Source organism: Phragmites australis, chromosome 5 (assembly GCF_958298935.1).
Source record: "Phragmites australis chromosome 5, lpPhrAust1.1, whole genome shotgun sequence".
NCBI classification, from domain to species: domain Eukaryota; kingdom Viridiplantae; phylum Streptophyta; class Magnoliopsida; order Poales; family Poaceae; genus Phragmites; species Phragmites australis.
Window position 1 is genome coordinate 6,416,605 of NC_084925.1, and position 71,503 is coordinate 6,488,107.

The 71,503-nt window shown below is 50.4% G+C and overlaps 3 protein-coding genes across 3 annotated transcripts; all 3 read right to left on the reverse strand.

The window, feature by feature from the left end:
- Positions 1 to 786: 786 nt before the first annotated feature.
- Positions 787 to 2,823, reverse strand: LOC133917779 (uncharacterized). Its single transcript, XM_062361635.1, has 3 exons — positions 2,538 to 2,823; positions 1,504 to 2,432; positions 787 to 864 (listed from the first exon to the last, which is right to left on the reverse strand). Exons 1-3 carry the CDS (start codon positions 2,821 to 2,823, stop codon positions 787 to 789), a joined length of 1,293 nt encoding a protein of 430 aa, XP_062217619.1.
- A 4,436-nt stretch (positions 2,824 to 7,259) lies between these two features.
- On the reverse strand, positions 7,260 to 9,068 carry LOC133917408 (UDP-glycosyltransferase 73C3-like). The gene has a single exon (XM_062361311.1). It carries the CDS (start codon positions 9,020 to 9,022, stop codon positions 7,526 to 7,528), a length of 1,497 nt encoding a protein of 498 aa, XP_062217295.1. The 5' UTR covers positions 9,023 to 9,068; the 3' UTR covers positions 7,260 to 7,525.
- A 55,994-nt stretch (positions 9,069 to 65,062) lies between these two features.
- Positions 65,063 to 66,440, reverse strand: LOC133918602 (caffeoylshikimate esterase). Its single transcript, XM_062362553.1, has one exon. It carries the CDS (start codon positions 66,395 to 66,397, stop codon positions 65,369 to 65,371), a length of 1,029 nt encoding a protein of 342 aa, XP_062218537.1. The 5' UTR covers positions 66,398 to 66,440; the 3' UTR covers positions 65,063 to 65,368.
- Between the last annotated feature and the right edge of the window lie 5,063 nt (positions 66,441 to 71,503).

Consider the following 71,503-nt stretch of genomic DNA (forward strand, 5'->3'; position numbering starts at 1 on the left):
CACACCAGAAGAGCCCTGCGTCGTCGTAGCAGTCGTACTCGCAGATGGTGAAGAAGCAGCCAGCATGACGTCGTGGCCACCTGGTGAGGACGATGCACACGGGGAAGATGTTGATGGAGATCCGGCGGGCTGTGGTGCTGTGGAGGCAGTTGGTGTCGCGGCGTTGTCGTGTAGTCCAGGCGACGCCGCGGACGGTGCCCGAGACAAATTAGCCGATGTGCCGGGCTGCAGCGCCGACGGTGGAGAAGCAGTCCGCTCGCGGCGCCTGGGCATGGGCACCACGACCGCGTCGAAGTCGGCACCGTGGGTTGGAGCAGGTGACGGTGCCGAGGGCCGCAGAGGCTGCTGAAAAGGGAACTGCGTCTCGTCGAACACGACGTGGCGTGAGACGATGACGCGCCGTGTCTCCATGTCGTAGCACCTGTAACCCTTGTGGTCCGCCGGGTAACCCAAGAACACACAAGCGACGGAGCGAGGGCAGAGCTTGTTCGCATTGGTGGCAGTTTGATTGGGATAACAGAGACTGCCAAACACACGGAGATGACCATAGGCTGGAGGTGATCCGAGAAGAAGCTCATGGGGTGTGATGGTGCCCGTGGCACGGCAGGGGCGCCGGTTGATGAGGTAAGTAGCTGTGGCCAGCGCCTCAGCCCAAAACTCAGACGGCACGTGCGCGTGAAGAAGCATGGCGCGAACGCTGTCGTTCAGAGTGCGCAAGGTGCGCTCGGCCTTCCCATTTTGTGCAGAAGTGTACGGGCAGGATAAGCGAAAGGCAATGCCGTTGTCCTAAAAGTACTTGCGCAAGGCATAGTTGTCGAACTCTCGACCATTATCAGTTTGGAGAGCGAGGATGGGCAAGCGAAACTGCGTATGAACATATGAGCAGAAGGACAGAAAGGTAGGAACAACGTCTGATTTATTTTGTAAAGGAAAGGACCAGACATAGTGTGAGTAATCATCAATAATAACCAAGAAAACTTTATATCCTGAGATGCTAGGTACAGGTGAGGACCAAACATCCGAGTGAAGTAACTGAAAGGGAAAATAGCTAACTGAGGAAGAAGAAGAAAAGGGCAGCCGCACATGCTTCCCAAGCTGATAGGCATGACAAGTATGGGCTGCAGACTTATCATAGGTAAAACGGAGGGAGCGCAGAGACGCGGCAAGCTGATCACGACCCGGATGTCCCAGTCGCTGGTGCCAGAGATCGACTGAAGTGGTGGTGGCGTGAAGAGCCTGATGCATCGGTGGCTGCAGTGGGTATAGGTCGCCATGGCTATTACATCGGAGCTTCACCTGATGAGTGTGAAGATCCTTTATGGAGAAACCATAAGGATCGAATTCAACCGACACATTGTTGTCACGGGTTAGTGAACGGACAGAGATTAAGTTTTTAATCAAGGAAGGAGTAATGAGAACATTGTGGAGAAAGAGAGGTGATGAAGAGGTTGGAATGGATGATGCTGCCAGGTGTGTAACAGGCAGATTGGCGCCATTACCCACTGTCACAGAGGGAGAGGAAGAAAGGGGGCGCAGGGAATGGAGGTTACCAGGGGCGGAGGCCATGTGAGACGATGCGCCGGTGTCCAGGAACCAGTCGGAGCTGCTGTTGCCGGCGGGAGGTACACCGGCGCTGGCTAGAGCGGCGAGCAGCGAGTTCGGCTCCCAGCCGGACGGGGCCGCGTTCAACCCCGCGTGTGTGCCGCTGGGGAACGATGGAGTCCCAGCGATGAATGCCTGCTGGTTGGGGGTGCCGGGCCTTGGGCCGAGGACGCCAGCCGCGGGAGCCCGGAACGGCATGGGCCAGGCTTGGACCATGCCTTGCCACGGGTTAAACCCGGCAGCCCACGGCGTGTTGGGGAAGACCGGCCGCTGCGTGGAGGAGGAAGATCCACCGGCGGTGGCGAGGGATTGGGAACCGCCGGGGTTGCCGTTGCCACGGCCGCGGCGTTTCTTGGACCTGTTTCCACCGTAGGAGGCGCCAAAACCGCCGGCAGGGTTGCTGGAGCCGCCCTGTCCGGATCCGCCCGTTCCAGAGCTGCCAACGCCGCCAGGTGGTTGCCGGGTGCCGCTCTGGGCGACCATGGCATGGTGGGCGGCCATCTTACCGTGCTGGGAGTCGTAGAGCTCCTCCAGCAGGAGGAAGGAGCGGGCGGAGAGGAAGGTGTGCGGGGGTTGCCTGGAGGTGATAGCGGAGATGGTGTGGCGGTATTTCCCGTTGAGCCCGCGAAGCATGTTGAGTACCTGGGACGGCTCGGAGACCGGCTGGCCGAGGTCGCGCAGGGTGTCGGCGAGCTCCTTCAACTTGGCGGTGTAGTCTGTGATGCTGAGATCGCCTTGGTACAGACTGCGGAACTCGGCCTCTAGGTACACGGCACGGTGGAGCTGGTGGTCGCGGAAGAGGTCGACGATGGCGCTCCAGATGACATAGGCTGTGGCACCCGGGACGCGGACGATGCGCAGGACATCGCGCGTCACAGTGTTTTAGAGCCAGTTGACCAGGCATTGGTCGACCATGAGCCATTCCGGATCAGCACGGAGAGCGGCGGTGGGGGCGGCGGCGATGTGGGATTGAAGGCCGAACTTGCCGATGACAGAGTCGAAGAAGCAGCGCCATTCGGGGTAGTTGGGGTTGACGATGTCAAGGACCGTTGGCACGTGAGTCTTGATGTTCACCATCTGAAGCGAGGAAACAGGTGGTGGTTGTTGTTGCGGCAACGATTCCCGACGGCCGCCGTGATCATCGAGATCGGCGACAGAGGCAGAGGAGGAAGAATCAGCGTGGACAGAGGGCTCGAAGGTGAAGAGGGGGTTGAAATCCATGAGGAGCAGCGGAAGAGGAAGCGAGCGCAGGCGACAGGGGATCAAGCTGCGCTTACTGATACCATGAAACAGGATTGGATCAAGCCACACTTCTATTGATCACATACATGAATATTTATATATGTACAATCTCTCTTAGCCTCTACTGAAATCTGTTGTGCAGGAGACTAAGCCAGCGGCGCAGCGTACAAGGCGGAGGCGCTGGCGTGCGCGAGTGCGCGAGGTGGCCGCGGTGAGCGCGCGTTGTGCGCGAGCGTGTGTGCTGCAAGCTCCGGAGGAAGTGGTCAAGCTGTTGAGCCGGGTGGACCGTTTGTGTCCGTTAACACCATCGGGTGGCAGCCCCAGTTTCCACGCGCCGCGCCAGCATGCTCGTGCGTGTCGTCTGTGCTATTGGGCTCCGAGGCGTGGCTTACACAATGGGATGAGGTGGAGCCACTGACAGCCGAATCCGTAATAAGTAGGAGGCGAGACCATGCTGCCGGGAATGTCGTTTGCCATCGCTAGCACGGGATGAGGTGGGCACACAAGGGGGCACAGGCTGGAGGGATAATTTGGTGAGGTGAGGAAGAAGAACAGTATAAGTATTCCTTTGTGCTCTTTGCTTCTCATGATCAAATGCTTCTCACTTATTTGCTTGTACGTATTCAATAATTTGCTTCTTGGATTGTACAGATTTGCTTAAACATTTCTGCTGATTTTTTTTGTTCAATAGGAAAACCACTAAGTAATGGAAACCATTCTATTATAGAAAATTGTTCGAAAATCGCTATGCCTTTACATAGGTTCGTATCGTGCTCTCTGAATTATTTTAATTTGCTTTTTGAATGACGATGATTTGCTTATTCATTTGGATGTGCAGAGTTAGATTGAGATGAACCATGGTTGGTTGAAGTAATGTTGCATCCATCTGTTCGGATCCAATTTTCACACTGATTGGCATTTTAGCTTTCCTTGAGATTTTTTCTATCCATGAGGAGCACCACTGATTTGCCTTTAAAATGTTATAAATTGCTTTAACAAATTGTTTTAATTAGCTTTCTAAATGAAGATGACTTTCTCATTATTTTCAATGTGCATAGGTAGATTGAGATGAACAACTAGCTTTTTTATGATGAGTTTTGCTTATTAAGTGTCTTTCTTCTATCCGAAAAATGACCACCGCATGTGGTTTACATGCTTTGACTGCGTTGGGGCTTGCTCACTGGAGAGAGTCGTCAAAGGGATCTTTGCCTGGAGGCTCTTGACAGGAGTGTGGCGGGCGCGTTGTGGAGAAGAGCAGAGAGTCCTAAAAAGAAAAGCTGTGAGTATTTTGTTTCCTAATATAGGTGTGCATGCTAAAACATAAAATCTTGCACGTGCAGAAGTTAGTCAGGTCCAAAGGATTAAGGAGTGAATACTTACCAGGATGGGCTACTTGTAAGGCGAAAATAGTTCAGATAATTTTCAATCTCCACTGAATCTGGTTAAGGAATCCGATGTTTGTACCTTATGCGTGTGCGTTACCTTTCTTGATTCCGTGGAATAAATCTAACGCCTCCAACTCCTCAAGAGATGCGGGTAGACGATCCAGGGCTCACATGACGTGTGGTGTTTGCTGGGAGGGCGCATATGCGACAAGAAACTGACGTGCCTCCGATAGATCGATCATTGCGCCCCGCGTGGCGATTCAGTCAGCGGCAACCTCCTCCCCAACCCCGATCTTCAGAATGTGTGTACTTTGTACTACCACGGAACCTCCTCGTCGCCGGCGCTTGGTGTTCAATGAAGCAAGCAAGGGTATACGTTATACAATTCTCGTAGCAAGTTACGAAACGAAAAAGGGAAATGATTGGAGCCTTATCGTTGGCCTCATTTTTATATCTTTTTCCGGAATTTGCAAAAATGTGTTGCCATTCTAAAAAATTTAGAGATCTATACCTTTGTCACCCAACAGGCAATAGATCTACGTGGCGTGACATAAGTATAGAAGTATAGATCTGTAAATTTTCATCCTGTCGCCCATCCAGAGTATAAATCTGTAAATTTTAAAATAATCGTACATTTTTGCTAATTTCGAAAAAATAAAAAAATTCCTGGTTCGCACGTATTCTTTATGGCACAAATGGCCCAAAGAGGGTAGGCCCAGATCAAGGCAGGGCATGCGCGCACCGCGCAGCCTACTTGCACTGCACTTCCCATGCGAGTGCGACTCCCTCGAGCAGGAACGGGTCGGGCCTATCCTAGTCCACGGCCGCCTCCTCGCCCGCGGCAACCGATCGGCCCCGGATGGATGGACGGGCGCTCGGCACATCGCGCACGGCACGGTGCCGAACGGCGGAACGGGCGCTCGGCATGCACATCGCCCCCCGGGCGCCGCGCCTGACATCCCGTCGCTCCTCCCGAGTGATCGGGTGATTGCCTTTCGCTTCTCCTGGACAAACCGTGTCAAACGATTCGAGTACCACATGGCAGGCAGGGCCATCTCGTCCGTTTCGCGGTTTCCTCTGTCTGCCGGTGGCCTATCCGAACTTGCCCCGGATACATACACGTTGAGCGAGGGGCCACATCGTGGGCGCCGCCTGGCCCCGAGCTGCCGGCCATGGATGGAAACGTGTTTTCTTGATTTGGAACGGACACTAGTTTCAGGGACTATCGAGTATGGCGTGTTCAAGAAAATGGCATTGGGCAAAGTCTCTTCTGTTTGTCTAAGTTCTAAGATTGGCTTTTCATGGCCTTGGGTCCCGGATTAGTAACCCTGAATGTCGTCAGATTTTTCTTTTTTTGTCGCCCTGAGAAAAATCGATTGGGCTGGTAACATTGCAGCTCCGTGACGCAGTAGTAATCGCTCCTGCGATTTAGATAAGGCAAGAATTTACAAGAGTTCGATTTTCACGTAGTGGCGCTGTACGGTCCATTGCAGAACACATGTAGCTGATGGTTGCAGTTGAAGGGTACATTTCATCTTCACGAAGAGGAATCAACGCTACTACATAATACTGCATATCTGACGGGATAACTTTTTTTAAAACGCCGTTTGTGATAAGGGTTCGGGGGAACCTGCCTGTGATAACTCTACTTATCACTGATGGTTTTTTGAAAAAAGTACCACATACTGTGTTCTATGTAAAAAGAACTTTTGTGATATTTTTCTCAAATTTATAGTTAGATCTTCCAAAATTCATATTTTGTTCATAAGAATTCAAGTGAAGACATTTTTATATGAAACTGTAGTGTTGTATCTATATATATGTCTTTCCTTCGGTATTATTTTTCCTTATTTGTAGCATTCGTTGATTGTTCTCACTTTAGCCGTTGCTCCTGCTAATTTTGCTGCAAAGGTTATTCTGTTACTATAAAAATCTCTGTTCTTTAATGGATAGCAATGCTCTTGCCATAGTTTTTTTAAAAAAATAGCTCTCGAATAGATATACAACTTTATAGTTAATAATTTTTTTATTTGAAATCATTTATATTGTATAAAAAAATCATTAAAAGTTTTAGACAAGAGTTAAAAGGGAAAAAAATCCAGTTGCTATCAACAATCATTATTACGTGGGATGGTGAGCTTGCTTTGCGCGTAGTGATGAGAGGTTGGTTTTGAGTTCCATGAACCGCGCACCCACAAAAAATCACGTAATTTGGGACGCGCGACCATGTAGTTAGCCTTTCTTGCAACAATCATGAAATCCATACGTTAAAAAGCAACCGAATATATACTAGATTTGCTAGATTTCCACCGTCCTGCTGATCAGACTTCGACATGCTTCGATGCTTATTCATGCAAAGGTGTGGCTGCTGCGCTCGATGCTATGCGCGCAATCACTCTTAAGTCTTAAGACAAAACATGTCCAATCGCCAGCATCTCTCAAACAAAACATATATGCCGGTTGCATGTTCTTTTTCCAATCGAAGAAACGACGAGAGCAAGATCAGAAAGTGAGACGCATAGATTTGCTTTGCATCCAATTGTATGCCTCTCCGGTGTCAAATTATTGGTCAAATTCCTTTTAATACCTCATGAAAGCGACAAGCTAGCTAAGGCACAGAAAGAAGCAGGCAAGCTACCATTGATTGGGCTTATCCTACAAGCATGTTCCAAATGTTTTTTCATGGATGGCCATTGAACACTTCTTTGAGAAGATTCTCTCTCTAGGAAATTTGGTGAGCAATGCCAAATGATCATGCGGCGGACAACGATGGAAAGGCCATGTGCACCACAAAAAGACTAGCATCCAGAGAAACCTAAGACACACAGGTCAGTGCAAATATTGTTTGTCAGAGACTAAAGTGAACAGGTTCAGTGTTCCTACCTATATATAAGGAATATTACGTCTAAGAAAAAAGCTATATATGAGGAATTTCTGAACACACTTCATATATCTTGTTCACTGTGTACATATGATACTACATACTAGTAACTACAGAAGAATGATAGACGGAAGCAGAATCAAGGGCAAGGTACGGTTGGACGCGCCCGTGAAACCGAAATCCGTTTCGAGTTAGAGTGCGAAACTTCTACACAGAATCATCAGATATTACTGCTACTGTTTGAAGCATGAAAATTAAGATTGAGTGAATAATGAAAAGAAGTGACACGCGCATGAATCATAACCGATTCTTACATGACAGAAAACTGCTAGTAATGAACAATAATGCAAAGCTTCTGCATCCACACTGCCATTTCTTCTGTTCTTTTGACGTGCTCCATGCACTGTGTTACAGATTAGCCTTCTTTGCCTCCACTTTGCCTGAAGCTTTCGATCAGCTGCGTCAGGTTTTCGTACGACGACCCTCCTTTCTCCATGGCCCTGTGAGCTTTCTCCCCGTACTTCTTGGCTTTCCTCCTCCGCTCGTCGGCCTCCTCCTCTACGCCCATCAGCGCCGACACCGCCCGCACGATGTCTCCCCGCGCCACCTGCACGGCCTCGTCGTCGAATATCATCACGGGCGCCGTCACGCCGACCGCTACGCCCACGCCGAGCACGCCCACGACCAGCCGCTCGTTCAGGAACTGGTCGGCGAAGTGCGGCCACGTCACCAGCGGCACGCCGTGCGCGATGGACTCCAGCAGCGAGTTCCATCCGCAGTGGGTGACGAAGCCCCCGACGGCGCGGTGCGACAGGATGGCGAGCTGCGGCGCCCACCCGCGCACCACGAGGCCGCGCCCCGCCGTGCGCACCTCCAGGGCCTCGAGCCATTCTTGCACCTCCGGCGCGTCCGCCTCGGTTTCCTTCACCACCCAGATGAACGGCTTGCCGGAGTCCTCCAAGCCGTGGCCGACCTCAAACAGCAGCTTCGGAAGCTTCCGCGCGAGGCTGCCGAAGCTGACGTAAACGACGGAGTCCGTGTCCATCGTGTCGAGCCACACGGTGACCGCGCTCTGCTGGATGTCCAACTTGTTGCCGCGCGACGCCATGGCATCGGCATCCCGGTTGGAGAGGCAAAACGGCCCGAGCGTCCACACCGGCTTGCCGAGCGCCGCCTCATAACATGCCACAAACTGGTCCTCGAGGTCCAAGAACGTGTTCACCACCGCTCCGTCGGCCGTGCGCATGGCCTCATCGGCCTCGGCCCAGAGCGCCTCCCACCCGGGCGAGTTCAAGAAGCCTGGCGCCGTGGCCTTTGTCACCTCCACGTGCACCGGCATGCCCGGCACAACGAACTTCTCGTGGTCGTCAGCCGCCGCGGTCTGCTGGTGCAGCCCGTGATCAACGGCGTTGAGGTCGCAGAGCGAGTAGAAGCACGACGGCCCGTGGAAAAACAGCCGAGGGATGCCGAGGCGTCTGGCCACGACGGCCGTCCACGGGTTGCACCAGTCGGAGATGATGCAGCTCTGGCGCGGCGCCTGCGCGCGCAAGTAGGCCTCGAGCGGGCCGGCGAGCTTCCGCAGGGCCTCGAACAAGGGGACAAAGTGGTTGTTGTCCGTGACCTGGTCCACGTTCTCGATGCCCGGGGGCAGGCCGTCGAAGTCCGTCGGGAACGGGAGCTCGACGAACTCGAGGGACAGCTTGGCGCGCGCAGCCTGCTCGGCGACGCCGCGCAGCCTCGCGCCGTTCACCGGCGTCGTGATCAGGCTCACGCACGCGCCGCGCTCCGCGAGGAGGCGAGCGAAGTCAACCATGGGAATGGTATGACCCTGCGCCACGAGGGGGACGATAACGAAGTGAGGCGGCGGTGGCGGCACTAGCATAGTAGCCGTGGATTCCTGCGTGGGCGCCATGGACGTGCCAAGGAGACAGGACTTCGGGGCGGGCACGAATGGTGCAAGCTAGAAACAGAGTGACGTATGTCGAGCAGTAGGATCGAGGGGCAGATTTATAGCCACCGAAGGGTTTTCCGGACAGAGCATAATTAGGCTTTATCCCCTTGGATTAAAATAGAAAATTAACTAATGTTCCAACCAATTAGAGGCGAATGCCATTAAATCTCTACCTATTCAAATTCTGGTTAAAATGGCACATTTCTTCCTTCTTTTTCATTGTTGAAACTTCCTAGCATGTACTGTCCCCGGGTGATGTGCGGCTGTATTTCCAAATACAACCGTATTAGTTGTACAATCTCAATCATTAGCTATATTTATACTAAGAATAATATAAAACCGTATTAGTTGTACAACCTTAATCATTAGCTATATTTATACTAAGAGTAATATAAAATACAGCACATGTATTCTTTGCCTGTGCGGAACAGAAGGATAGAGAGACAGATTTGTAGTCACCGAACGTTTTTCTGGATAGAACATAATTTGGTTCTATCCCTAGACTAAAATAGAAAATTAACTAATGTTCCAGCCAATTGGAGGTAAATGGCATTAAATCCCTACCTATTCAAATTTTGGTTAAAATGGCACATTTATTTATTATTTATTTTCATTGTTGAAACTTCCTAGCATGTCTAGTGGATTGTCCCTGTTTGTGTGGCTTTATTTCCAAATACAACCATATTAGTTGTACAACCTTAATGATATAGCTATATCTATACTAAAAGTAATATAAAGTGCACAACATGTATTTTTTGCCTATGTGGAGCACTAGGATGGAGGGGTAGATTTGTAGGCACCGAAGGCTTTTCTGAATAGAGCATAATTTGGTTGTATCCCCCGGATTAAAATAGAAAATTAACTAATCTTCCAAACAATTTGAGGTGAATGGTATTAAATCCCTACCTATTCAAATTTTGGTTAAAATAGCACATTTATTTCTTTTTTTCATTGTTGAAACTTTGTAGCATGTCTAGTGAATTGTCCCGTGTTTGTGTGGCTGTATTTCCAAATACAGCCGTATTAGTTATACAACCTTAAAGATTAGCTATATCTATACTAAGAGTAATATAAAATGCACCACATGCATTCTTTGCCTGTATCAAGCAGTAGGATCGAGGTGCAGATTTGTAGTTGCCGAAGGCTTTTCTAGAAAGAGCATAATTTGGTTGTATCCCCCAGACTAAAATAGAAAATTAACCTAGCATGTCTAGTGGATTGTCCCGTGTTTGTGTGGCTGTATTTCCAAATACAGTTGTATTACTTGTACAACCTTAATGATTACCTATATCTATACTAAGAGTAATATAAAATGCACTATATGTATTCTTTACCTGTGTCCAGCAGTAGGATCAAGGGACAGACTTGTAGGCACCGAAAGCTTTTTCCAGATAGAGCATAATTTGATTGTATCCCCTCAGATTAAAATAGAAAATCAACTAATGTTCCAGCCAATTCGATGTGAATGGCATTAAATCCCTACCTATTCAAAATTTGGTTAAAATGGCACATTTCTTTCTTTCTTTTCATTGTTAAAACTTTCTACCATGTCTAGTGGATTGTCTCCGTATTTGTGTGGCTGTATTTGGAAATACAATCGTATTAGTTGTACAACCTTAATGATTAGATATATCTATACTAAGAGTAATATAAAATGCACCACATGTATTCTTTGGCTGGTCTACCTCTAAATCCTTTGGTTGTCAACATCCAGTAATTGATGCATTTTGCACTATCATCATCTCATTAGGGCCCATAGTACACGTTTTTGAATTTTGCATTTTGCCAGTAACATAAATTGTTTTAAAGGATAAGTACTTCACAATCTATTTCAAGTCAAAGTTACATATTTGGGCTAGCAGAAATGTCGTGTTCGCGCCTGCACACATTTTTTTTTTAACTTTGGCGAGGTAGCTTCTCACATACTCATTAAGAAAGAGGGTGACCACCAACGCAGAGCCAAGGCTCAAACGCTAGTGGGCTCAGTGGCAACAAGTGCACCTTGTCAACTGACCTATAGTTAGGTCTTCCTGCACATATTATTCAAATAGATCAAAATATATTTTTCGTTCAGGGCCAGAATATACTTATTTCGTGAAAATTTATTGAAGTTCCACCGTAACAAAAATCTTAAACCTATGGTACTATATATGATGAATTCATGACCACAAGCAAAAAGGAGCGACCCAGGATTTGGTTTCACTTGGATCAGGATTGGGTTCAGCAGCCTCTTGGCTATAAGAATTGAGAAGAGGGAGATGGGGGTGGGGCAGGCCGTGCCAGATTTGAGAAAAAGATTTGACTTAATAAATTTGACCATTGAGGGCATCAGGAGCTTCCACGCAGCAAACACAACATTATTGGCAAATCAGCACAGCGATATGTTAACCTTCCATACTAGCTGGTGTTTTGTTTAGTCTTTTCTTCTGTCATGTTGTAATTTCCTTTCTTTTCGTGTTTATTTGTTGTATTCCGTTTGTGCTTTCTTTTTAATGAATTGGTAGCACTCCTGCCTCCTTTCAAGGAAAATATATATGTGCAAATTTGAGGGGTAAAATCAGAATACGATTACCAACAAAGCACATATAGCACTCTTTAGTCACTCTAGTTATTAAATTACGCATGGTAACATACAACGATTTTGAAGGTAATTGCTGCATTGTTGCATATGAATCTGATAGGTTTGAGTCGGGACCATTTTTCAGAAACCAAAGCGAGTGAAACGTTGTGAGCTCGGCCCTGGGCTACAAAGCTCACTTGCTCGGTAAATTCCTTGCTGTCTGCATGTGTTTCGGTTGGACTGATTGGCTTGCTTTAACCGAGTTTTGGTACAATACATCACTGCATTCGGTAATCCGGACGGCTCTGGACCGACGTCTCATCCAACCGACGAAGAGCTCACACAACGGCGAGCGGCCCGACTCTGTCGCTGCACGCGGGAGTACGACCGCCGTACGGCGAGCTCTTGTCATCTTCCCTCGTCATATTCGACTATTCGTGCGTTGTTCGTTACGGAGACGAAGATGGTCGCGGAATTGGGAAGCGAAAACCGAGAAGAATTCGACTTGCTTCCACAAACCTTGCGGGAGCCTTGCGAAGTACTAGCTAGTCACTTGCACGTCGAGAAGAGAACCCGCGGATTGTCCTCCCCCGTAACAGAGCAGAGTATGCTTACAGATTGTTCTGCCGAAGCAGACGAAACAGGCTGAGAAACCACCGCTAAACAGAGCAACGGACGTGACACATACTACGGCGGGGCTAGCGCCTGTCACGAACCTCGCGAAGATTTCGATCAGATCAAGCAACACAGGTCGATCGGGAGGAAGAACGGTTGGAAAAAATAGCACCTTCACATTTAATTCAATTTTTAAATATAATATAAATAGAAACATATCGTCTATTATCATCGTACTGCAAGAATCTATATAAACATATACCTTTCTAATATACTTAGGATAAAAACAATAGAAAAACATGTATACTTTTATATGATGGATCATAGCGAATGTAACCGTCGGTAGCATGAGATGCAGACGCTCCTATGATGATGATGCAGCAGACGACTATGAAATGAACATACATAAGCATAATGATATAAAAGACGACTTGATAACGATCAGTTGACGGCAACGATAAAGCAGATCACACGTAGCCACGTCAAGTGCTTCTCAACAACCTTATTCATCCTCTCCCAATGCGGGATCTCAAGAGCGGCAGGTTTTGAAGACATGTTCTCCCATTCATCAGTGCATGTCGGCACAGCGGGACAGAGCAAACTATGTATGATGGTGCAACAGAGAGAAAATAGGCAAAACACTAATTGAGTATATGTTTTGTGGCGATGGCTAGCATATATATAGAGAGAGAATAGCGTGGTTGAGACGTGCCATGATCGGACTCAGTTACGTGCCATGATTCTTAACTGACATGATTTTCATATATATCTGTTTGCCCACGTAGCAAAAAGAATAAAACTATAAAATAAGACCACACCTGTGTAAGCTACTAGACCCAATTTCGGTGGATCATTCACGTAGGTGTCGTATGCCCTTGCCCTTCTCCCTTCGCTCCCACCCCAGTAACGGCTATGGCCCGGCCCGGTGATGCGAGACGAGCACATGTGTGTTCTTCTATTCCTTTTATCTAACGAAGATAACTTTTTATAAATTGGTTTCACTCCCACATCTATTTAGTTAGACCTTTAAAATTTATTTGAAATTTTAAATATATTTGACTAAACTCATATATCTAACTAGAACAGCTAAGGGGAATGGGGTCTGGGACGGCTCTGTCTTTCATTTCGAGTTCAGAGTTTGATATCAATTCAGTTTTAAGTTTGTTACATGCCACACGATCCTCTTTTACCCTCCTACTCTTGTGAACCCAACAAACACACGCTAGCCTGCCCGCGACGCGAGAGCTTTCCCAATCCGTCACGCCTCTGTCGCGACAGCTACTATCCGAGCCATGCCGGACGAGTCACAGTCTGTCACATTTCCTATCCCTTGAAGACAGGGTTGTCTCCAAGTTGGGAAATCGGGGAAGCGGCGATGAAATGCAGCGACATCCTGCCATGTAGACAAGTTCTGGTCCAGTTCGTGCTATTTCACCATAATGTGAGGGATCGTATTCTTGCCGCGCTTGATCATCTTCTGATTGACAATAGCTTCTGGCTGTTGAGATGCCTACAAGACTGAATGTAGTGGAGGGAGATGAGGACTAACCATCCTTGCCGGATTGACCGCTCTCTTCAGCTGCGAAACATGAATCACCTGATGTATTTGACTGGAGCTCGGCAGCTGCAACCTGTATGCAACAGAACCCACTTTCTCCAGGATCTGAAATGGGCCATAATACCTAAACGGTAGCTTCTGGTTTGGCCTGTGCTACTAATGACTGAATATAGGTTGCAACTTGATAAACACTTGTTCACTGACCTGAAATGACCTATTAGTCTGTTGTTTGTCTCTCTGTTGTTTCATGCGGTGTTGAGCATGATCCAGATGAATACGAAGGAGTTGGTACATCACTTCTCTTTCCTTGATCCATGTCAACAAGTCAGGTAGAGTACATTTATCCAACTGAAAAACACCAAAGTCTCGAGGCTTTTGACCATATACCACCTCAAACGGTGTGACCCTAGGGGATGTATGGTAGGACGTGTGATACCAATACTCCACTAGAGAGAGCCAATAGAACCAATTCTTGGGCAGGAATGTACCTCACACCGCAAGTATGTCTCAAGGCATTGATTGATGTGCTCGAATTGCCCATTGGTCTGCAGGTGGCAGGATGAACTGAGTCTCAATTTGGTGTGGGAGAGCTTGAATAGTTCTTGTCATAACGTGCTTGTAGAGACACGATCCTGATATGAGACAATTGCATGTGGTAGACCATGGAGTTTGAAGATGTGCTGCATATAGAGCTTAGCTACCTACAAGGCCGTAAATGGGTGTGTGAGCGGCGAAAAATGATCGTACTTACTAAACTTGTCGATGATCACCAATATTGTGTCATCATTAGCCGATTTAGGCAAGCCCTAAATGAATTCCATGGTGACTGTATACCAAGCTTGATCAGGAATTTTAAGTGGCTACAAAAGTCTTGGTGTTGCGGTACACTCGGTTTTTGCCTGTTGACAGGTTGAGTAGGACTGAACATATGCTTTGATCATCTTCTTCATATTAGTCCATGTGAAAATCTGTTTGATGCGCTGATAGGTAGCAAAGAATCCGAAGTGCCCACCCAAGACGCTGTCGTGCAGAGCAGAAATGATGTGCCATTGTATGTCTGCATCGACCCTAATCCAAATACGCCCTTTGAATAAGAGAATGCCATCTTGGAGGGGAAAATCTGTGTGAGATGCCCCCGACAAGAATAGTTCTGTCAGCAATTGCTTGGTAAACTCGTCTTCCATGTAATAGTGAGTGCCTCCAACCATACCAGACGGCATATAGTGACAGTAGCTAATTCTACAGATGGGGAGTGAGGGCGTCGCGACAATGCATCAACCACCTTGTTGTATTGACCTTGCTGATATTGTATCTAGAAATTCAATCCCATAAGCTTGGTCAGTGCGCGTTGTTGAATTAGGGTATGGACCCGCTGCTCGGTCAGATGGATCAGGCTACGATGAACCGTTATGATCATGAACTTAGCATATTGGAGGTAAGCACATCAATGATCCATGGCTAGTATCATCACCAGACACTCCTTTTCATACACGACTAGTCCTTGATTTCGTGAACACAACGCTTTGTTGAGGAATGCGATGGGGGTGTCCTTCCTGCATGAGTACCGTGCCAATCCCCTGACGCAGCATCAGTCTCCACCATTAATCTCTTCGAGAAATCCGGTAGTGCCAACACTGGTCTTTCAGACAAATGGCGTTTGAGTTCATGGAATCCCTACTCTAATGTAGGTGTCCAAATAAACAAGGTGTGTTTCTTCAGCAAGTCTGTCAATGATTTACTGATAAGGCCAAAATCCTTGACGAATTTGCAATAGTACCCAACCAATCCCAGGAAACTATGAAGCTCTTTTGCATGTGTCGGTAATGGCCAATTCTGAATATCTCGTATTTTGTCACCAGGTGAAACTCCATCCTTTGATATGGTATGTCCTAAATAGGAAATTGTTTGCTGAGCAAATATACATTTGGATAGTTTTACCTTGAGGTCGTATTCTTGTAGGATGGTAAACACTCTCTCCAATAATGTCAGATGTTCTTCAAGTGTACTACTGTAAATAAGGATGTCATCGATAAATACGAGCACCCCTTTTCTCAACAGTGGTGCAAGGATCTCGTTCATAGCATTTTGGAATGTTGCTGGTGCATTGCACAAGCCGTAGGGCATCACTCAGAATTCGAAGTGAACATGATGTATCTAAAGTGCGGTCTTGGCCTCATCTTCCTCGCACAATCTGAATTGGTGGTATCCAGCCTGAAGATCAAACTTAGAGAACCAAGAAGTGTTAGCTAGTTCGTCCAGTAATTCTTCCACAATTGGTAAATTAAAGGGTATTTGTTCTTCATGGTTATTGCATTGAGATGACAAAAATCATTGCAAAATGTCCAGGTCCCTTCCTTCTTCTTGATCAAAAGAACCGGTGATGAAAAAGGCCTTGTACCTACTCTGATATGGCTACTCTGAAGCATCTCTAAAACTTGTGTTTCAATCTCGGCTTTCTACTCAGGAGTGTATCGATAAGGACGAATACTCACAGGTTTTGTGCCAGGTAGGAGAAGGATATGATGATCCCAAGACCGGTGTGGTGGTAGAGATTTTGTCTCCTAAAAAATTCCTACAAAGGTCAACACTAGCTTCTGCACTTCAAGAGGAATGGCGGTATTATCTATTGTCAAACAATCTTCAGACAGGAATACCAGATGTTCTACTGAGTTGTTTCTGAGTAGCTATTGCAATTGAATGGCTGATAACAATGGATATGAATCTAACTTGGGCGCAATACCTTGTAATGATATCAATTTCCCTTTGTGCTTGAATGTCATTCTCTTCTTATCCCACTGATGCACAATCCTGCTGTGGCTTTCTAGCCAGACCAAGCCCAAGATGATGTCATAGCAGCCTGGAGACAATACTCTCAAATCGTTCTGGAAAGACTGCCCTTGCACCCACCACTCACATTGGGACAACATCCTATCACAGTTCATGTATCCTCCATCAGCAATCTTTACTCTCATTTCTGCAATAACAGTGAATTCCTTGCTCAGCTTACTGGCTGTGGTTGCGTTGATGAAGCTTTGGGAACTCCATGAGTCCACCAATAGAATTACTTCCTAATCTTCAACCATACCAAGCAGCCTGATAGTGCGAGCTCCGTCAGTACTTGTGACTGCTACCTTTGATATCAACATAAGACTGTGCTCTGATTCGCCATTTCCATGCCTTCATGATCTTGCAATAGTTTGAGTAGCTCTTCAACTACATGGAGTTGCACTATTGCCGCACATTTGTGTTGCGGATTCCACTTTTCACCGCACTTGAAACACAACCCCCGAGCATTTTGATATGCTCTTAAGGCTGTCAGCTTATCCTTGGGTGGCCTCCGATTGGATGCTTGGACTCCTTCAATGATTCTTTTATCGACAGCAGTTCCTTCACCTACTTCTTGAACCGTTGGCATTATCTGAGGTAGGACACGAGCATTTCCTTGAACACCAGAGGCACTGTCTTCGGAACGCTCCCTTCTTGGCCGCGGGAAGGCACTAACACTCTCCTGCAGAGAAGTGAGAGCATACACAGTATACAGGTCCTTGGGACAATGAAGCGTGATCATTGCTTTGATTTCATTACGGAGACCATCAACAAACCTGGTTGTGAAGAACGTAGGGTCAACACACACACACACACACACACACACACACACACACACACACACACACACACACACACACACACACACACACACACACACACACACACACACTTAGGGTTTTCTTTATTTTTGCAACAACCTTTTATGTTCTTTATAAAAGTTTTTATTTCCTTTGGTTTTAGAAATTGGGCTGTTGCAAAACCTACCCCCTTAAGTGAATATTGTCCTCGAGATTCGAGCTGACCTCCAAACAGATGAGGAAACTCTGCCTTTAGCCCTTCTTCTTGTTCCCAAGTTGCTTCATCCTCGGTGTGGTGGCTCCACTATACTTTGCACCTACGTATGACCTTTCTTCTAGTCACACGCTCTGCTATCTCCAAAATCTTGACTATGTATTATGAGTAAGTCAGATTCTCTTGAGGGTCCACTTCTTCTTAGGGCAACTATTCCACTGGCACTCTTAAACACTTCTTCAACTGTGATATGTGAGACATATCATGCACATCTTCTAGCTTAGTGGCAATTCCAGCTGATAAGCTACTTCTCCTCGTCTGTTAATCACCTTAAATGGTCCGATATACCAAGGTGCTAGTATGCCTCTAACTTTGAAACGATGGAGTCCTCTTAGAGGTGAAACTTTGAGGTGCACATAATCTCCAATCTCAAAAGTTAACTCTCGATGATGGTTATCCGCAAAGCTCTTTTATGTAGACTGAGCCGTCTTTAACTTTTCTCGTATTGCACGTACTTGCTCTTCAGCTTCTTCAAGTATCCTAGGTCCAAAAGCTTGGCCTTCTCTAGTTTCACTACAATGCAAAGACGTTTTACACTTCCTTCCATACAATGCTTCGAATGGAGCCATCTGCAATTGGTAATTATTGTTATATGAAAACTCTGCATACGGCATATTCTTGTCCCAACTGTTGCAATTATGTAGAGCACATGCTCGTAACATATCCTAGAGTATTTGATTCACTCTTTCTATCTAACCATTTATCTGTGGGTTGTATGTTGAGCTAAAGTTCAACTTCGTATCGAGAGACTCATGTAGATTCTGCCAAAACCTTGAGGTAAATTGGGTACCTCGATCTGACACTATCGTCTTTGGAACTCCATGTAAGCATATAATCCTTGACATGTATAGCTCTGCTAACTTAGCTTTGTTTTAGGTAGTCTTAACTGGAATGAAGTGAGCTACTTTAGTGAGGTGATCCACAGCAACCCATATAGAATAATAGCCTATCTGGGTACGTGGTAAACCAACTATGAAATCCATACCAATTTTTTCCCATTTCTATTCAGATATCCTCAAGGGTTGCAGCAAACCAACTGGTTCTAATGTTCTATTTTCACACGTCAGCATATATCACAAATAACTACATACTCGGTAATTATCGTTTCATACTAGGCCACCAATAACAATCCTTCAGATCCTGGTACATCTTGGTGCTGCCTTGGTGGATAGAGTAAACTGGCTCATGGGCTTCTTTTATGATTAACTCCTCAAGCTCCTTCTGGTAGGATACACATATACACTTACCAAACCATACAATGCCTTTCTCATCTTTCGATAACTTTGATGCCTTGCCTACTTTGATATCTGCTTAATCTCCTTGATGTTCTCATCTTCTACTTGTCCTTTTTGAATGTTCTCATCCAAACTAGGTTCCACTTCCATGGACACTGCTTCCATATCCGTGACAAACCCTAGGTGAAGTCACCGGAATTCTTCACATAGGGTTGGTTGAGCTTCTTGTAACATAGTCATGTTGCAGTATGCTTTCCGACTTAACACATCTGCAACTACGTTTGCCTTTCCAGGATGATAATGGATCCCGCGTGTAATCGTTGATTAGCTCTAACCATCTGCGTTGTCTTAAGTTAAGATCCATTTGTGTGAATATATACCTCAAGCTCTTGTGATCCGTATATGTCTCACATCTTTTACTAATGAGGTAGTGTCTCCATATCTTCAAAGCTAGTACTATGACTACTAACTACAGGTCATGAGTTTAGTAGTTCTTCTCATGAGTCCTTAATTGTCTCGAAGCATAAGCTACGACTTGTCCTTCTTGCTCAAAACACATCCAAAACCTTGTCGAGATGCGTCACAATATATGTCAAACTTCTTCTGGATATCTAGTAACATTAGAACTGAGGATGTGATCAGCTTCTTCTTAAACTCATTAAAATTTGCCTCACAAGCGGCAATCTATACATACTTCTTTTCTTTCTTAAATAACTTCGTGAGTGGTTTAGCTATCTTTGAGAACCCTTCTATGAAGCGACGATAGTATCCGGCTAAACTGAGGAAACTTCGTACTTCTATAACACTGGTGGGTGATTTTCAATTCAATACATCTTTTACCTTACTTGGGTCCATTACGACTCCTCCAGTGGATAGGATATGCCCAAGAAATGGTACTTCTTTTAGTCAAAACTCACACTTTCTGAACTTAACATACAATTGATGCTCTATAAGTTTTCCCAAAACTTTTCTTAGGTGACCCTCATGTTCTTCTTCACACTTCGAGTAAACCAGTATGTCATTGATAAACACTACCATAAACTTATCCAAATATTCCATAATAACTTTATTCATGAGGTACATGAAGTAATTCAGGGCATTAGTCAGACTGAACGACATGACTGTAAACTCATATAGTCTATATCGGGTAACAAAGGTTGTCTTATGTATATCTGATTCCCGAATCTTCAGCTTGTTGTAACCTGACCTTTAGTCTATCTTCGAGAAAACATGGGATCCGGTAAGTTGGTCAAACAGATCTTCGATCCTAGGTAAGGGGTACTTATTTTTTTTGGTGATGTCATTAAGTGCTCTATAGTCTATACTTATTCTTTGACTTCCATCTTTCTTCTGTACGAAAAACATGGGTGCTCCCCATGGTGAGAAACTAGGGCGAACATAACCCTTCTTTAACAGCTCTTCAATCTGCTTCTTTAGTTTGGCTAAGTCATTAGCAGACATTCTTATAGGGCCTATTAGCTATATGTGCTTTTTTATTTTTATATTTCAATAATAAAAAAATTGCAAACTAAGTGTCCGTTTGAAAAAATTACAAAAATAGGCTATTGTCGAAGGGCGATAGGTGCCCGTAACCCTTCCAATAGGCAATAGGTTTAAAAAAAATAAAGATGTCGTCCTTCCAACATGCGACATGTTAAAACATAAAAAAACACTGTGTTCGATTGCTCTCAAAATTCAGAACACTTAAAAATAGTTATGAAAGATTCTAAAAACAAAGTATGTTGTAGAAGATGCTATTATCTATCCCTTCAAAAAAAAATTCAACTCAAACAATTAGTTGTACAATGAGAAATAAAAAAGATAAATTTTATTGTACACAATATTTCATATTTTTGGCTGATTTTTTTTGAGAGATAGATCATAATATCCTCTATATCATAATTGTTTTTCAGAATTTTGCATGACTATCTCGATAGTGTTTTGAATTGTAAGAGCAATGAAACGTAATATTTTTTATTTTTTAACATATCGTTTATTGAAATGGCGATATCTTTATTTTTTAGGCGACATGTTCTTTCACCCTCCCAACGGGTGATAGTAGCTTATTTTTTTTTCAATTTTTTCAAACGGACATCTAATTTTGCAATATTTTATTTTTGAAATATAAAAAAAATCCGTTCCGCGAGCGATTCTTTTTACTCACGACCGAGGCGCGGACCAGGCTTAAAGCAGTCAGCCAGCCCAGCCCAGGTGATGTGCACGGCCCGAACCAGTTGGAAATTACGCAGCAGCAGCACACCGATAAACCGATGAAGCGGCACGCATATTGTGGTTGCTTCATGCAAAATCACTGGCTGGCCAAAAGATCATGAACAAGATGTACAGGTACGTTAACGTATGCATGACTAGAGGGCAAAATTTGGATGAACTACTTCTGCCTGGTTTTCGAATCATCATCTTTCTGTATAAATAAACTGTGAAGCAGCTAGAGGCATGCCAATCCATTTCTCTTTTGAATCTTTGTGCTGCCATGGAGTTAGAAACTTATATACGGTTGTCATGAGACATTGGAGTGAAACAAATACTTTTATATTTCATGTTAGTTGTGGGGTGAGTACAATCGCGGAATCAGAGTCAAGAGAGTATCGTTGGTGAAGGCAACGACGTACCCAGCGCTTCAGATGCATATCTGATGCTTCCACATTTGGAGAAGAAAACAACACCTCCATATATGAAGCAACAACAACAAGCCCAACAGTTACCTGTGGAGGTGCAACAAGAAGAAGCCACCCTCAGCCACCTGTGGGGGAGCAGCAAGAAGAAGACCCTCAGCCACTTGTGGAGGAGCAGCAAGAATCACGTCGTCGAGCCGCTCCATTGTCTCCGGAGAAGACATAGTGCAAATAGTTTCAGCGACGATGTACACTTGTGGCCAAGGGCGGAGAGAGCACCCGGCTAGCCTGGTCACTTGCCCGGGCTCCCTCCGTGAACTTTGCCATCTGTACAGGTGTCCAAACCTGGTTCAATTAAGGTGGAGAAACTGATGAATGTTGAATGATATTCGCATGTCATGCACGTTAGCTCAACGGTAAGTCTGTTTTTATGATAAGACAATTTCAGTAGTCTCACTATTTTCGTGGATGTAGTTAGAATAGTAACCGTCTGTACCATACAAAGCTAGGTTTAACTTGCACAACAAGAAAATAATCATACAAAGAGCATTCTCAGCAATGGATAAAATAGTCTAAATTGCGCACAAGGTATCAGATAAATAGTTCAATCATTTTATGATTTGTTACAATGAGCGGAATCCATTCAAATCACTTGAGGAAGAATCCATTCTTCGGCGGTTCCAAGGCATCGAGACTCAAAAAATGCAATTTCCCAACAACCTTAGTCTTGCTGAGTTAGCATTTGAAGGTAGGGTACTATTGTTGAAAATTTATTGGAAGGTCGATGAGGTTTTTTAGGGAGATAATCATTGTCACTTGTTCCTTCTTTTAAAATTTTAATATTTGGATGTTGTTTTTATAAATTAGAGCATATTTTTAGTAATAAATTATTGTGGTTTTTAGGGTCCGGAGTGATACTATGACTATAGTGTAAAGCTTGTTGTGGACTCCCGCACCGCGTCCTCCTGCCACTCCTAGCAGTTGTGAATTATTATGACCCTCTAGCTTCCATGGATTTCATGTGACCACTCCATTGATACACGCTCAGGTACCAGCCTCGGTATAACCAAGCGAAATGGACAGTGTCGATCTGTCCAGAACTCAAGGAAGCCAACAAGCCCATTGGAACTAGGGCGTAGAAGCCTAGGCCCAAAACAGTGAATCTTCTCCAACGATTTTGTAATATATATATATATATATATATATATATATATATATATATATATATATATATATATATATCATCGGGTGAGACATTGTTTTCATCTGTTGAACGGGCAATGGTAGAATAGATCTTGTTATTTTTTAAACGGACATGTAATCTTGAAATATTTGACGGACGAGACATTGTTCTCATCTGTTGGACGGGTGACCCTCGTGGCCCCAGCTACTAGCGTATTTAATAACCAGAGAGAGGCAGGTCTCGTCCGTTCAGTGCGCGAGATCTTGTTCTTGTCCGTTGAATAAGTGAGACCTTCATGACTGTGACGCCACGCGAGTTCACCCAAAAGGTCTCGTCTGTTCAGCGGGTGAAATCTTTTGAGTATTTAGACCGGCGTGATCGGCCGTGCCGACATCAGCACCCCATTTCACTCTCACTCTGCCGAGAGGAGAGGAGAGGAGAGGAGAGGAGAGAGGAGTAGATGGGAGGGAGATTTATGCGGCGAAGCTCTGTCAGAAAAAAAGAGGTAAGTTTATTTCTTATTTTTTTAACATACCCGATAGGATAGCAACTAGTGCTAGGTTTTAACATAGGTTAGATGTTAGATCTAGGTTTTGTTTTACAAACCTGGTAGAATAGTCACATGAAGTATGTTAAAATGTAGATCTAGTTTTAAAATTATGGTTAGATATAGTTCAGTAATTAGATCATGTTTATATGTATATTTTAACAATTAGATGTAGTATTTAGACATATGTTAGGTATTAGATGTAGGATTTAGACATAGTGTAGTCATAATTAATATGATAGATGTAGGATTTAGATGTGTTTGATGTAGTGAACCGGAAATATGTTGTTGAAGTATAGATTACATATTGGGCTACGCTTGTAATGAATTTTGCATTATAGATGTAGTTTAACATGATTCTTTCTGTTATGTGGCAATAATGTCATAGTTTTTATCGATAGTTGCTAGGTATGTCGGATATGTGGTAGTTTAGGATTTTTTACGAGGATAGTGAAATCTTATATGGTCCAGAAGGGGTAGTACCGTCTGTATTTAAGTCAATTGACAAATGTATATCTAGACCAATGCACAAAAGTATCAGACACTTGCATACCTGGTTGATGCGGGACCCCAATTTTCAAGAGATGACTATTAATATTGTGGGCAACTGTTTCAGAGAAGTTGTGTACTGGGAGGTGTTCCCTCTGGAAAGATGAATTATGGAAAATGTACTTGTATGATGTTGTGCATAGAGGTTGGCCTCCTATGTTGCTTGTGCAATAAAAGAATAATGAGGCAGTTGGGGAGATGCAGGGTGGAGGGTACGCGGAGGCGGATGGTGATGAGGAAGAGTATGATGAAGATGTAGATCTAGATGGTGCACATTCATCAGATTATCCGACTGAACCGACCGGTGAGGCAGACAAGGGGGAACGAATCCCTTCTCTAATTGAACAGATGGAGCCGGATGATCTACAAGATGATGAAACTCCTGAGTATGACAACTCTAATGATGAGGATGATGCTCTGGTTCTCGCAAATTGGAACAATCCAAACTTCAACAACCTTGTGGTGAATGAGGGGAATCAAGTGGCCTGGGAGTATACATGGAATGAGGTGACCCAAGGTGCTAGGTGTCCTACCAGTCAGGCCATGAAGGATGCTGTGACTCAATGGGTGACCTCGCTTCGACGACAGTTTTATGTTGTCAAGTTAAGCAAGAAGGAATATGATGTGAAGTGTATGAATGAGGGTTGCGCGTGGTGGGTGCAAGGCTTCAAGGGAAAGTGGGTTGACTATTAGGAGGTGTCGATTATGATCGAACACACTTGCATGATGGACGAACTTGAGCATAGCCACAGGAACATCACCTCAGGCTTTGTCGCTAATGTGATGTACGCCCAGATTGTGGATGACCCGAACTACAAACCAGGGTCTATAATCAGGTAAATTGAGGAGGAGTATAAGTATACTATCAGCTACAACAAGGCATAGAGGGCGAAGGGGAAGGCAATTGAGATGAAGTTCGGGACCTACGAAGTGTCGTATGAGAATCTGCCATATTTGCTGCAGACGATTGCTCGAAGGAACCCGAGAATGTATTACGACATTAATAATCACCATTGCTGTCCAAACCTGGCAAGTACGTCCTGAAGCGATGTTTCTTCACAATAGGGGCATGTATCAAAGCTTTCAAGCATTGTCGGCCTATCCTGTGCATCGATGGCACTTTCCTTACCGACAAGTTCATAGGACAGATCCTGATTGCTATTGGAGTTGACAGGAACAATCAAGTTCTACTGTTGGCCTTTGCATTTGTGGAGAGTGAGAACAACACTAGTTGGTATTGGTTTCTGTGCCTTGTGAGGTTGATAATTGTTGGTGTTCGACCGAACGTGTGCATTATACATGACTGGCATGCTGTGATACTTAAGGCAATTCTGGATCTGCAAAATGGAATGGACGATGGCTTGATTGGACCTGTGTGGCCAGACCTGCAGAGTAGGTGGTGCATGAGGCATTTGGGTGCAAACTTCTTCTACCAATTCAAGAACAAGAACCTAATGAACATGTTCAAAAGGCTGTGCGATTAGAATCAGTAGCGAAAAATTGATGCTCTTTGAAAGATACTGGACGAGCTGACGAAGAAGCAAATACAGGAGCATGCAGGGAGGCCTGTGATGGGAGCGGAGGACGTACCACCACCGGTATATCTTGAGTGCTTGCCAAATGACAATGAAGCTAGCATCACACAGAGGAGTGGTTCATCTACCAGGTCATTTAGCGAGTGGATTGAGAATGAGCCCAAGGAGAAGTGGGCTCTTCTCTACGACACAAATGGAGCTAGGTACGGCATTTTGACTACAAATTTAGTCGAGGTTTACAGCTGGGTGATGAAAGATGTAAGGGGATTACCGCTGGTTGGGATTATAGAGTTCATACTTTAAGGGACATGCAAGTATTTTAGGAACCGCTCTACAGTAGCGCACATGACACTGAATAATTCTAGTATGATTTATGAGACGAAGATGACTAAGTACATGAAAGATAAGGCAGAGAAGGCAAAGATGCACCGGGTGAAGACCATAGGAACTGCACAACAGAGATACAAAATTCTATGCAGGGACAAAGGAAGGAGAGGGGGCAAGCGTGAGAGAGTTATCCACGAGTGCACCATCTTCGATGACAGGTACATTTGCACTTGCTACAAGCCGATACTACTGCATAAGCCATGCTTCCATATGATTGCCACGTGTGCGGTGACGGGCCTAAGGACTCGGAGGTTCGTCTGCAACTACTTCAAGAAAGAAGCTCTGTTCGATACCTGGAACCATGAGGTCTATGATTTCAGGATTTATGGTTCTTTCACGAAGGAACCTAGGCCCGATGCTCTGTTTGTACTGGATCTTGACAATATGAAGCATAAGAAGGGGCGACGCATGACTACGAGGCTCGGTAATGACATGGATGAAGCAGAAACTGGACGTCGCGTGAAATGGTGCAACAAGTGCAACAGAACAGGACACACTTACAAGAAATGCACCGTTGGTGTCCCAAATGTAAACCCCGCAGAAGCAGGTCCGTCCGGGTCTGCTGGAGATGGGAGATTGATTGATGTTGTAATTTGGGGTGTGATGGATATTCATGTGCACATCATTATACTTTATTGTGTTAGTGCCAAGACGGTCATAATGTTCGAGGTTGTAACATGCTATGTTATGTTCACATATTTATGTACCATTTGAACAATGTATTATATCATGTTATATGTTAGACGCTTACTTGTTCAGTTTCCACAAATAAAGATCCAGTTAACACTTCTTACTCTTTGTTTTTTTGTGCATATAAAAATATAAATAACTTGTGAACATGCAGGTATGGTGCATCCAGAGTTGTGTGACCCCTAGATCGATGCTAGGCACCGTTCGTACCGCATCGCTGTGCAGGGTACCTATCGGTACTTCGACCTCATGTGCCAGGTGAGCTAATGAGGATTGACGAGCACTGGATCCTGAGGTTTGTTAATTTTGAATTTACGGTTCTATACGGATTTAGACATGATATTGATCGCTAAATATAGTATGCTTGCAGGTTACATGTTGTTGGCCTACTTCCGCTGTGTCAGCTTGTGAAGGTGGACGCGTTGGCGGGGGCCTCAGAGGCGGCGACGTGGTTCAGCTACGATAGGTCCCTCCTCGCGGCCCTTGTCGACAGGTGGCGTCCCGAGACGCACACGTTCCACCTCTCGTGTGGCGAGATAGCGCCCACGCTCGAGGACGTCTCGCTCCTGATGGGCCTGCCTTGTGCGAGTGCCGCTATTGGGGCTAGGGACGTGGGCATGGGCTGGCGGGATGAGATGCTGGACCGCTTCTCCATCATTCAACGGATGGACGGCGTAGCCCCGTTCAGGCCTTTTCCAACGACCGAGAAGCATGGTTCAACAAAGGCCTTTCTCGTTCAGTTTGTGGTATGTATGTCTTTTAATGGTTTGTTATCTCGTTTGACAAGCGGATACCATCCACCCACTGGCAGGCACCGAGGACATCTCCCGACACCTGGAGGCATACCTCCTTTGGTTGTTTGGGTGGGTCATGTTCACCGAGACCCACGACAACACGGTCTCGAGGAGTATGATTCCCCACGCTAGAGAGGTTGCGAACGCCGACCCGGTGGAGGTCCCGCAGTAGAGCTGAGTGTCAGCTGTGCTGGCTATGATGTACCGTGGCTATGCGACGGGTGCACGAAAACCGACGACAACACTATCCTCATCGGGTGTCCTCTCCTACTTCAGATGTGGTCGTACAAGTGCATCGCCATCGTTAGGCCCATTGTGGACCTTAGTGCATACCAGTTTGGTACGGATGGCGTCGACGGCCCGACCATGGGTCCTTGTGGTGCAGATGTAGGGTACGTGCAATGATATTTGTGTAAGTTTATGTTGATTTCTTTGTTGTATTGTCTAACTTAATTAGGTTGCATAGTCGAGTTGGTCCAGCGTGTAGACACCGCGCATACCCAAACTTCGTTCGCCAATTCGACGAGCTGACGGTGGACTGTGTGCGATGGTGGTCGTACACGCAGGTCGAGCTACTTCGACGCATTCCGTTTGGAGTTTTGGTGCTCTGCGTACGTGACCGGGAGTATTGGCTCACAACTCGCGCCCTCGTCTTCAACATCTGCATCAAGGAGTACTCACCACATCGCGTGATGAGATAGTTTGGGAAGTTCTAGCCTTGGTTGCTACCGTTGACTAGGTCGGTACCTATCAACATACACATGTGCATAACATTGTAATTATATTTTCATATGACCCATGTGCACCTTGTATTCACAGACCTATGTTTCTGCAGGTTGACGCAGAGTGGGGCTCATTCCACGAGCGCGTTTGTGTTGCATGTGCAGAGGTGGGCTGAAGAATGAAACGCAGCTGTCGAGCACGTCATGGATGAGAAGCGGCCACACTCGGAGGAGGCGTACGCAGAGTACCTCTCGTGGTTCATGCGTCGAACGCGGGTTCAGGTGACGTACACACCGATCGAGTTTCCACGACACGTACCTACACACAAGGACCAAGCTTGTTTGCTTGAGGTACAAATAACCCTGCGTGATTCTTTGTTTACTTCAATTGTTAGTTAAAAATTGTCAACCGAAATAAAGTTTTTCTTTGCAGAGGGACATACTACGCCAGATTGATGTCGAGGCACGTGCATTGAAATTGTGGCTCGACAGTGGCGGTGAGGTCCCTAAGGCTAAGATGAGTGCGGCGTTTGGCCGGATTATCCGGAACATGGCGAAGGCCTTCAGATCGATGAGCTGCAGTTCGTCCTCGGACATTACGACGGGACCACGAGCGTCGGCTCAGATGCCAGAACGACCGTCCGACACCTTCACCGTGCTGCCGCATCGATCGATAGTTCCGTGTCGGTGTATTTAGAACCAGGGGTCCCTAAGTCCCGAGGCCAAACCGGCCGCCCACCACATATCACCACCCTGCAAGGTAAAAGCAGAGACTCGGGAGAGGGTGCTCGGGGCTGCGCGTGGCAGCCCCCGAGGACTCGGTGCCCCGAAGGTCCCTCTAAAGTGCTCGGGAGAGGGTGCTCGGGGCTGCACGTGGCAGCCCCCGAGGACTCGGTGCCCCGAAGGTCTCACTCAAGTACTCGGGAGAGGGTGCTCGGGGCTGCACGTGGCGGCCCGCGAGGACTCGGTGCCCCGAAGGTCTCACTCAAGTACTCGGGAGAGGGTGCTCGGGGCTGCACGTGGCAGCCCCCGAGGACTCGGTGCCCCGAAGGTCTCACTCAAGTACTCGGGAGAGGGTGCTCGGGGCTGCACGTGGCGGCCCGCGAGGACTCGGTGCCCCGAAGGTCTCACTCAAGTACTCGGGAGAGGGTGCTCGGGGCTGCGCGTGGCAGCCCCCGAGGACTCGGTGCCCCGAAGGTCCCTCTAAAGTGCTCGGGAGAGGGTGCTCGGGGCTGCACGTGGCAGCCCGCGAGGACTCGGTGCCCCGAAGGTCTCACTGAAGTACTCGGGAGAGGGTGCTCGGGGCTGCACGTGGCAGCCCCCGAGGACTCGGTGCCCCGAAGGTCCCCCCAAGATGCTCGGGAAATAGTGCTCGGGGCTGCACGTGGCAGCCCCCGGGGACTCGGTCCCCAGAAGGTTCGCGCAAGATCGTTCAAAGACTCAAAGGGCCCCGTCGCCAGAGTGTCATCCAGTCAAGGGCCCGATGCCGCATTTAATAGGCGCGCGTGGCCTGGCATTCTGACATCCTGACATTCTCGGCTGCCCACGCCCCAGTGTCAGACCCGGCCATGCCCTGGCTGGGGGGCGTGGGTTCATTAAATGCACGGGTCCCGTCCCGTTTCCACTTGCGCACCTCGGGATAACGTTACCAGAATCGAAGCACTCGGCCTGCCACCCTGCCCTGGCAGGAGAACAAGACAGAGTGGGCGCACCGGGCACCTCTGAGGCTGTCCGGTGGGCCTTTTTTTTGTGGCACCCCGAAGTTTCCGCAGCGGCTAGTGGTCGAATGCGCGCCGCCTTCCTCCACCGCCCCTGTCACTTCGCCAAAATGAGATGATTAGGCCTTTCTCCGTGGCACCTGGGCATTGGCATCCCCTCTTTCCCATTCAGGATATGTCGAGGTCGGCGCATCTATAAAAGGAAAGGAAGGAGGACGCTAGAGTGGACGGAGAGACGAACAACGAAAAGAGGAGGACAAGAGAAAAACAAGAGGTCAGTCGAAGAACAAGAAATCACCACCCCCGATCACAAGACAATCAAGAAACCAGCTAGCTAGAACATAAGAGCCTCCTGCTCTTTGTAAACAGCTCTCCCTCGAGAACCAGATATACCCTTGAAGGATCTCCTTCAAGGATAGATATAACACTCATACAGGAGTAGGGTGTTACGCCTCCGCGCGGCCCGAACCTGTCCAAAAACCCGGTGTCCCCGCAAGCCATCGCATTTTATTTCCTTTTCCGCTCATTTCCCGTGCAAGCTTTTCTAGGATCATCCCCCCGGCCGAATCTCTAAAAAGGGGTCTCTCGGGATCCCTGCGACAGGAGTTCACTCTCCGACAGCTGGCGCGCCAGGTAGGGGGGAATATCCCTAGATTGTTTGTTTCCCTTTTTTCTCCACAGGAAAAGATGGCCGGTGGGCATCGTCTCCAGTGTTCCGGCTCCACTTCCAGTAACGGAACGCCGCCCCACGGCCAAGAGGTTTTTCCCGCCCAAGGGGATCAGGGCGCTGGGCCCATCAGCGCCGCCGCTGCCGGCGTGCTCTCTGACCCCCAGCAGATGGTCAGGGCCCCGGCCGCTAGGCCCGCCTCTGGATCACGTCGGGCGCCGCCCCGGCGCAGGCTCGCTTTTAGTGAGGCCAGCCCAGGGAGCGCCTTGCTTGCAGCGCAAGCCCTCCTCAGGCACCCTCCCATTCAGGCCACGCCAAACACTCCGGAAGGCCGGTGGATGCAAGACATCGCCGCTTTGGCCGGCACCGCTCGCCGCCAGGTACAGGTCGAGAGTCCTCGCGCCACTTTTCAGCGCGGTGCCGCCAGAGTCGGCTCCTCAGCAGGTAACACCCGCACGGGCCGGGGGGTCTCCAGGCGGAGCGTCATCCCCCCGGACGTGTCGGAGGCCCGGGACCTCCGCTTGCGCCTCGACGAGCGCAGGGGCCACGAAGATGCCCGGGTCACTCTCGAGCGTCAGCGGGAGACCCGGCAGGGGGTTGGGGCAGAGGACCAGGCTTCCTCTCTCCCGGCCCACGACCACCGGGGATCCCCGGCTCGCCGTTCCTCTCCACCAAGAACCCCCGCTCGTGCTGCGGGATACGGCACCGGTTGCCGTGCCTTCACCGCCGAGCTCCGTCGGGTGAGGTGGCCTTCCAAGTTCCGCCCCGAGCTGCCAGAGAAGTACGACGGGTCCATCGACCCCGTCGAGTTCCTCCAGATCTACACGACGGCCGTCCAAGCGGCCGGAGGCAGCGAAAAGGTGATGGTAAATTACTTTCATGTTGCCTTGAGGGGTTCCGCCCGCTCCTGGCTTATGAACTTACCCCCAGGATCTATCAGCTCCTGGGACGACTTGTGCCACCAATTTGTGGCCAACTTTCAGGGTACGTTCGCGCGTCCCGGGCTGGAGTGCGACCTCCACGCCGTCCAACAGCAGGAAGGGGAGACGCTGCGTCGATTCATACAGCGTTTCAGCCAGGTTCGCAACACTATTCCGCGAGTGGCCCCCCATGCTGTTATTGTTGCCTTTCGGCAGGGCGTACGCGATGAGCGGATGCTCGAGAAGCTAGGCACGCACGAGATCGAGACCCCTGCGGAACTTTTCGCACTGGCCGATAAGTGCGCCAAAGCGGCGGAGGCCAGGGCATGGCATGCTCCTCGCCCCACTTCCGATCGACCAAGTTCTTCCCGCTCTGATAGGCGGGAAAAGAAAAAGAGGAGGAAGCGCGAGGCTGCTCCTGTTGAGCCAGCTCAAGCCCCCGCTCGTGGAAGGCAGCAAGAGCCCGATCGCCGACAAGAGCGTCGGCCCGAAGCCGATCGGCGCCCCGTCAGGACTCCTGCTCGGGCTCCTCCTAGGGCCTCGGCGCCCGCGAGGGCCCCAGCGCCGGTTAGGGCATCAGCTCCAGCAAGAGCCCCGGCCCCTGGTCGGCCCCCTATTCCAGCGAGGGTCCCCGCTCCCGCGGGGCCTGAGCCAGGTAAATGGTGTCCCATACACCAGACCAGATGGCACGATCTCACGGAGTGCCGTACGGTCAAGGGACTCGTAGAGCAGCGCCAGAGGGAGCGCGACGAATCCCGCGGGGGAGGCAATACCGAGGTCATCCCCGACAATACCGAGCTCGGCTTCCAGGAGCCCGAGCATACGGTTGCCTTCATCAACGGAGGCGCCTACACACCCTGCTCGCGCCGTGGCATCAAAGTCATGCGGCGCGAAGTGTGCTCGGCAACCCCGAGCGAGGAGGCCGCAAGACCCCTGAGGTGGTCGGATGCTCCGATCACGTTCAGCATGGCCGACCACCCCGTCAGTACTGCAGCTGTGGGGCGACTGCCTCTGGTCGTGTCTCCCACTGTCTGCAATGTTAAAATCGGCAGAGTGCTGGTCGACGGCGGCGCCGGTCTCAACCTCCTCTCCAAAGAGGCCTTTGAGAAGCTGCAAGTGCCTTCCCGACGCCTGAAGCCGTCGCTCCCCTTCTGTGGAGTAACGCCCGGGCACTCCCTGCCCCTCGGGCAGGTTGAGTTGCCTGTCACGTTCGGAAGCCGGGACAACTTTCGTACGGAGAGCGTCCTCTTCGATGTCGCAGAGCTCCCTCTCCCCTACAACGCCATCCTCGGGCGTCCGGCGCTTGCCAAGTTCATGATGGCCGTGCATTATGCATACCTTACGGTTAAGATGCCCGGCCCCGCAGGCTCTATCTCCGTGACCGCTGACTCCGGTGGCGCTGTCTCCTGCGCCGAACAAACCTATATGGCCTTAGTCTCAGCGCAAGCCGAGGCTGATGGCTCTTCAGGGGGCCCGGGACCCTCTACATCCAGACCCCGACTCGCCGCCGACACTTCCGTTCCAACGAAGGAGGTCAAGGTGGGCGAAGACGCTGCCCAGGTTGTCCGTATCGGCAGCGACCTGGGCAGCAAATAGGAAAGCGCGCTCGTCGCCTTCCTCCGGGCTAACGCAGACGTGTTTGCCTGGCAACCGTCCGATATGCCCGGGATCCCTAGGGAGGTGATCGAGCATCACTTGGCCGTGCGTCCGGACGCTCGCCCGGTGAAGCAGAAGGTCCGGCGGCAGGCGCCAGAGCGCCAGGAGTTCATCCGCGAGCATGTCCGCAAGCTCCTCGACGCCGGATTTATCCGAGAAGTCCTCCACCCCGACTGGTTAGCAAATCCAGTCGTCGTCCCGAAGGCCAACGGCAAGCTCCGCATGTGCGTGGACTACACCGACCTTAACAAGGCTTGTCCAAAAGATCCTTTCCCTTTACCTCGCATTGATCAAATCATAGATTCAACTGCGGGATGTGATCTTTTGTGCTTCCTAGACGCGAATTCTGGGTATCACCAGATTCGCATGGCCATAGGGGACGAGGAAAAAACTGCTTTTACTACCCCGGTGGGGACTTATTGCTACATGTCAATGCCCTTCGGCCTGCGCAACGCTGGATCATCCTTCCAGCGCGCCATTCGAATCACACTTAACTCGCAGGTCGGCCGCAACGTCGAGGCCTACATCGACGATCTCGTGGTCAAAACCCGAGACCGCGCCACCCTGCTCGAGGACCTTGCCGAGACTTTCGACAGTCTCCGCTCTACCCGCCTCAAGCTCAACCCGGAGAAATGTGTCTTCGGGGTCCCGGCGGGCAAGCTCCTTGGTTTCTTGGTCTCTGGCCGAGGAATCGAGGTCAATCCGGAGAAGATCCGGGCCATCGAGCAGATGCGACCCCCGGCTCGACTCAAGGAGGTCCAGCGCCTCGCCGGCTGCATGGCCGCCCTCGGGCGCTTCATCTCCAAGCTCGGGGAACGGGGGCTCCCCCTCTTCAAGCTTCTGAAGAGATCCGGTCATTTCGACTGGACGCCGGAGGCCGAGCAGGCCTTCCGCGACTTAAAGAAATACCTTACCTCGCCGCCCGTTTTGGTGGCTCCTTCTCAAGGTGAGCCCCTGCTACTTTACGTTTCGGCCACTCCTCAGGTTGTGAGCGTAGTATTGGTGGTGGAGCGAGACGAGTGTTCAGGGCCGGATGCTGGGTCCCAGCTCCCAGAGGCCCCCGACCACTCACCTGTCCTCGTGGCTCCCCCGGAGCTAGGGGTCGAGCCCGAGCACGCTGCTCTTCCTAGCCAAGGAATCGAGCTCGAATGCCCGGCCAACCCCGACCATGCCGTCGCCCCTGGGGGCTGTAGCAGCCCCCCGGGCGGGGCCACCGTCCGGGCCCGCCGGGCACAGCGACCGGTGTACTTCGTCAGCGAGGTCCTCCGGGAAGCCAAGACAAGGTATCCTCAGGCTCAGAAGCTGCTCTATGCCGTGCTCGTCGCCTCCCGGAAGCTGCGCCACTACTTCCAGGCGCACAAAGTCTCAGTGGTTACCACTTATCCACTAGGACCCATTCTCCGAAATCGGGAGGGCACCGGGCGCGTTGTCAAATGGGCAGTAGAGCTGGCGGAGTTCGATCTACACTTCGTTAGTCGCCAGGCAATTAAAAGCCAGGCGCTCTCCGACTTCTTGGCAGAGTGGACCCCCATCCCCTGCGTCGACCCAGAAGAGTTTTCTGCCTATCCCGGGCGCGACATGCCCGGGTACTGGGTCATGCACTTCGACGGCTCCCTCTCGCTGAAAGGCGCAGGGGCCGGAGTGGTTCTCACCTCCCCAACGGGTGAAGAGCTCCGGTACGTCGTACAGTTGCATTTCTGCGCATCCAACAACATGGCGGAGTATGAAGGTCTCATCGCCGGCCTCCGGGCTGCGGTGGGGCTCGGGATTCGTCGCCTCCTGGTCAAGGGGGACTCCCAGCTGGTCGTCAACCAGGTCTCCAAGGAGTACCAGTGCACGGATCCTCAAATGACGGCGTACGTGGCCGCGGTCAGGAAGCTCGAGAAACGCTTCGATGGCCTTGAATTGCGGCATATCCCTCGCCGCGACAACGCTTCGGCCGACGATCTATCTCGCCTGGCCTCATCACGTGCGCGCGTCCCTACCGGAGTCTTTGAAGAAAGACTCACACGGCCTTCCATCCTGCCTGCCGAACAGGGTGAAGGGGAAACCTCGAACTCAATTCAGGGGACCCCGGCGGTGCCCTCAGTGGGAAGCCCCGTCAGGGCGCCGCCGTCCGGCGAGTGCGCTGTGCTCACCGAATGTTCTCAAGATGCCTCGTGGATGTCTGACATCCGAGGGTACTTGAAAGAAAGGTTCCTACCCGAGGATGAGGCGACTGCCGAAAGGGTTGCTCGGCAGTCCAAACGCTATGCCATAGTAGACGGGGATCTCTACCGACGTAGCGCAGGAGGTGTTCTCCTGAAATGCATCTCTCGGGCAGAAGGCGGCGATCTTCTCGCTGAGATCCACGAGGGCGAGTGCGGTGGCCATTCATCGTTCCGCACGCTGGTCGGGAAAGCCTTCCGGCAAGGTTTCTACTGGCCCACAGCTCTCCAGGATGCTTCCGAGCTGGTTCGGCGCTGCAGGGCATGCCAGTTCCATGCAAAGCAGGTTCACCAGCCAGCTCAGGCTCTCCATACCATTCCCCTGTCATGGCCTTTCGCGGTCTGGGGTTTGGACATTTTGGGTCCATTCCCCCGAGCAATCGGGGGCTATGCGTACCTATATGTCGCTATCGACAAATTCACCAAATGGCCGGAGGCAGTCCCGGTCGTCAAGGTAACCAAAGGCACGGCGCTCCAGTTTATCCGCGGCATCACTGGTCGATTTGGCGTCCCCAATCGGATCATCACCGACAACGGCACCCAGTTCACTAGTGCCTTGTTCGGGGACTATTGCGAGGATCTTGGCATCAAACTTTGCTTCGCTTCCGTCGCTCATCCTCGGAGTAACGGGCAGGTCGAGCGTGCCAACGCGGAGATACTAAAGGGCCTCAAGACCCGGACCTATGACGTGCTCGCTAAGCACGGGAAGGGATGGGTAGATGAGCTGCCGGCCGTGCTATGGGCCAACCGGACTACGCCAAGCCGCGCCACCGGGGAAACTCCTTTCTTCCTCGTCTACGGCGCCGAGGCGGTCCTCCCCTCCGAGCTTACTCTAGGCTCCCCTCGAGTGCACGCGTACTCTGAGGGTGAGCAGGAGCATCAAAGGCGCGACGACGTAGACTACCTGGAAGAGCGCCGGCGGCGTTCTGCTGTCCGGGCGGCTCGGTACCAGCAGAGTTTGCGCCGTTATCATCTGCGTCACGTCCGGGCCCGGTCTTTCGAGGTGGGGGACCTAGTTCTCCGGCGCATCCAGTCGCGCGAAGGAATGAATAAGTTGTCCCCTGTGTGGGAAGGTCCGTTCACCGTGATCGCGGTCCCCCGGGCAGGTTCTTTCAGGTTGGCAACGGAGGAGGGGCAGCCACTCCCGAATCCGTGGAACATCGAGCATCTCCGACGCTTCTACCCGTAGATGGTCAAGCTCGCGGTTCAGGTTGATAAGGCCGGGGGCTTCTCCTCGCCCGAGCAATCTGGAGGCTTCGCCCCGTATGGTAAATCGCTGTCGCCCAACCTTGTAAATATCGTACATTCAGTATTTTAATAAAGCAATCACTATGGCAAATTATTTCTCTGGATTCCCTATGTTTAACCTGTCTGGTGAGGTGCTCGGTTGTGCGAGAAAAAGTTCGCTCTCTCGTTTTTTCCCATTGATAAAAGAATCCCAATCGGTATACATGCGGGCAGTCGCCACTGACTTACGTCCGACATGGTAGGCAGTGGTATTCGGTGTCGTAACGGGCTCCCGGGTACTAACCGAGTTTCGGGGCGCTCTGAGTAATCCCATCACTCGAGCTGCTCGAGTAGGCCGGAGCTCAGGCCCCCGGAGCGAGCTGTCGGTGCTCGGTCTGGCCTGTCATACCCGGGTGCCACCGAACCATAGGACCTCTAGGTTATGCCTCTGTCCGCCCTTGTCTTCCGGTTCGGGTATTCGAGAGGTCTCGGGTCGAAAAAACAAGAGCAGTCTAAGGCAAGTACCGCACTAACAGAGCGCACCAGACAAAGAAATTCTACATTTTCTCTATCAAGTCACAGGACAGCAATCACAAGCAGCTCGGCCGCGAGGGCTTCAATGCCCCGGTCTCTGGTCGGCCCCCAGGGTTCTTCGGGTGGTCCTACCGCCTAGGCTTGGGTGGTCGAGATCACCCGACCCTAGGAGCCTCGTATGCCCATGGGCGGTCGGGCGCTCCGTTGAAAGGATCAAGTTCCCGGGCCCCCGGGCTCGGAATCAACCCCTTCTGGGTCGGCTGGCCGGAAGGCCGACGGCTGCCCGGTGAGTGGTTATATTCAAACAAATCTGCTTTCAGTAACTTTATGTTCCCGAGTCATTCTCGGGGGCTCTCGCACTTTAATCTGCTCGGTGAGGTGGTCTCCTGGCCCGTGAACAAACCCTGCCGCGTGTCGGCCTTTTTCTAGAACGACAGAGCGGTTCGTAGAAAGGAGTACCGTGCGTGCGATAACGTTCGACCGAAGCCCTTCGTGGTGGTCGTGGTGGTCGGTCCGCTCTTAAGGACCCCGAGCACTACCGAGTCCTCAGGTGCCCTGGGTAATCCTATCACTCGAGCTGCTCGAGTAGTCCGGAGCTCAGGCCTTGGGGGCAGGCTGTCAGTACTCGGTCCGGCCCTTTCTTGAGCCCGGGCACCACCGGACCGCGAGGACTCTTGGTCACATTCTCGCTCGCACGCGTCTCCCATCTACCGGCTGAGTGGTCGCAAGGCGAAAAGGTGTTCACAGGGCACGGCGTGTTCCGGACAGGGCTGTTCTATCTCCCGAGCAAGGAGTCTATGTCTTTGTTTCTTAAGCTAGGCAGTGCGGACTCACGAGAGCTTAAAAGCTGGCTGCGCCAACACACACCAGCGACTACAACTACTTCGTTTTTCGGGGATGGAAAGGTCGGGAGCGGCCCGACTGAGTACTCCTCGGGACTTCCAGACAGAGCGCCGGAAAGAAACCTCAAGCATACAAAAGAAATTGGAGTTTCGAGCCCAAGGAAAAGCTGCCATTATATTCACAAGACCTGGACAAAGCTTTTTCTAAAGGTTCACTCCTACATCTGCAACAAAAAAGATAAGGGCGCCGACGGCCTAGTCTGCGGCAGAGGCGTCGGCTGAGTCTTCTGAGTCGTCCCCGGGGGCTGGCGATGGTGGCACCTCCCGCCTGAAGCCGGCCGCCACCGCAGAGGCGGTACTGCTAACCGCTGCCCGGGCGGCCTCCTCCTCAGCCTCGACCACTCCCTCCCGCGCCGGCTCCAGCGGGAAGTTCGGGTCCCTGCTTCGGTAGCAGGCCAGGACATGCTCAGCCACGGCATGAGCCAGGCCACGTCCCTCCCGGGCAGCGAGCTCCTGGACTGCCCAGGGCAGGGTCTCGAGGCGCTCGCAGACTTGCTGCAGCTCCAGCACTTGCCGTGCGGGGCCGTCGCCCTTCGTGTCGCCGACAAGCCGCCCAAGGCCGCCTTTCTCCATGGCCCGTCGCATCCGCCGGAGTATATCCTCCAGCATCTGCACCAGGTTAACCCGCGAGACGAAGGCCGCCTCGAGCTTCTCCTTGGCGACCCGCAGCTGTGCCTCAAGTCCCTGGTCCCCGGCCGGACCAGAAGAACCGCCAGCTGCGGCAGGGGCAGCATCCTGCTTCGCCTTGGCCACCACCTCGGACAGGGCTTGTTCACGGGCGGTCAGTTCCGCCTCGTGTTTCGCATTCTCTTCCGCCCTGGTAGCCGCGGCGGCCGCCGCGGCAGCTGCCTCGCCTTCCCGGCGACTCAGCTCGCCTTCCTGGCGACTCAGCTCACTCTCCCGCCGGGCCAGCGCCTCCTCCTGCTGGACCACCGAGTCCTCCCGGGCTCCGAGGTCAGACGCAGACAGCGCGTTGTCCACTTCCCGGATGGAGACGTCTTCTTCCCAGCGCTTGATTTCTCCTCTGATCCTCTGGAGGTCGTCTTCCCAGCGCTGGAGGTCGGCGCGCGTCTTCTCGACCGCGCCCTCTCGGCGGGCCAGCTCGGCCTGCCGCTCCTCTGCAAGCCGCTCCCGGGACGTGACCGCCGCCTCCCTCACCTGCGCCTGCCCCATCCTGGCAAGGGCATCGGCAGCCTGCCGCCTCGACGCCTCGGCCAGGCGGGCGGCGTCTTCAAGTTCCCGCGCGGCTCCCGCGCGGATGTCATCAAGGAGTTTTTGCTCCCGCACGGTTGCCGCACGGGCCTCCTCTCGGGCGCCGGCCAGCTGCGCCCTCTCCAGTGCCAGGCGGGCGCGCTCGGCTTCGAGCTCCCCCTCCTTGGCATCCACCGCCGCGCCCAACTGCTCGACGGCAGCTCGGACGCCTTCAATGGCGGCCGAGAAGGGATCGGTAGGCCGGCCGGGCACCGCGAGCGCCGAGGGCTCCCGGGCTTCTCCGCCGGATCCCTCCAGGGGGGCCAAGCTCTCCGCCGGGCCCTGCGCCGCCATCCGCCCCGGGCTCTGACTGACCGGGGTAGGCTCCTCCGGAACCAAGGCCTCGGACGGCGGCTGCGCTCCTGCATCAGCCGCCTTGGCCACCGGTCCCGACGAGGCATCCGCCTCCACTGTTCTCCGCCCCGGGCTCTCCGCGCCCGGGGTAGGCTCCGCCGGCGCCGTTTCCGTAGTCGCCGCCACTACCTCTCTCCCCACAGCCGCCCCGTCGATTGACGCCTCCACGTCAATCGGCGCCTCCGCCGTTCCTACACTTGCCTGCGCTGGCGCAGCAGGCAGGTTCGGCTCCGCCCTTGGCGCCTGCTCCTTCTCCGACGCCGCAACGGCTGCGGCCGGCCTACGGGAGACAAGTAAAAGAGTCAAAACTTAGTTCGGGCCGAAAATACCCATGGGAAAGCAAGAGAAATAACTCACCGATATCGCCACTTGGCCGCTGGGAGCCGGACGTCCGGGTCCGGTGACGTCGGTCCGGACCCCTCCCGCCGCCTCTTCCGCTGGGGGCTCGGCTGGGCCACAGCACGGGCCTCGGGTGCCGCCGCCCGAGTCTCGGACTCCGCCGTGCAGGTCGCCGGCGTGGTCGCAGGCGTCGGCGCGGGCCCCATCCGCACCAGGCGCGGCTCCAGCACCGGGAACGCCGCCGCTGCCGTCGGCGACGGCGGAGACTCCGGCGGCAGGATCAAATTCCGGGGTCTTTTTCCCCGGTCTCCCGGCATCGACTCCGCGGCAGCTTCGGGGGCAGCCTCTTCTCCGGCGCGGCGGCTGCTGGTTGCGGCAGCCCCGTCGCCGGCCTGCGCCGCGCCGCCAACGCCCTCCTCGCCCAGGAGATCTTCCAGCCCAGGGAGTTCGGAGGCCTCGGGACTCCGGCTTCTTGGCCGGTCCACGGGCCCTTGGGCGTCGAACTCCGGCAGCCGCTTCAGGATAGCCACCCGGTCGGGATTGGCGCAGAGCGCCATCTCCGGCCACGGAAGCTCCGCCCGGCTCATGTCCTCCGACCCGGTGATCACTCGGATCATCCCTCGCAGCTCCGCCTGCCCCAGATCCCAGCTCGCGCCGATCTGGGTCCTGGTGATGTCCTCCGGCCCGGTGTAGAACCAGCTTGGCCGGGCCCGCTCCCGCAAGGGCGCCAGTCGACGTCGCAGGAAGTCCGCGACCACCATAACGGAGGTTAGCCCGGACTCGCGCAGCTCCAGGATGCGCTCCAGCACCGGCTTTAGCCTCGCATCTTCTGGCGGCGGCGCCTCCCACGTCGATCGCCGAGGTTCCGCCGCCTTCTCTGGCAGTTCGAGCCGCTCGTGGGGGTCGGTGTCGACGAAGAACCAGTCCCGTCGCCACTCCTCCCACTTGCTGCGCACCACCTGGGGGATATATTGGTCCCCCAGGCCTTCCCGAAGCCGAAGGTTGCAGCACCCCGCAACATCCGCCGTGGAGTGCCCCCTCTTCTTCCCCACCGGTCGAAGGACGAAGAAATGGCGAAGCAGCGTCGCCGACGGCACCACCCCCACGAACATTTCGCAGAGATGGGCGAAGACCGCCAGCGCCACGACGGAGTTGGGGCTCAGGTGCGCCATCTGGATGCCGTAAGTCTCCAGCACTTGCATGAAGAATGCGGAGAACGGCGGCACCAGCCCCGCCGCCACGAAGGAGGTGAAGAGGACCGTTCGTCCGGGAACGGTCGTCGCCGGCGTCAGAGTTGCCGGCTTCACCACCACAGCGCCTTCCTGACCCTCCGGCACCAGCAGCTTCCTAATTTTGTCCGCCGCCTCCTCATTCCTCAGGCGAGACTCCGGCAAAACGCTGATCGGAGCCCGATCCCGGCGTCCCCCTCCGACCTTCGACATCTCGTCGGAGAAGAGGGTGGTTTTCGGTGGAAGGAGAGAGAAAAGTAGAAGCACGAAGGAAGCAGAAGCGCGAGTGCGAGGGAGCGTGAAAAAAGGGAACGGACCGATCCTTCCCCCCTTTTATATCTCAAAATTCAAAAACTGCCGCCCCGACGGTTCGCTCGGCGAAGTGTCGCCTCGATCGACGCAACTGACAGGCGAATCTCCCGCCGATCGCGCGATGTCAGCATTTTGCCAGGCGTATTTTCCTCGATCTGCGCGGCAACCGCACGGGCCGCCCGTATGATTATCACACCCCTCGGAAGTTGTATGGACACGCGTCCACTCATTTGCCCGTTGGGGTCTGCTTGATGTCTAGAAACCGCAGGGGCCACCTCCGGAAAGCTTGCCGCGTGGCATTCGGCCCGCCTTGACCTCGGTCGCGACGAAGGGCCCATTCGCAGTCTCTGTCCCATCAGCTGCCAAACGGGCCCGGGGGCTACTGTCGGTGTATTTAGAACCAGGGGTCCCTAAGTCCCGAGGCCAAACCGGCCGCCCACCACATATCACCACCCTGCAAGGTAAAAGCAGAGACTCGGGAGAGGGTGCTCGGGGCTGCGCGTGGCAGCCCCCGAGGACTCGGTGCCCCGAAGGTCCCTCTAAAGTGCTCGGGAGAGGGTGCTCGGGGCTGCACGTGGCAGCCCCCGAGGACTCGGTGCCCCGAAGGTCTCACTCAAGTACTCGGGAGAGGGTGCTCGGGGCTGCACGTGGCGGCCCGCGAGGACTCGGTGCCCCGAAGGTCTCACTCAAGTACTCGGGAGAGGGTGCTCGGGGCTGCACGTGGCAGCCCCCGAGGACTCGGTGCCCCGAAGGTCTCACTCAAGTACTCGGGAGAGGGTGCTCGGGGCTGCACGTGGCGGCCCGCGAGGACTCGGTGCCCCGAAGGTCTCACTCAAGTACTCGGGAGAGGGTGCTCGGGGCTGCGCGTGGCAGCCCCCGAGGACTCGGTGCCCCGAAGGTCCCTCTAAAGTGCTCGGGAGAGGGTGCTCGGGGCTGCACGTGGCAGCCCGCGAGGACTCGGTGCCCCGAAGGTCTCACTGAAGTACTCGGGAGAGGGTGCTCGGGGCTGCACGTGGCAGCCCCCGAGGACTCGGTGCCCCGAAGGTCCCCCCAAGATGCTCGGGAAATAGTGCTCGGGGCTGCACGTGGCAGCCCCCGGGGACTCGGTCCCCAGAAGGTTCGCGCAAGATCGTTCAAAGACTCAAAGGGCCCCGTCGCCAGAGTGTCATCCAGTCAAGGGCCCGATGCCGCATTTAATAGGCGCGCGTGGCCTGGCATTCTGACATCCTGACATTCTCGGCTGCCCACGCCCCAGTGTCAGACCCGGCCATGCCCTGGCTGGGGGGCGTGGGTTCATTAAATGCACGGGTCCCGTCCCGTTTCCACTTGCGCACCTCGGGATAACGTTACCAGAATCGAAGCACTCGGCCTGCCACCCTGCCCTGGCAGGAGAACAAGACAGAGTGGGCGCACCGGGCACCTCTGAGGCTGTCCGGTGGGCCTTTTTTTTGTGGCACCCCGAAGCTTCCGCAGCGGCTAGTGGTCGAATGCGCGCCGCCTTCCTCCACCGCCCCTGTCACTTCGCCAAAATGAGATGATTAGGCCTTTCTCCGTGGCACCTGGGCATTGGCATCCCCTCTTTCCCATTCAGGATATGTCGAGGTCGGCGCATCTATAAAAGGAAAGGAAGGAGGACGCTAGAGAGGACGGAGAGACGAACAACGAAAAGAGGAGGACAAGAGAAAAACAAGAGGTCAGTCGAAGAACAAGAAATCACCACCCCCGATCACAAGACAATCAAGAAACCAGCTAGCTAGAACATAAGAGCCTCCTGCTCTTTGTAAACAGCTCTCCCTCGAGAACCAGATATACCCTTGAAGGATCTCCTTCAAGGATAGATATAACACTCATACAGGAGTAGGGTGTTACGCCTCCGCGCGGCCCGAACCTGTCCAAAAACCCGGTGTCCCCGCAAGCCATCGCATTTTATTTCCTTTTCCGCTCATTTCCCGTGCAAGCTTTTCTAGGATCATCCCCCCGGCCGAATCTCTAAAAAGGGGTCTCTCGGGATCCCTGCGACAGGAGTTCACTCTCCGACATTCCGCCTTTCACCGCCGAGCCATTGAGGACGTCTTTGACACCGACTTCCTCTTCGACCCCTACGATGGTGAGGCACTCTTTCAGTGCTGCTGGTCACCCCCACTACAGTGGCACGTTGCCTCATTTTTCGTTCTCTGGCGTCGGTGACCCCCGCTACGGTTCCGGTGACCACTTCCACGCCTTCAGTGATGCAAATAACAAAAATGCAAATATCAAATTGAATTAAAAAGAGAATATCACATGAAATGACAAAAATACAAATAAATGGAGCATTACAAAGTAACTCCCTTTTTCATTAAATAACCTAGGGTTGGAAACATTTTTATAAATTAGTACATGTACATCATATGTTAAGAATATTAGTGAATTTTCCCTGATTTTTGGGAATTTATTCAGGGTATTAAAAATTTCTATAAGTTATAAAAGTAAGCTGCTTTGGAGAATTTTAGTTAAATATTGGCTTTGGATTTTTGGATCAAACTAATTAAAATGGGTTGATAGTGAGCTCTAGTTTGCTTATAAAAATGTTTAGAATTTTTAAACCACTCATGTACTCCTAGATAAAATCGAGATTTAAATGAAAAATATGAAAACACACAAATGTACACACGAGACATGGCTAGGTGAATAGTGCACATGAAAAGTACTCGTCCGATCAGTGGGTGATATATTTTGATGGTCCTATTGGCGCAAGGTCTCGCCCGTTCAGTAGGCGAGATCGAGGCCTCACCTACTGAACGAGTGAGACCTTGTGGGCCCCACATATCCCTCATTTTTTATTACCTGACAGGCAGGGCCCATAAAGTATCGCTTGTTTATCGGGCGAGAACTTGATCTTACCGATGAACGGACGATGTTAGCCTACTTCTATGATTTTTTCTAAACGGATGTGTATTCTTACAAATATTAAAATATGTATAAAAAAATCAAATTGCCAATACGTATCATTGCACTTCAGGTCTTCACTCTTCAGCAAATCGGCCAAGGCCCAAGACCTAAAGGCCATGCACTCATTGTAGCCTAATATCAGGGCTCAATACACGTCATTGTCCTATTGGGCTTGATGCTTGTTGCTTGAGGCCCTGAGCCTAGTAGCTAACAGCCCATTGAGCATTTGAGCCCAACAACAAATCTGAAATCAGTTTCTTTGGTTCAATCGGTTTTTAGCAAGTTAATACCGAGAAAACCGAACATTGGAAAACAAAAGTTTTTGTCACCTAACCAAAAACCAGTCAAACCAAGTTGTTCGGTTCGGTTCGGTATATTTGGTTTGGTTTTTTGGTACAGCCCTAACTAGAGGGCGAAAATTGGATGAACTACTGCTGCCTGGTTTTCGAATTATCATATTTCTGTATAAATAAACAGTGAAGCAGCTAGAGGCATGTCAATCCATTTCTCTTTTGAATCTTGTGCTGCCACGGAGTTAGAAACTTATCTACCGTTGTCATGAGACATTGGAGTGAAACAAATAAATTTATATTTCCTGTTAGTTGTGGGGTGGGTACAATCGCGGAATCAGAGTCAAGAGAGATAGTTGGTGAAGCCAACGATACTGGTCATCCTGCAGGATGAAGAGTAATGTCAGCTTGAGATGCAACGACAAATGCTAGTGCTAGGGAAACAAGCATGTATTTGTTGCAACTGGCCATGGTAGAGGGGGCTGTGGGAAGTAATTCAAGGAAGGTAATTTCGCAGTGCAAAACACGCATGCTACTACTGTTGTTCAACTACGACATGTAATATTAGTATTGTTCAGTCGCGAATCGTTCGTGCATTCTACCAACTCATGTCACACAACTATTTTTCTTAGTCGTTTAGTGCGTACATGTATCTACTGCTTTCTTGTGTTCATCCCTATAAGTCAGTAGTAGAATACATCGAGGGAGCGGGTAACCTGCGCAAACGCCACTGCTGGCACGTTGACCCTCCAGCCACTGCCAGCCCTGTGACTGTGTCCCTTTAACACCAACTGCTAAGCCTAAGCTCTTGAATTCCACTAGAAAAGCGGCGCGGCTGCTGACCCTCGTCGGATGGTACAGGTTGATACTTTAAAGGAATCAAAAGGTTGATCGTACTATATGTAAGGTATTGTGTATATTACAGCAAATGATTCGTAGATATTGGTTATATTACAACAAAACAAAATAAATCTGTGAGGTCAAAAGATCGACCGAGATAGTTAAGATTAGATATAAGTTCTTAAAACGTTTATAGATAATCTCCTTCGATGATAATTTCCTTGTGGGTGCTTTCACTCTCTAGCAAAGATCACGAGTTGTCATCGCTGTCATTGGTGAAGATTGAAAAAACTTTTGTAGCAACCTTGGTTTCTTGATAGGATTGTCGGTTGGAGCCTGTGCATGCAAAGAAAAAGTGTTCAATTTCAGAATGGAAGGTACCGTTAAAAACGACTAATAATCGTTTGTAAAATGACTATTTATTTGGAGCTACCATGATACGACAGTATTACAAGTTCAATGGAAGACGAAAGCGAAACCTAGTATCAACAAGAAAAAGGACAGTCATCTTGAACCTAGCACTGTTTTATGTATTTTTGAGGAATTAGGTAACAGGTAAAAACGGGAGTAATAAACATTGGAGATCATAGGAAATCCAATCCAATGCCAATGGAGTCTAAAAGTTGAACACACATTTTCAGTATTTGCTACACAATGCACCAACACTGCAGGATTTACCAGTTGACAGTCAGCTTCTCTCAAATTTGGTCATTAGCAAACTTGAATATAGTTATTAGCAGAATAGAGAGCAGAATTGAGAAAACAGAAATTGTAACTGGAAGCAAAAGTGTAATATCTTAGTTTGTATTGGGATGTTCATTAGCTGAATCCATTGGGATGTTAATTCCATTTGAAATAATTTGTTTACCGAAGAATCCTAGACATAAGAATATGGTAAAGATTCTCTAAAAGAAATATTTGCAGCAGCTAAAAACTTCCCGGCGAGCAAAGCTTCTCATCAGGGACTACTAACTAATCTAGAGCAAAACCTCTCTAGACATATATAGCAGCAACAAACAAGTGAATTGAGGGCGGGCACTAGCTTTGCTTAGATGGATTTTGGATGTCCCAAAATCCAGCCTCATAAGTTCAGATTTAGCATGTGCAAGATTATGTGGAGGCGCAAACAAAAAAATAGGAAGCAAATCTGCCGCCTAATTTTTACGGAAAACAAAACACATGCAACTTTTCTTGCGCACAACAGAAAGAGAAATATGGGACAGCTGGGTATGCAAGGAATATGTTTTATACAAATGTCATGAAATCTAATTAATACAATTGAAATGATATGTAAATAGCATAAAGAAGCGGATCATAAGCTAACTAGAATGCCGATCTAGACAACAAAATAAGGGATTTCAAGTATTAATTGATGGATTTGACTTTCGAACAATTTTCACAAAGCAATGCAGATATGTTAGTATCAAATTGACTGAGTGATCATCAGTGATTATTGTTATATCATTTTAAATAGATATATGCACTATAAAATTATATATGCAGAACCTTTTTTTAGGAGAAAATGGTATTGTTACAATACCTGCACTGTTGTTGCTATCACAATATCAAGCATAGTATTGGAAGCATAACTGTTTGACTTCAACCTAATTCTCTTTGCTTCAATATGAACTTTCACCCAAAATGCAAATATGTTTGAATCCAAAACATAAATAAGCACAGCAAATAAACATCAATCTCACTGTGCATTTGTGTTGTGAATATGGCCATAATCTTCTTAATAGAAACCTAACCAACTTACCTCCCATCTAGTCAGTGTATTGAGAGGATAAATCCCTAGTGTCCTGCTTGTGCTAGGACCAAGCATGCGAATTCCATCCAAACCAATTTGCAATAGCAACCATCAAGACATCCCATGTGTCAAAATGACAAGTAATTTTCCTTTGTGATCAATGGTAACTTCTAAATGTAGTGGAAAGGAATTGTTGAACTTCCCGAGGAAAATTTGTGAATTCTAGCATAATATCATCAAAACCTCTCTACCTTTGAATACCATGACTTTGAAAGTTTTGCCTATGATGCTTAATTTCATCAATCTTATAATATCGTACTTGGAAAAATACATTGGTAGGGCTCCCAGCGCCCTCTGGCAGCAGCTTAACCTAAAACTTCTATGCACCACCACTCGCATCCTCATGCGGTGGGGTAGGAGCGGCCATGGCAATGGAGGAGCGAAGATGACCGGTAGCAAAGAGAGAGGAGGCGCTGGTGGGGTTTTCTTGGCCGGGTAGAGAGGAGGCAGTGTTGGGGTTTCCTTGGCCGCATCTTCTCTTTGTATTGTTGTGTGTGCGTGGAAGACAAAAAAGAGGGTCGGCGGTTTATTAATTGCATATGGCAAACCCGTTTAACTTCCCGAGCCATGGGATTCAATAAATAGAATAAAAGATCACATGTATGCTGAATCATACATGGTAATCCTGTGGTAAAGAAATCCTTAGAAATTAGGGGAGGACACAGGTTCAACTCCTGTCTGATGCAATTTTTTTGGTACTATTTTTTATTTGGAAATAAAAACTGCTCCTTGTTTGTTTGGAAATCAAAACTGCTCATTGTCTGTGCGTCGGTCCATTGGTCACTAGTTATCTCTTTCCTTTTTCACAACTCTCGTGCGTGCCAACTTTGTCTTCCTTGAATGACCAATATAATTGCTCGCCCTGTCTGTCCTCATTCCATCCACGGCGCAAAAGTCCTTCGATCCATCGCACAAATTTTTATCTCTTTCCTTTTTTAGATTACTCTCGTCATTTCATTTTTCTCAAAGGCCGGGGAGGCTACTCGAATGAGAGGGGCAAGGTTCTCTTCATTTCCTCCTTTTTCATCTTGGGTTGGTTAGGTTTTTGATGTAGGTTTTTTTCCTCAGGTATGTTTTGGTGCAGTTGATTTTATAATCATGTGGATATAATGTGTGATGTTTGCTTGTGTTGTAGTTGCAATCACGATATTCATGTTTCAATGTGTGAGGATCCTCTTGGGTTTGGTTATCCTTTTTCTTTTGATTGTTTAGGTTTTTTTATTTCTAAAGTGGTGATCCATGCAATTAGTCTAATATCTTTTCCATATTCACAGTTTACCTGATGTGATGCATTATTTGTTTCATTTGTTTGATTCTTTTTTATTGGTTCAATTTTATTAATTATGCAATTACGATTTGTTATGACTGGCAGACTATTACACAAGGTTTATTCGAATTTTACATATATAGAGTTGCAATCCTACTGTTGTAAATTCTTTTAGTAGGAATATTTATAGCGTTTTGAATAAGTACGAGAATGGGAAGGAAGAGATGGTTTCTTCTATCGTCCAATGCCTTGGTGTTCAGTTCGGCCTAGTTGACAATGTGTTTTACGTTACCATGCAGAAAAGTGCAACATATAATATCTGCTACAAGGTCATTCGCGTGGGAACATATTTTCTTAGTTCTAGAAACTTTAAGTTGGTGGTTCAACAAGAGGGAGACATCTTCATATCTTTAATGGATTTAAGTGATGTGGACAAGATGAACAATGAGTGCATAACTTTTATCTTTAAGAAAGTTTGCTCTAGCACATCACTAAAATGTCCCCCTGACATATTGACCCTAATGATATCACATATGTCTGACAACGACTAAAACATTGATCGTCGAAGGAACTAGAGGAGACGTGGGTGCACACCATCAGGACCAAGTGAAGCAGGATGTTAGGAGATATCCATTTGCGTTGATGAGTGTAATAAAGATATTTATACTAGTAATTATCTCTTCTTTCTCAATTTTGAGTATCAAGGCTTTCTCAATTTTATTTTCTCAACCAATGAGGTTGAATAGAGAGGTGTTGTTCAATAGGTTCCTGGTCGGTTCACTAAGCATGGAGAAAATTGTATTGATCACAAAAAGTATTAACTGACCATGTGCTATTAGAAGATAGATTTAATTTTGTTTCATAGGCAAAAAATATAGCGAAAATTAGTTGCAGACACTGATAGTATCACTGTCGGTTGGTAACCAGAACCGACTATGTTAGTCGTGATCGATTAAACCGCACCACCATACAAGTCTAATCGACCAAGAAAAAAAGTAGGTACCCAGATGATCAACTGTACTAGTTGTGGCCAGTTAAACCGCACCATATCAGTCAGAATGACCAAGGAAAAAAAATTGGGTTGACATTGTAGAGCCGGGAAAACCACTCGTGCATTCCAAACCATGCAAGTCCAACCCAATCTTTCAGTTTTACAAGTTAGAGGTGAGGTTTATAAAGATTTCATGCTCTTACTCGATAGGTAGTGTGGTATTAAATGATAGCAAAGGTAGCCGGTTTCAATGACCAGGGATGCAAAGGGGGTGACATAGAGTGAATATTGGCCCACAACAATATCGTTCAGTAGACCCAAACAAGACTAGAAACAAATATTTGGGCCACTTCTCCTTGTATGTAGCTGAGGCAACACAAGAGTGACAAGTTTTTTTAATTGTGAATTGGTAACCAGAACATAGAAGAGACGACTAGTTCTCTAGATAAACCACATAATATTAATTTCAAACTGCATATATAATACTTCTCTACACAACCCACCCGATATTTATGGGTGTTTTAGGGATCAGTGACGTCCTAAGAGGGGGGATGTCGGTGTATCAGGAATCGGGGGTCCCTGAGTCCCGAGGCCAGGCCAGCCGTCCGCCACGTGTCACCATCCTGCGAGGTCCCTCCTGCGGGATGAGGAAAATCTAAGTTCCGGGAGAAGGTGCTCGGGGCCACAGCCTCTGGTCCCCGAGCACCCCAGTTCCCCGATGACCCGCAGAGTCCAAGTACCGGGAAGAAAGTGCTCGGGGAGGTGCCCGTTCGCCCCCGAGTACCCTAGTCCCCCGATGGTCAGAAGAGCTAAGTACCGGGAGAGAGCGCTCTGGGGGCTGCGTGCGGCAGCCCCCGAGCGCCCGGTTCCCCGAGGGTCAGTACAAAAGTGCTCGGGAGAGAGTGCTCGGGGCTGCACGTGGCAGCCCCCGAGCGTTCGGTTCCCCGAAGGTTCTACAAGAGTGCTCAGGAGAGAGTGCTCGGGGCTGCACGTGGCAGCCCCCGAGCACTCGGTTCCCCGAAGGTTCGTGCAAAAGTGCTCGGGAGAGGGTGCTCAGGGTTGCACGTGGCAGCCCCCGAGCACTCGGTTCCCCAAAGGTTCGTGCAGGAGCACCTGATGCCCCGACGACCCAGAATGGCCCCCGAGGGGCCCGCCGACGAGGTGTCAACCAGCCAGAGGTCCAAGGCCACATTTAATGGGCATGCGCGGCCTGACATCCTGACATCCCCAATTGCTCCCGCCGTAGTGTCAGTCCCTGCCATGCTTTGGCAGAGGGGCGTGGGGCCATTAATTGCACGGGTCCCGTCCCGTATCATCCGGTGTATCTCAGGATAACGTTGCCAGGATCAAAGCGTTCCGCCTGCCACCCTACCCTGGCAGAGGAACAAGACAGGGTGGGCGCGCCGGGTGCCTCTGTGGCTGCCCGGTGGGCCCTCTCAACTGCGCCCGGCGCCAGGGCGTCCACAGTGACGGGTGGTCGGACGCGCGCCGCATTTTTCCACCGCCCCTGTCACTTCGCCCAGAGAAAATGATGACGCCTTTCTCAGTCGTGGCGTCTTAGAACATGTGCCTCTTCTTTCCCGTTTGGGGTATGTCGTGGCCGGCAAGTGCATAAAAGGATGGGCGTACAGGAAGAAGGCAAGGTAGATCGAAAACATCACGGAGAGAGACGAAGACACCGGATTGACTCGAAGCAATCGACCGTGCCACACTTAGACGAAGAACACCGCAAGCAAGCTTGAGCAGAGCTAGAACAAGGGAGCCTCAAGCTCTCAGTTAGACAATATATTCTTGTAACCAGACATATCCCTGAGGGATCCCCCTCAGGGAAGGATATTGCATCCACATAGGAGTAGAGTATTACGCCCCCGTGCGGCCCGAACCTGTCTAAACTCCGGGGCATTTACTTCCCCTGCACTAGGTCGATCATCCCCCACCACCGGCCGTTGCATTTATTTCCACTTCCATTTATTTCTTCGGCGAACTCATTCAGGATCATCCCCCCGTCCGAATCTCTAAAAAGGGGTCTCTCGGGATCCCTGCGATAGGAGTTCACCCTCCGACAGCTGGAGCGCCAGGTAGGGGGGAACATCCCTAAATCTGTTCGTTTGTTTTCTTCCACAGGAAAAGATGGCCGGTGGGCACCGTCTCCAGTGTTCCGGCTCCACTTCCAGTGACGGAGTGCTGCCCGACGTCCAGGAGGCCCCAGTCGCTGCTGCGTTCCAGCAGCAGCCACTATCTGCGCGCGCGGTTTTTCCCTCTCAAGGGGACCAAGGCGCTGGGCCCAGCAGGGCAACCGCCGCCGCCGCCGGTGCACCCTCCGACCCCCAGCAGGTGGTCGAAACCCTGGCCGCCAGGTACGCCTCTGGACAGCGCCGGGTGCCGCTTCGGCGTAGACTCGCCTTTAGCGAGGCCAGCCCGGGGAGCGCGCTGCTTGCGGCGCATGCTCTCCTCAGGCATCCGCCAGTCCAGGCAATGCCGAACACTCCGGAAGGCCGGTGGATCCAAGATGTCGTCGCCCTGGTCGGCACTGCTCGCCGCCAGGTGCTGGCCGGGAGTTCTCACGCCACCACCCAGCGTGGCGCTGCCAGAACCGGCTCATCAACGGGCAATGTTCGAACGGGCCGGGGGGCCTCCAGGCGGAGCGCCGTCCCCCTGGCCGTGTCCGAAGCCCGGGACCTCCGCTTGCGTCTCAACGAGCGGAGGGGCCATGAGGATGCCCGCGTCACTCTCGAGCGCCAGCGGGAAACCCGGTAAGAGGCCGAGGCAGAGGATCAGGCTTCCTCTTTCCCGGCCCACGATCACCGGGAATCCCCGGCTCATCGGCATTCGCCACCAAGGACTCCCGCCCACGCCGCGGGGTACGGCACCGGTTGCCGTGCCTTTACCACTAAGCTCTGTCGGGTCAAGTGGCCCTCCAAGTTCCGCCCCGAGCTGCCGGAGAAGTACGACGGGTCCATCGACCCCGTCGAGTTCCTCCAGATCTACACTACGGCCGTTCAAGCGGCCGGAGGCAGCGAAAAGGTGATGGCGAATTATTTTCATGTTGCCTTGAGTGGCTCTGCCCGTTCTTGGCTCATGAACTTACCCCTAGGATCTATTAGCTCCTGGGATGACCTCTGCCACCAGTTTGTGGCTAATTTTCAGGGCACATTCACGCGCCCCGGTTTGGAGTGCGACCTCCACGCCGTCAAGCAACAGGAGGGGGAGACGCTGCGGCGCTTTATTCAGCGCTTCAGCCAGGTCCGCAACACCATCCCGCGGGTGGTCCCCACGCTGTTATCGTCGCCTTCCGGTAGGGCGTCCGCGATGAGCGGATGCTCGAGAAGCTAGGTACGCACGAAATCGAAACCACTGCGGAGCTCTTCGCACTGGCCGATAAGTGCGCCAAGGCGGCGGAGGCCCGGGCGTGGCATGCTCCACGCCCCACCGCCGATCAGCCAAGTTCTTCCCGTTCCGATAGGCGGGAAAAGAAGAAGAGAAGAAAGCGCGAAGCCGCTCCTGTCGAGCCGGCCCAGGGCCCCGCCCATAGGCCGGCCCAAGAGCCTGACCGCCGGCAAGAGCACCGGGCGGCCACCGACAGACGACCCGCGCCCGCAAGGGCCCCTGCCAGGGCCCCTCCTCGGGCCCCGGCGCCCGCGAGGGCCCCGGCACCAGCTAGGGCACCGGCTCCCGCAAGAGCCCCGGCACCCGGCCGGGCTCCTGCTCCAGCGAGGGTCCCCGCTCCCGTGGGGCCCGAGCCAAGCAAATGGTGCCCCATACACCAGACCAGATGGCACGATCTCACGGAGTGTCGTACGGTCAAAGGCCTCGTCGAGCAGCGCCAGAGGGAGCGCGACGAGTCCCGCGGGGGAGGCGACGCTGAGGCCGCCCCCGACAACGTCGAGCTCGGCTTTTAGGAGCCCGAGCATGCCGTCGCCTTCATCGACGGAGGTGCCTACACGCCTTCCTCGCGCCATGGCATCAAGGTCATGCGGCGCGAGGTGTGCTCGGCAACCCCGAGCGAGGAGGCCGCCAGGCCCCTGAGGTGATCGGACGCCCGGATCACGTTCAGCATGGCCGATCACCCCGCGAGTACTGCAGCCGTGGGGCGACTACCCCTGGTGGTGTCCCCCACCGTCTGCAATGTCAAGGTCGGCAGAGTGCTGATCGACGGTGGTGTAGGCCTCAACCTCCTCTCCAAGGAGGCTTTGGAAAAGCTACAGGTGTCCTCCAGGCGCCTAAGGCCGTCGCTCCCCTTCTGCGGAGTGACCCCCGGGCACTCCCTGCCCCTCGGGCAGGTCGAGCTACCCGTGACCTTTGGGAGTCGGGACAACTTCCGCACGGAGAACGTCCTCTTCGACGTCGCGAAGCTCCCCCTCCCCTACAACGCCATCCTCGGACGTCCGACGCTCGCCAAGTTCATGATGGCCATGCACTATGCATATCTCACGGTTAAGATACCAGGTCCAGCGGGCCCCATCTCCGTGATCGCCGACTCCGGCGGCGCTGTCTCCTGCGCCGAGCAGTCGTACATGGCTCTGGTTTCAGCGCGAGCCGAGGTCGAAGGCTGTACAGGGGGCCCGGGACCCTCTTCATCCGAACCCCGACTCGCCGCCGGCGCCTCTGTTCCTACGAAGGAGGTCGTGGTGGGCGAAGGCGCTACCCAGGTCGTCCGGATCGGCGGTGACCTGAGCAGCAAATAGGAAAGCGCGCTCGTCACCTTCCTCCGGGCTAACGCAGACGTGTTTGCCTGGCAACCGTCCGACATGCCCGGGATCCCTAGGGAGGTGATCGAGCATCACTTGGCGGTGCGCCCGAACGCCCGCCCGGTGAAGCAGAAGGTCCGGCGGCAGGCGCCTGAGCGCCAGGAGTTTATCTGGGAGCAGGTCAGCAAGCTCCTTGACGTCGGATTTATCCGAGAGGTCCTCCACCCCGACTGGCTGGCAAATCTAGTCATCGTCCCGAAGGCCAACGGCAAGCTCCGCATGTGTGTGGACTACACCGACCTAAATAAGGCTTGCCCTAAAGATCCTTTACCCTTACCTCGCATTGATCAAATTGTAGATGCAACTGCGGGATGCGATCTTTTATGCTTTTTAGATGCAAACTCTGGGTATCACCAGATCCGCATGGCCGTGGGGGACGAGGAAAAAACTGCTTTTACCACTCCGGTGGGGACTTACTGTTATATGTCAATGCCTTTTGGTTTGCGCAATGCTGGGTCCTCTTTCCAATGCGCCATTCGCATTACCCTTGATTCACAGGTTGGCCGCAACGTCGAGGCTTACATCGACGATCTCGTGGTCAAGTCCCGAGACTACGCCACCCTGCTCAAGGACCTTGCCGAGACTTTCAACAGTCTCCGCACCACCCGCCTCAAGCTTAACCCCGAGAAGTGCGTCTTCGGGGTGCCGGCGGGCAAGCTCCTCAGTTTCTTGGTTTCCGGCCGAGGAATCGAGGCCAATCCAGAGAAGATCCGGGCCATCGAGCAGATGCGACCCCCGGCTCGACTCAAAGAGGTCCAGCGTCTCTCCGGCTGCATGGCAGCCCTCGGGCGCTTCATCTCCAAGCTCGGGGAGCGAGGGCTCCCCCTCTTCAAACTTCTGAAGAAGACCGGTTGTTTCGACTGGACGCCGGAGGCCGAGCAGGCCTTCCGCGATCGGAAGAAGTACCTCACCTCGCCACCCGTGCTGGTGGCTCCCTCCGAAGGTGAGCCCCTACTGCTCTACGTCTCGGCCACTCCTCAGGTCGTGAGCATGGTGCTGGTGGTGGAGCGTGATGAGTGCGTGGGGCCAGGTGCTGGGTCCCAGCTCCCAGTGGCCCCCAAGCACTCACCCGTCCTCGCGGCTCCCCCCGAGCAAGGGGTCAAGCCCGAGCACTCTGCTCCTCCCGACCAGGGAGTCGAGCCCGAGCACCCGGCCAACCCCGACCATGCCGCCGAGCCTGGGGGCTGCAGCAGTCCCCCGGGTAAAGCCGCCGTCCGAGCCCGCCGGGTACAGCGACCGGTGTACTTCGTCAGTGAAGTCCTTCGGGAGGCCAAAACAAGGTATCCCCAGGCTCAGAAGCTGCTCTACGCCGTGCTCATCGCTTACCGGAAGCTGTGCCACTACTTTCAGGCGCACAAGGTCTCGGTGGTTACCACGTATCCACTGGGACCCATTCTCCGGAACCGGGAAGGCACCAGGGGTGTTGTCAAGTGGGCGGTGGAGCTGGCGGAATTTGACCTGCACTTTGTCAGTCGCCAGGCGATCAAAAGCCAGGCGCTCTCCGACTTCGTGGCAGAGTGGAAACCCGTCCCCGAGATCGTCCCAGAAGAGATCTCTGCGTATCCCGGGCACGACGCGCCCGGGTACTGGGTCATGCACTTCGACGGCTCCCTCTCGCTGAAAGGCGCGGGGGCCGGAGTGGTTCTCACCTCCCCAACGGGTGAAGAGCTCCGGTACGTCGTGCAGTTGCAGTTCCGCGCATCCAACAACATGGCGGAATATGAAGGTCTCATCGCCGGCCTCCGGGCTGCGGTGGGGCTCGGGATTCGTCACCTCCTGGTCAAAGGGGACTCCCAACTGGTGGTCAACCAGGTATCCAAGGAGTACCAGTACACGGATCCTCAAATGGCGGCGTACGTGGTAGCGGTCAGGAAGCTGGAGAGACGTTTCGATGGCCTGGAGTTGCGGTACATCCCTCGCCGCGACAACACTCTGGCCGACGAGCTCTCCCGCCTGGCCTCCTCCCGTGCGCGCGTCCTTGCCGAAGTCTTTGAAGAAAGACTCGCACGGCCTTCCGTCTTGCCTGTCGAACAGGACGAAGGGGAAACCTCGAACTCAATTCAGGGGACCCCGGCGGTGCCCTCAGTGGGAAGCCCCGTCAGGGTGCCGCCGTCCGGCGAGTGCGCTGCACTCGCTGAATGTTCTCAAGATGCCTCGTGGATGTCTGACATCCGAGGGTACTTGAAGGAAAAATCCCTTCCCGGGGATGAGGCGTCTGCCGAAAGAGTTGCTCGGCAGTCCAGACGCTATGCCATAGTAGATGGGGATCTCTACCGGCGTAGCGCAGGAGGTGTCCTCCTGAAATGCATCTCCCGGGCAGAAGGCGGTGATCTTCTCGCTGAGATCCACGAGGGCGAGTGCGGTAGCCATTCACCGTTCCACACGCTGGTCGGGAAGGCCTTCCGGCAAGGTTTCTACTGGCCTACAGCTCTCTAGGATGCTTCCGAGCTGGTTCGGCACTGCAGGGCGTGCCAGTTCCACGCAAAGCAGATTCACCAGCCATTTCAGGCTCTTCACACCATCCCCCTGTCATGGCCTTTCGTGGTCTGGGGGTTGGACATTCTGGGTCCATTCCCCCGAGCAATCGGGGGCTATGGGTACCTCTACGTCGCCATCGACAAGTTCACCAAGTGGCCGGAGGCGGTCCCAGTCCTCAAGGTGACCAAAAACACGGCGCTCCAGTTTATCCGCGGCATCACCAGTCGCTTTGGCGTCCCGAACCGGATCATCCCCCCGGCCGAATCTCTAAAAAGGGGTCTCTCGGGATCCCTGCGATAGGAGTTCACCCTCCGACAGGGGATTATGATACTTAAAACTTATCAGCTCCAAAAACTTCAGAAGATAAACATATATCAATTTCTATCTAAATATGCTCTAGGTTTATCTAGTATGTCTAGTCTATCGCTCAAAAAGGGTTTACAACCTATAGCCAATCCTAGCAAATTACTCTATGAAGATAAACATGCAAAGGTAAATTCCAAGTATATAAATACGGAATGTAAAGAAGGTAGAGAGAGCAAACTCGGTAGAAAGAATTTTTATCCCTTGGTATCGATACCATAAATGCCATCACTAGTCTATGTTGGAGCCCGATCATGACTTATTATTTATCGTAGGCTCGACCACTATTGGAAAGCAGCTTGGTCGTACAAATTTCTCTAGGCGGTCGTCCTAGCCAAAGGAGATCTCGACATTCGACCACTTAATGGCTTGGCGACCCTTGGGGATGGCTGTTAAGACTTCTTGGGCCACTGTCTTGTACTCCCACTTGGACTCATAGGACGCGAAACCACAGAACATGTGGTCGACGATCCTCTTTTCTAGCTAGAAAGACATCAGATTCGAGTCGTCCTCGCTACTGCTGGAGCTAAGAGTCCCTGCTTTGGACCATGACCTAGGTGTTCTTTCCCTTGGCCACTTTTTTTAATCTCTGTTTTGACCATTTTCTTCCAGAGATGGCACTCGTGGAAGCTATGGTTGTCGTTCTGGTGGAGATCGCAGCAAGTCTTACCATTGTGTTCGTTGGTGCCTAGTGTATAGCTCTTGCCCTGTGATGAACTGGAGCGCTTATTAAGATGGGTGTTGGGTAAATTTGCAAAAACTTTGTCAGCTTTGGTTTTCTTGCCTTTACCTCCCTTGGTGTTCTTATTGCGCTTGCTCTTAGCCGTGTCACTATTGAGCCCAGGCTAAGGGCGCTTGATGCCCTGGGCCTTCTCCTTGATGAAGAGGAGCACCTTCTTTGGCTTTGGCAGCCATATCAACAATTCATGAGTTCTTTGACTGTCTCGGACTCCTTCCTAGCAACTTCTTCAACGCATCGCCAGCTCCAAACCCCCTAAGTGAATGGTTCGATGATGTTGTAGTCATTGATCTTGGGGATGGTGTTCCAGGTGTTGCTAAAGCGATGCAAAACTCACGCAGGGTTTCTTTCTCCGTCTGCTCGCAACAGTAGAGATCATTTTTCATGTCGCGGCAAACGTACGTAACCCTGGAAGTTAGCTCAAAATATACCACAAAGATGCTCCCATAAGTAGATTGTTCTCGGTGTTAGATTGGTCAACCAGGTTCTCGTTGCCCCTTCAAGAGCTGTAGGGAGTAATCTACCATTACCTTCTTGTCCCTATCAGCCACTTGGATAGTCGTGGTATAGATCTAGAGGAATTCAATGGGATTTATGCTTCCATTGCACTTCTCGATTGACCTGGGGAAAAACCTTGCTTTGTCCGGACATCCTTAGGTGTTTTATCCATGGGGTCGAAGATTGGCCCCAGTTAGAGTGGTGCCAGGACGTCCTCTGACCGGATAATCGAGGCGCAGTCGATGCATCCTTGTGGGTCTCTGAGTGTCTCCGTTGATTGATAACCTCACGCAGGTCGTTGATTGGATAACCTTTGACCGGCGAGGTCTTGCAGCGATTAGTTGCTCGGTTGTCTCATGTTCGTCTTGTTCCGAGGATTATACCTCTTTGAGTCTGATCCATATCACAAGGGGTGGTGTTGGTGGGTGATTCTGGGGGACCTCTTTTGAGATTCGGCCGGGGGGGCTGATTCTGGATCTACCTTGTATGTGGATTTAATGCGAATATGTGAGATCTTAGGTGGGACGGATGATCGTCGGCTAGCGAGAGTAAATGCTCAAGGGATTTTAGACAGGTTCGGGCCGCACAGAGCGTAATACCCTACTCCTATGTGTATGGTATGCTATTAATGCTCTTGAAATGCCTTTCTCTGGATCTCTTGTGTTACAAGGTGCTGCTATTCTAAGTCTAGAGCTTCGGTCTTCAAGTGCCGATCTCTCTGAGCTTCTACTTGGCTTGGATTTCTCCGACTTGTTCGTTGAGCTCTCCGACCTCTTGTTGTATGCTCGAGTTTCCTTTTTTTCTCCGGAGTGCACCTCCCCCCTTTTATCCTGTCGGGGGAGGCTTGACGTGCCCAAAACGGGGGCACGAGTTCCCATGAGCCATAAATGGAAAGCAACCGTCATGGGGCTACAGTTTGATGTTACAGGGGGTTCAAAACGCACCTTCGACCGGTCATGTCACCCATTACACCCAACTTTAGCATATGCAGGGGGCCCACCGGGCAGCCACCAAACTGCCCCGCATGCCCTCTTGGTCAGAGCAGATCTGACACAGCAGGGGGGCAGGCGATGTGCCTCGAGCCTAGCGATGACATCTCCAAGACGTTTCCTTCATGGGCTCCGCAGGGTGACGTGCGATGGGATCCGTCGCATTAAATGTCCCCACGCCTTCCTCCAGACGGTGGCAGGGACTGACGTACTCAGTACGACAGGCGTGGGGGGAGTGGTTGGGAATGACAGGCCACGCTCCCACTTAAATGCAGCATCGGGCCTCTCACCAATTGACACCTCACGGTTGAGCCCTTGTGGGGTCCACCGGCAAGGGACTTCTCAGGTCCTCAGGGAACTCTGGGTACTCGGGGACCACTGTTCATGGCCTCGAGCGCCCTCTCCCGGATAAGTCCCTTCTCGGGTCCTCGGGGAACTCTGGGTACTCGGGGACCACTGTTCATGGCCCCGAGCGCCCTATCCCGGAACTGTGTCTTCTCGGGTCCTCAGGGAACTCTGGGTACTCGGGGACCACTGTTCATGGCCCCGAGCGCCCTCTCCCGGAACTGTCTCTTCTCGGATCCTTGGGGAACTCTGGGTACTCGGGGATCACTGTTCATGGCCTCGAGCGCCCCTCCCGGTACTGACTCTTCTCGGACCTCGGGGAGATGGTCCCCGAGGGAAGGCGCCACGTGGCATTCTGCTGCCCTAGCCTCGGGACTCGGGGACCCCTGGTTCCCATGTCACTGACAGGTGGTTCGAGACTTCTTCCGATTAGAACTATTCCCTGCAGAGGCCAGATGGGAGTTCTCGGCTTGAATAAGAACCTCCTTCATCATGCCAGTCATTGAGTTTATCCAGCACTTACCGGTGGGGGTTATCAGATTTGGAGTTGGGGCGCATAAGAGTCTCTTGTAGAAGAATGAGTCTCTGCGTCATTGCAGATCTATAGTGTCGAGCCCCCTACTGATTGTCAAGAGACGGTAAACCATGTGCTCCATTAGGGTTTTGGTTCTGGGAGGCATGGTCAGTGGAAGCTTGCTGTCACCCAGAATCAGAGCAGTAGGGATTTGTGTGTTTGTAGGATCATCACCATGATTGACCAGATCATCACCCCCATCTCTGATGGCAAAGTCTTCTCTGGGGTAATCTCCACCAGAAGAGAAGTCCAGATCCATCATGGATTTTTTATCGGATTGCTTCGGGTAGGTATCTCGATAATCCATGTTGTCAGAAGCTACCGAGGAGGATCCCGACTTGTGGTGAATATCACATTTGCGATTGTCTTGGCAACCAAGTGGTTCGAACTTGATGCCGTAGTCCTTGGCGCATTGATCGATGAAGCAACTCACATCATTGCTAGAATCGTCGCCATATAGTTCTTCGTCGATGTTCACCTGATCGATCGCCGGTTTTTCGTTGGGAGGGGTAAAGTTGTCATAGAACCCCTCGTCTGAGAAGTCGATCCTTCGAACATGTAAAAGAAATAGGGATACTTCGAGTAGATGAATAAAAAACACACAAATGGGTTTATGCCTCCTTAAGATAATAGTCTTACGTCATGTTTGTCTTGTATGATCTCTTATACTGTTACAAGTGGTGTGTGGCTAGCCTAGATGGATTTAACATAGTCGGACGGCTTCCTTGCGCATAGTCGAAGGAAGAGATGCTAATATAAATCTAATTGCAAAAAGCTTGGTGGATGTAGAATTTCTGCAGACTTCAATGACATGTAATGGCTTATGCAGAATTGTTCTGATAATTCCTTCCTAGAGTCTCTAGGCTCCGCATATATAGGGGGAGCATACGGCCTCTAAAGTCTTTATTCCCGTTCTTAGAGATAAACTTTCTTATTTACGAGATATCTTAAATATTTGCAGACAGTTTACATTCATTCAAAAATTCTCTTTCTAGAAATAAAAATATACTAGAAAATTATGAAAAACCCTATAGCATCTGGATATAGTATACTACTCATAGTCAGTTTAGCTCAGCTGGAAGACTGCTTGTGAGTGAGCTCTTGAAGAGCTCTTTCCTCCTGAAAAAAGAGTCTATCTCGGTACCTCTAATTTCAGTATCTCTGGTCGAGACCGAGAATGTGACCAAAGATGAACAGATGATGAGCTGTCTGATAGTTTCGTGTTTCGAAAGGGTGAATTTTGGCTGAAAGGAAACATGGAAGATACCAATCCTGTCAATCTAAGGCTAAGATTTCCTGATCATTGACGTACAGTATAAACAATCTTCAGAATGTTTTCTTTTGGAAAGAAAATTCAGCTAACACTTGTTTTGTAATGACACATCAAGTTTTGTCAGGTGGTTTTCAGACTGCTGGCTTTCCCATTGGACTTGGCTAAGGATACAGGTCTTTCTGTTGCCATGGAAATGGCGGAGTATACTGAACTGCCACAAGCGAGCATAGAGATCATAGCAGAGCTGATTCATGCATTCCTTTTTTAATAAACGAAGTGCAACTTTCGATCCAGGCATCACGACTTCATGAATATATGTAATTATTATTTTTTATATATAAGCATACATATCAAGTCTAGGACTCGAATTAGTAGACAGATTTCACCACAAGATCTTAACCAACACAGCTGTGCTCAGTTCACTTCACGTCTAAGGATTCATGTGTTCTTGCTCGTCCTTATTTGTTATCGGAGGTCTTCAATTGCCATGCCATAAAATATAACATAAGTGACCATGCTTCAGCCCCCTGTATGTACGCATTTTACAGTGACTCATGATGTGCTACTGAGCATGGCATTTTCAGTTGACGACGCCGAAAGTTAAAGGAGTGCAGTTTTAAGCTATCTATTCCAATTTTGTAGTGAAAGCAAGGAGCAGAAAACTGAAGATAATCAGTCGATAACGAGAGTATTCGCTACTGAAAAAAGTTCTCGTCTCTTTTGTGCCATTAAAAAGGTTATCTTCCGTAAGTGGCGGAGGCACCAATATGGCGAGCTGTAGCGCCAGAGCTCGATTTTGCAGCCCAGGTGGCTTTGACTCTTGAGACCTTACGAGTTACAGTACATGTTATGTGCCTGTCTGCCGGCCCAGCTGGCAAGGTCGCATGGCACATGCAACAGGCGTCAGGCAACGATTCATCTCCACGGACTGCACCCTTGAGGCCTCGATCAATCGATCTCCCGTTTCTCGCGCGCGGAGTCGCGGACGACACGGCAGGGCCTAGGGCGGCGCCGACATGGGCGCGCCACTCGGCAGCTGGCGCAGGCCGCAATGGTAGGGCACGACACCCCGTTGCCTCCTTGTCCCAGGCGCTGCAGAGCGCAGCCAGCCAAGCCACTCGGACTCCTCACGGGTGCGGGTCTCGTCCAATCGTCCGAGGCTTGTTAGCACCGCCGTCGCAGCCTACCTTGATGACTCAACTGGACTGTCGCCGTGCAGACTCGACTGGACTGTTGCCGTGCGCACCAGCGACCAGGTCGTCGCTTCTCTGATCCCAAGGACGAGGCCAAGATCACGGAGTCAGGACGTCACGACAGTTGGCTAGATTGGTAAATTCACAGAGGAGGACGTGTAAAATTAAGGGTAAGATGCTACCTCAACCTCAACATCGAGCCGGAGATATTTAAAGGACTTGATATTGATAAAATTAAGATATCAATATCATGAGTTCAAAAATTTACATGTGGATTATACTCAGTGATTTTATTTAGTGTCGCATAATTTTATTACTATTTTGATTTTACTTAGTGATTTTATTTAGTGTCGCATAATTTTATTACTATTTTGATTTTGCATAAAGCATTATTATCAATATTACCGACTCTGTGGTACCCTCGATTTTAATACTACCTCCACCACTGTCTTCCAGTGTGAGTATTCTTACGAAACCTGGAAGTTTTTTAAAAGAATTTAGATCTGTCTCGATCTTTAAAGATTTGGCCTTCAGGAATAAGTCTTTATCTCTTGAAGATTAATTTTATCTCTTGACATTATATACGGAGCATCACACCTCATTGTAAACACAGATGAATAAAGAATAGATAGTCTTTCGCCTACATTATATCTCTGTTTTACAATCGTTCTCTCGAGGAATCGTTGGACTACACCTAGTAGTACCAATTTCTCAGTATGTTATCAGCATGAGACTTTGCCAGGAGACAAGCTAGGGAATCAGATCATCTCGCTCTCAAGGATTGAAATGTACGATCGATTCGGTACTCATACTCGTTGCTACTATGTATTTTGCATCAAAATATATTTGAATCGCATGAATAGTAGCAAGATCGTATGAACAATACCGAGTATGTAGCATGAACATCGTCGCTATGTAGAATCTATTGTATGAACAAGTAGTGATCGTATGCATAGTAGCGCCCAATCGCAATGATCTCCACGGCAAGATCAGTGGGGCCTGCAGTAGCCGCCGCCACACCACCGGCCGGCAAACCGGCGACGTCCCCTACACAAAATCGCGGTGGGTCGAAGGCCATTGCCACATATCAGAGAATAGAAAGAAAGAAAAAAAAAGGAAAAATGGGTGCACCACCGGCATGAGGCCGGAGGCCTTCACGCTCCATCGTTCCTTGTAGTCCGCTCCAGTCGCAACCACCATGCTTCGACGGTTGATCTGCCTAGATCCAGTGCCCCCCCCCCCTCGTCACCACCGGTCCCGCTCGAAACAGCCACCGCCAGCGCTGCCCCGAAGCAGCCACCTCCGGTGACGCTATGCACCATGCACCGCCGGGCCGCTCGAAGTGTGTGCCGCCGTCACGTGTCATGCCCTACGCCGCCCGCATGCGGCCAGCCCGTCGCCGCCGCGCGTCACCCATATGCAGCAAGGCCGCCACCTAGCCGGTGCGTCGGCGCCCCGCACGGTACCGAGCGTCGCCAGCCACAGCTCGGCATAGTTGGGAGGCGGCTAGGGTTTCCAAACCATAGCCGCCATATATATGCGTGGCGAACAGGGCCGAATGGGCCGAGCTGGCCTATTTGATGGCAGATCGGCCCAAATGGAATAAAATCGGTGAAAAATAGGGAAAAAATATCAAATTTTGCATTTAGCACCCAGGTTTTCCAATATTTGAGTGTAATCCCTAAAATTTTGCATTTAGGGCCTTGGATTTTTTAAAAGTTATCCAGACACTCTGTTTTTGCATAGAAATACCCCTGTAATTCGAATTTTGTACTTGTTTTTGCAATGGTGATTGGTATTGGAAGAATGTTTATCATGGACTTCCTCTTCATGTTGGTGGGTCAACTAGTTGTCACAATAGAGTAAGGATAGCATGTGAAGATTTTAACAATCGAAGGGAAAGTATCACACTTAGGGTTGAGATTAATAGTGTTGATGCTGAAATGAAATATAAAGTTCGTGTGACAGCTTCTTTAGATGTTGCAAGCTTTCTCATTGTGCAAGCTCATCCATTTCATATTATAAAATGGTGATCGATTGTTGTGTAATCTTCATTTAGTGAGGTATTTTTTAATGTTTTATTTTTAAAAAATTTACATGAGAATTGTACTTAGTGATTCTATTTAGTATTGCATGATTTTATTACTATTTTGATTTTGCAGAAAGCATTATTATCAATATTACCGACTCCGTGGTACCCTCAATTTTAATATTACCTCCGCCAGTGTCTTCCGGTGTGAGTATGACACAATTTTGAATGTTTCAACCGGATACACCTCTCCCTAACCCGGTTGCCAACTAGCAGACCGGCTGTCAGCCTCGAGCATTTACGCTTGGACGTTGGCACGTTGCCGTTGGTATCATTGGAATTCTGGCATCGTTGCGTTCAAACAAAGGGATCACTTGTTTAACGTGCTCGTGATCTGGATCTGGAGTCAACACATGAACATGATTCATCAGATCCGAAACTTCCTTGGGCCTCCTTTTGCTCTCAACGTTATCGAGCTTGACTGATGATACTCGTTTTGCCGGCAACAAATTCAGTAAAATTCGACAAGATGATTGGCAGATCGAATCGTTTCTGCATCTTTAATCGAAGGAAGAAGCTATAGTACACTACTACTTGGTGCTATCAGCTTCGGATCATTGCAGTCCAAATTGAACGGCAATGGCATCATCTCCATAAATTATATCAAAAGGGATGAACGAGAACAGGAAACAGAGAAGAAGAGGAGACGAGGACATTGCACCGCCCCGTCAAGCCGTCGAGGCCTCCTTGGCGTCCCCGTTCGTGGCGGCGGCAGCAGGGCCGTAGCGGCGGGCGCGCTCGTCGATCCACGCGCGCATGTCGGCGAGCACGCGGTCGCGGTTCTCGTCGGACTCGCCCTGGATGAGCGAGTGGTACATCCCCTCGTAGATGATGAGCTCCTTGTCCTCGCTGGGCGCGCGCTCATACAGCATCCTGGACCCCTCCGGCGCGGTGACCCCGTCCTCGGTGCCGTGCACGGCCAGGAACGGCGCCGTCACCTCCCCGAAGCTCGCCTGCAGCAGCGCCGTCACGCGGGCCAGCTCCCGCATCGTGCCCACCCGCGGCGCGCCGCGGTACCGCCTGGGGTTGGACGCGATAACCTTGAGCTTCGCCGGGTCACGGATCGACTTGCCCACCATCTTCTTGTCCGGGAGCACCGCCCAGGTGTCGGCGAGCCCGAAGAGGAGACCGTACAGGAACAGGCGCATGCGGGACGGGTACATGTCGTCCGGGATCACGAACAGCGGCGCGGAGAAGATGAGCCCAGTCCACGCCGCGTCCGGCGGGGAGCGGAGGTACATGAGCAGCATGGCCGCGCCGCCCATGGACTCGCCGAACAGGAACGCCGGGAGGGACGCGTAGGAGTCGCTCCTCCGCACGGAGAGGAAGAAGGAGAGAGACGCCGCGGCCACGGACTCCATGTCGCCGAGGTAGCCGTGGACGCCGTCGGAGCGGCCGTGGCCGAGGAGGTCAGCGCAGAAGACGGCGTACCCCCACCGCGCGTAGCTGATGGCGATGCTCTGGAAGAGCCAGGAAGAGTCGGAGCCGTAGCCGTGGGTCATGAAAACGACGCCCTTGACATCCCCGTCGTGGGCCGCGGAGAGCGGGTGGAAGGAGTGGGTGAAGAGGCGGCCGTGCGGGGACTGGAAGTAGGACTCAGCGTGCCGGAGCCCCTGAGAGGCGTAGTACTCGTCGGGCTCCGGAGAGTCGCCCCAGAAGTACTTGGTCGCCGGCGGCGGGTCTCCGGCCGGTGCCATCGCCGGTGTCGGAGGCTGCGAGCAGGCTAAAAATCGACGGAAAATGGAGGGGTGGGGAGCTGCTTTATATTGGCGGTAGTGGGGATAAGTTGGTAGGCCTTTTTTTTTAGCTTTTTTTTTTAAAAAAGAAGCTACTTAAATGACTGGTTTCTGGTTCCAGCTTCGGATGATTTTTAACTAACTGAGGAAATGTTAGTAGCTGAAATGAACTAAAAGGTAATAAGCAGATTTTAGCTGGTTTTTTTAGTTTTTGGTGTGTTGAGAAGCTAAAAATTTATTATAAAAACCAACAATTAAAATTCAACAGTCACAGTCGCTTTCTCAGCTAGCTACAACCTTCGAAGCCACAGCCTATCCAAACAGGCCCATAACGTGGTTTCTGGCTTCTTGGCAATGATTGACGAGTGAGATAGAGCCCATGTGTCAGTGACCGTCGGTCGTTATCTTTGTTTACTAATATGTGAGTTTGTAAGGAACGATGATATTCTAAGAGTGGGTAAATTAGAATACTTAGAAACTATCTGTCTTCAAAAATAGAAACTATCTGTCTACTCTACCGTTTAAGAGGATTGTAATCTATTCTGGTAAGGTAAATTGTAAATAAGTAAATGTAGAAACGTAAATAAGTTAGAGGGATAAATTCAGTACTAGGGATTTTTATCCCGTGGTATCAATGACATGAATGCCACCACTAGTCCACGTTGGAGCTTCACAAAGGATATACTCTCAGTCGGCACCCGGTCACGGTTATAGAGCCATCAAGTCATAAAAACAAGGTATCAACCCGGATGAGCCACCAAGTTACCAAGGCAAGGTCTCACCACTAGTCTCTCTTCCAATCACTTACCATCGTGATCACTTCAGAGCTTGAGCGACCAAGGCAAGGATCTCTGCGTCTCCGTATACGTATCTTGCTGTCACTCCACATCAAGTCAGATGGTCAACAAGCTTGAGCCACCAAGACCCAAAATGCTAGCGAGTCACCAAGACTCTAAGAAGCCGACATACCACTTGGTACAAGCTAGAATCACTCCTTGATCCCTTTTCAAGCTGCAGCACCTAGCTACAACTCACTCTAGGCCTATAAGCACTAAACACTATCTAATCTTATACTTAATCGCCTTGGATGATCACTTTAAGCACTTTGGTAGTTTGGATGTCTTCTCAAATGTATATGAGCTTCATCTAGACTCTAGCAGCATACCACACCTTCAAATGACTGAGTGGAGGGGTATTTATAGCCTCAAACCTGTCAACTAGCTATTTTTCCAACAGCTCAGAAAAGCTGTTAACACCGGATCATCCGATGAGTACAAACTTAGAAACTAGCCGTTGAAATTTCACTCACAACCTTTGTGAACACCGTACAATCTAGTGTGTCTTCAAATCCATCATTGGACCTACCTATGGATTTATCTTCAGTTTTTGCACTTGCATTCTTGTCTGCAAGAAATGTTCCAGTGTTATCCAATGCAGAAATGCTCCAGTGAATTCAACATAGAGCATTGGACTATCTGGTAAGGCTATCATCCTCTGTGCATAATGCTCTGGTGAGTGCAAACTCTACTGCACCAGACTATTCGGTGAGGTCAATTCACCTGAGACTTCTCCGATTCAATCAAACTTTGTCCTGACTACAGTGGCTTCTTGATGTATTGCATCCATGAGACCTACTAACATATATTCTTGATAAATATGTTAGTCTAAATGACTATATTGTTATTAATCACTAAAATCATAATCATGACTTAATAGTATCATTTTTGCTATAGAGTTGAGTAGCTGGACTGGTTTGGATGAGAGTTGGTGAGAGGGTTGGTGCCTTGTCGGATAGGAATGGTAGGCCCCGCCTTAGGTAAGTACTTATTAGGGATGAGAATTTAATCCCATTACCTATTTATTCAGGGATAAATAGATAATATGGTTAGATATAGTTTAAATTTGATACCCGCAGGGCATGCTTATCGACGAAAAATATCACTCGATAGGTATACAAACACTAGTATAGGTCAGATATAACCGTACTAACCTATTTAACCATCTATTCACCGTGACAAGTGGACCCAATCTAGCACCTCGTCACCAACTCCAATCCATAATCCTACATTCTTATCCCTTCTTCTCCACTTCTCCTCAAACCCCTCCTCATAGACTTAGACCATCCCCAACCATATTCCCTTCATTTCATTCTCTTCCTGATTCCCTTCTCCATTCTCATTCCCTTTATTATCTCTCATCTCCAACAGCTTTCCTTCGAGGGGAATCGCGAAGGGAAAGAAGAGAGAATCCCGTCCTAGATAGAATGACCTTGGGAGTCCATTCGTGATGGAAACTGTGAAGTGAAACCGTTGGAGCGCTGAAGGGAACGAAAATCCCTTCACGACAGGAATCTCGTCCCCGAAGGAAAACGATTGGCCTTAGTCTTACATCCAAATCACCCCCACCCCCCGCCCCTCCGTCGGCTAGCACCTAGTCGTCTCCCAGCACATCACGGCGATCTCCTACCAAATGGGTTTTCTTGTATTGTCGTTTGGTGCTGTGGAGCTGGGGGGCCATACTATTCTTGATTTGCTCTATTTCGTTTCCCCAAATCAAGATCTTTCGGTTGAGGCAGCTCCCCTTGTGATCTTGCGATTGAACGCGTTGTTCTTGCATGTTTGTTTCTCTGATTGACCTGGGAGTGTGAAGTTTTCGTGCTAGATTCATGGGAGCAGTATTCTTGCGTGTTTGTTTCTCTGCTCGATCTGGGAGCGTGAAGCTTTCGTGCTGGATTCATGGGAGCAGTGGTAGTGCTCAGTACTAAATGTTTGTGTCACGATCCCAGTCGATCAAACACCCAAATCAACACAGAACATTAGCAACACCTCAATCTCATTGAGCATCAGGGCCAATCGAGTCAAATACAGAAAGGGGATACAGTTTATGGAGGAGTTAGAAGCATAGACTAGGAACTAGCAATAGACTGGGTACAAGAGAGGGGATTGGGGAAGGAGAGAGAGCAGCAGAGGAGCAGAGGATTGGGAATGGAGGATAGAGCTCAGGGAAGGAGAACATATGCTTGAGGGAGAAGATGTTCTTGGTTGTTGTTCTATGTCCTCATCTGCTAGCCCTTGGCTCATCTTTGTAGAGGATAATTGCTTTTTTGCCATCCTACTGTATGGCACACGCTAAAATGCCACTCTACTAAAAATTTCACTCTCATTTGCCATCCGGGCGCGCATGTAAGATTGGATGAACAGTAACCATCAGAGAGCTGAAAAGCAATACCTACTAGCTAAAATTCTTGTGTAATTCAAACTAAAAAGTACCAAAAAATATGTCAATTTTTGTACATGCTCTATAATTCATAAGCAACCCATTTTAATTGAATTCACCTACAAATATTGTATAAAATTCAAACTAAAATTCCCCAAAATATGCAACTTTTGCAATAACTTTTAAGGCCTTACAAAAATTCCAAAAAAATCTGAGAAAATTCACTAATATTCCTCTAATGTGATTTACTAATTTCTAAAATTATCTCACACCCTAGGTTATAAGGTTAAAAGGTGAGTTACTTTGTAATACCCATTTATTATAATGTGATGTACTAATTTATTAGTAATGCCTATTACAAAGAAACTCACTTGGGTAGGAGATAATTTTAAAAATTAGTAAATCACATTAGAGGAATATTAGTGAATTGTTCTAGATTTTTGGGGAATTTTTGTAAGGCCTTAAAAATTGCTAGAAGTGGCAAAAGTAGCACATTTTGGGGAATTTTAGTTTGAATTCTACACAATATTTTTAGGTGAATTTAGTTAAAATATGTTTCTCATGAATTATAGAGCATATGCAAAAACTGACATATTTTTTAGCATTTTTTAGTTTGAATTACACAAGTACTGTTTTTCAGCTTCCTAACGGTTAATGTTCATCCGATCTCACTGACATGCAGGCCCGGGTGGCAAATGGGAGTGAAGTTTTGGTAGAGTGGCATTTTGGCGTGTACAATCCGATAGGATGGAAAAAAAGCAATTGCCCCTTTGTAGATGCCTCACCGAGCACCGAGCCCCACTTGACAGCTGAACACCCCAGTACGTGGCATTCTCTCCCCCTTAAGACTCGGCTTGTCCTCAAGCCGAAGCCATGTACTAGGGATGACCAAATCCAGCTGAACTAGCACCACGCTTCTGCTGCATCAATATGTTCCTTTCCTTCCAATTCGACACCGCATGTGTCTCCACCATGCTTCTGCTCCCATAGCATATCCCACTATGTGAATGCTACCATTGGTGTGGACTCCTCCTGGATACCTCTAATGCCTCTTGATTCAATAGGTGGTGGCCATGGTGGAATCAATAGCTGTAGCAGTGTTCTTGTTAGGTGCTTCACAATGCCTTTATCACTTGGTAATGAAATGCTTGATGACTCCACAAAAGATGGAACTGTCCCTGCTACAGACATAGGTGATCTGGCCCCTTTGATGAACCTGTGGTCTGCAAGAAACTCAAAGTCCAGACGAATAGCTACCTCATGAGCCCATGGGATCCAGAGAGCCCACTGTGATTGCACCTGATTAATAGAGCATCTCCTCAAGTTGATGTAACTAATTCGACTAATACACTCATACTTGAAACCACCAGAATCCCATAGCAACTTGAGATGAACTTGTAGACTTGATAAAAAGCCATGAGTGATAATAGTGTAGCCACAATCCTGCTCATGTAGTTGCAGCAACTTGCAAAACTCATCAACTAATGTGCTGTCACTCCAATTTTGAGGCCAAGTTAATAGCAGCACTAAACATTCTTCTATCTTCTCAGCTTGCTTAGCAGCAGAATTAGTACTGCATAATCTCCCAGTACAACCACCTTGAAGGCCTTTTTGCTCTGCACAGGTACCCCCTGAAAACTCAATTAACAACAAGCTGCTATATAGAATGTACTGAAGTGCCACTATCCCAATTGCAAGCATGTGGTTAGTGTTTTCACCACCTAGTAAACTGATCAACCTGACATCTAACTACAAGATCATGGACCCATTTCTAACACTACCACCAGACTCAAGCAAGAGGAGCATATTGCCATGAGCTGAAGTAGTAGTGAATTCCTTTGATCTTTGCAC

Bases quoted from the DNA above. Each gene is read 5' to 3' on its own strand.
- LOC133917779 (XM_062361635.1), bottom strand. From the start codon at position 2,823: ATGGATTTCAACCCCCTCTTCACCTTCGAGCCCTCTGTCCACGCTGAT. The intron at 2,433-2,537 runs GTGCTGATCCGG...CGGGTGCCACAG, and splicing joins CGCCCCCACCGCCGCTCTCC to CCTATGTCATCTGGAGCGCC. The intron at 865-1,503 runs GTGGGTAATGGC...GTTCATACGCAG, and splicing joins CTTCCTCTCCCTCTGTGACA to TTTCGCTTGCCCATCCTCGC.
- LOC133917408 (XM_062361311.1), bottom strand. From the start codon at position 9,022: ATGGCGCCCACGCAGGAATCCACGGCTACTATGCTAGTGCCGCCACCG.
- LOC133918602 (XM_062362553.1), bottom strand. From the start codon at position 66,397: ATGGCACCGGCCGGAGACCCGCCGCCGGCGACCAAGTACTTCTGGGGC.